At 43.3% G+C, this 60948-nt stretch overlaps 1 protein-coding gene across 1 annotated transcript; it reads right to left on the bottom strand.

The window, feature by feature from the left end:
• Nucleotides 1-13001: 13001 nt before the first annotated feature.
• Nucleotides 13002-55623, bottom strand: LOC142203247 (TRPM8 channel-associated factor homolog). The gene is made up of 8 exons (XM_075273816.1): nucleotides 55564-55623; nucleotides 20950-21573; nucleotides 18366-19291; nucleotides 18085-18179; nucleotides 17749-17962; nucleotides 16170-16409; nucleotides 15706-16043; nucleotides 13002-13445 (listed from the first exon to the last, which is right to left on the bottom strand). The coding sequence occupies exons 2-8, from the start codon at nucleotides 21564-21566 to the stop codon at nucleotides 13194-13196; spliced, it is 2682 nt and encodes an 893-aa protein (XP_075129917.1). The 5' UTR covers nucleotides 21567-21573; nucleotides 55564-55623; the 3' UTR covers nucleotides 13002-13193.
• Nucleotides 55624-60948: the final 5325 nt, after the last annotated feature.

Raw genomic sequence — 60948 nt, forward strand, 5'->3', positions numbered from 1 at the left:
AGGAAGAAGCAGATCCTCATCTGTCTCTTCCTATCATTCTACTGGTGGCGATTCATCTCATGCTTCGAATTCACGAGACAGACAATTTACACGACAATACAAAAGGAAACAGGAAAATATGGAAGGGACCAATCGGAAAAAACATACTTCCATGTCTGCTTCAAATATGGTAAGTAGCACGGTGAATCAATTGCAAATTATAAATTTGTCTAATTGCGTTCTCACTACGTCACAACAGGAAGTGTTAAGTCTAGGATTAAATTTTTCTCCATCCTCTAGATTTGATCCATTTGAGGTAATCAAGGATCTGCATTTATTCGCACGGAAACTGATATTTAAAAAGATTTTCGATAATACATCAGCAGCAGCTATTTTTCAAACCGAAGAAGAGCAAATGGCCTTACAGATTTTAGAGGAATTATCTGAGGAAACACAACCCTCTGATCCAAGTAAGTTTCCCAAAAGGTTGATTCCACCATCAAAAAAATTCCCTCCTGTCTCATTATCCCATTCAGTTGAGACTTTTGTAAACTTAGTCAGTTTAGATCTTAAAAAAATATCTCCTACCATTTGTAGAGATAATTTGAATAAACAACAGAGAAATGCACTTAGGGAATTACAGGATATGACTGATTTAATTATAAAACCTTCTGATAAAGGAGGCAACATTGTATTATGGCCAAGATCAATGTATGAGAAGGAGGCGTTTAAACATTTAAAAAATGCTGCTTTATATAAAAAACTCACTTTTAATCCCCTTTTAAAATTCACCTCTGAACTATCTTCAATTCTACAGGAAGCAGTCTCAGAGGGAATTATTACAAAGGATCAGTTTTCCTACCTGTTACCAAGTTCACCATCTATTGCTACTCTATATTTCCTTCCTAAGATACACAAAAACCCGCTGATTCCTCCAGGTAGGCCTATTGTCTCTGGCAATAACAATTTGTGTGAACCTATCTGTCAATACATTGACCATTATTTAAAACCACTGGTAGAAAATCTGCCTTCTTACTTAAAGGATACTACTCATTTCCTGCAGAAGATTGATGGAATTCATTTGGATCCAGATATGATGATGGTCACTTGTGACGTTGAATCTCTGTACACTTCTATAAAACATGATGATGGATTGGAAGCGGTCCATGAAGCTATACGTATGTCTTCCCTTGATACGTCTCTAGGTGAGTTCATCCTTAAGCTACTACGATTCGCACTCACACACAACTTCTTTACTTTTAAGGATAGTTTCTTTTTGCAATGCCAAGGAACGGCAATGGGGGCGTCTTGTGCGCCCCCCTATGCTAATCTTTTTTTAGGCATGTGGGAGCGTCTCATTTTTCTCGTCGACCCTCCCCCAGGCGTGGAATATGTCCACTACTGGGGGAGGTTTATCGATGACATATTCATCATCTGGCAGGGTACTCCAGAACAATTAAACACCTTTATGGGACACTTGAATAGGAATAATAAGAATATTTTTTTGACATATAGTTTCAGCCATCATGAAATTCAATTTTTGGATGTAAAACTCACTACTGACAGTAATGGAGATATACAAACAAGATTATACCGTAAAGATACGTCTACTAACTCATTACTACACTTTCAGACATCCCATCCAAGACACTTGGTACAGAGTATACCTATTGGTCAATTTGCAAGAACTAGAAGGATCTGTTCTACAGAGGATTCCTTCTTTGAAGCTTCCCTGGATCTCACCAGGAGATTTCGTGAAAGAGGTTATGATGAAGAATACATACAAAAAGGCTTTAAACGAGCTGCTTCAGTTCAGAGAAAAGATGCACTTCGTCCCCGTATGAAACCATCAACCACCAGCGATCAAGTAAGATTTATTACATCCTATAATTCTAGACATCATGAGATGAATCGCACCTTAAATAAACATTGGCACATACTCACCCAAGATCCTGTTTTGAGAAAATATGTTGATACATATCCAAAGATAACATATCGAAGATCAAAAAATTTGAGAGACATGTTGGTAAAGAGCCATTATACTATCAATCCACGGCAATATATTTTTGGAGCTTCAAAACCAACTTGGGGATGCAGGCCTTGTGGTCAATGTATAGCATGCCAAAATGTTGACAGTGTTAAGGATTTTCGGAATTCGGAGGGAACAAGGCTCTACCAAATACGTCATTCCTTGAATTGTTTGTCAAAAGGAGTTATATATTTTGCAACATGCCCTTGTGGCCTTATCTATATTGGCCTCACTAGTCGTGAGTAGAGATGAGCGAACAGTGTTCTATCGAACACATGTTCGATCGGATATCAGGGTGTTCGCCATGTTCGAATCGAATCGAACACCACGTGGTAAAGTGCGCCAAAATTCGATTCCCCTCCCACCTTCCCTGGCGCCTTTTTTGCACCAATAACAGCGCAGGGGAGGTGGGACAGGAACTACGACACTGGGGGCATTGAAAAAAATTGGAAAAAGTCATTGGCTGCCGAAATCAGGTGACCTCCATTTTAGACGAATAGTGGATTTCAAATCCGGGTCATATGAGAATGTGAACTTTGTGACTATGAGACAGGGATAGCTGTACAGGCAGGGATAGCTAGGGATAACCTTTATTTAGGGGGGAATGTTATTAAAAATAACTTTTTGGGGCTCTATCGGGTGTGTAATTGTGATTTTTGTGAGATAAACTTTTTCCCATAGGGATGCATTGGCCAGCGCTGATTGGCCGAATTCCGTACTCTGGCCAATCAGCGCTGGCCAATGCATTCTATTAGCTTGATGAAGCAGAGTGTGCACAAGGGTTCAAGCGCACCCTCGGCTCTGATGTAGCAGAGCCGAGGCTGCACAAGGGTTCAAGCGCACCCTCGGCTCTGATGTAGGAGAGCCGAGGGTGCACTTGAACCCTTGTGCAGCCTCGGCTCTGCTACATCAGAGCCGAGGGTGCGCTTGAACCCTTGTGCACACTCTGCTTCATCAAGCTAATAGAATGCATTGGCCAGCGCTGATTGGCCAATGTATTCTATTAGCCTGATGAAGTAGAGCTGAATGTGTGTGCTAAGCACACACATTCAGCTCTACTTCATCGGGCTAATAGAATGCATTGGCCAGCGCTGATTGGCCGAATTCCGTACTCTGGCCAATCAGCGCTGGCCAATGCATTCTATTAGCTTGATGAAGCAGAGTGTGCACAAGGGTTCAAGCGCACCCTCGGCTCTGATGTAGGAGAGCCGAGGGTGCACTTGAACCCTTGTGCACCCTCAGCTCTGCTACATCAGAGCCGAGGGTGCACTTGAACCCTTGTGCACACTCTGCTTCATCAAGCTAATAGAATGCATTGGCCAGCGCTGATTGGCCAGAGTACGGAACTCGACCAATCAGCGCTGGCTCTGCTGGAGGAGGCGGAGTCTAAGATCGCTCCACACCAGTCTCCATTCAGGTCCGACCTTAGACTCCGCCTCCTCCGGCAGAGCCAGCGCTGATTGGCCGAAGGCTGGCCAATGCATTCCTATGCGAATGCAGAGACTTAGCAGTGCTGAGTCAGTTTTGCTCAACTACACATCTGATGCACACTCGGCACTGCTACATCAGATGTAGCAATCTGATGTAGCAGAGCCGAGGGTGCACTAGAACCCCTGTGCAAACTCAGTTCACGCTAATAGAATGCATTGGCCAGCGCTGATTGGCCAATGCATTCTATTAGCCCGATGAAGTAGAGCTGAATGTGTGTGCTAAGCACACACATTCAGCACTGCTTCATCACGCCAATACAATGCATTAGCCAGTGCTGATTGGCCAGAGTACGGAATTCGGCCAATCAGCGCTGGCTCTGCTGGAGGAGGCGGAGTCTAAGGTCGGACCTGAATGGAGACTGGTGTGGAGCGATCTTAGACTCCGCCTCCTCCAGCAGAGCCAGCGCTGATTGGTCGAGTTCCGTACTCTGGCCAATCAGCGCTGGCCAATGCATTCTATTAGCCCGATGAAGTAGAGCTGAATGTGTGTGCTTAGCACACACATTCAGCTCTACTTCATCAGGCTAATAGAATACATTGGCCAATCAGCGCTGGCCAATGCATTCTATTAGCTTGATGAAGCAGAGTGTGCACAAGGGTTCAAGTGCACCCTCGGCTCTGATGTAGCAGAGCTGAGGGTGCACAAGGGTTCAAGTGCACCCTCGGCTCTCCTACATCAGAGCCGAGGGTGCGCTTGAACCCTTGTGCACACTCTGCTTCATCAAGCTAATAGAATGCATTGGCCAGCGCTGATTGGCCAGAGTACGGAATTCGGCCAATCAGCGCTGGCCAATGCATTCTATTAGCCCGATGAAGTAGAGCTGAATGTGTGTGCTTAGCACACACATTCAGCTCTACTTCATCAGGCTAATAGAATACATTGGCCAATCAGCGCTGGCCAATGCATTCTATTAGCTTGATGAAGCAGAGTGTGCACAAGGGTTCAAGCGCACCCTCGGCTCTGATGTAGCAGAGCCGAGGCTGCACAAGGGTTCAAGTGCACCCTCGGCTCTCCTACATCAGAGCCGAGGGTGCGCTTGAACCCTTGTGCAGCCTCGGCTCTGCTACATCAGAGCCGAGGGTGCGCTTGAACCCTTGTGCACACTCTGCTTCATCAAGCTAATAGAATGCATTGGCCAGCACTGATTGGCCAGAGTACGGAATTCGGCCAATCAGCGCTGGCCAATGCATTCTATTAGCCCGATGAAGTAGAGCTGAATGTGTGTGCTAAGCACACACATTCAGCACTGCTTCATCACGCCAATACAATGCATTAGCCAGTGCTGATTGGCCAGAGTACGGAATTCGGCCAATCAGCGCTGGCTCTGCTGGAGGAGGCGGAGTCTAAGATCGCTCCACACCAGTCTCCATTCAGGTCCGACCTTAGACTCCGCCTCCTCCAGCAGAGCCAGCGCTGATTGGCCGAATTCCGTACTCTGGCCAATCAGCACTGGCTAATGCATTGTATTGGCTTGATGAAGCAGTGCTGAATGTGTGTGCTTAGCACACACATTCAGCTCTACTTCATCGGGCTAATAGAATGCATTGGCCAGCGCTGATTGGCCGAATTCCGTACTCTGGCCAATCAGCACTGGCTAATGCATTGTATTGGCTTGATGAAGCAGTGCTGAATGTGTGTGCTTAGCACACACATTCAGCTCTACTTCATCGGGCTAATAGAATGCATTGGCCAATCAGCGCTGGCCAATGCATTCTATTAGCGTGAACTGAGTTTGCACAGGGGTTCTAGTGCACCCTCGGCTCTGCTACATCAGATTGCTACATCTGATGTAGCAGTGCCGAGTGTGCATCAGATGTGTAGTTGAGCAAAACTGACTCAGCACTGCTAAGTCTGCATTCGCATAGGAATGCATTGGCCAGCCTTCGGCCAATCAGCGCTGGCTCTGCCGGAGGAGGCGGAGTCTAAGGTCGGACCTGAATGGAGACTGGTGTGGAGCGATCTTAGACTCCGCCTCCTCCAGCAGAGCCAGCGCTGATTGGCCGAATTCCGTACTCTGGCCAATCAGCACTGGCTAATGCATTGTATTGGCTTGATGAAGCAGTGCTGAATGTGTGTGCTTAGCACACACATTCAGCTCTACTTCATCGGGCTAATAGAATGCATTGGCCAATCAGCGCTGGCCAATGCATTCTATTAGCGTGAACTGAGTTTGCACAGGGGTTCTAGTGCACCCTCGGCTCTGCTACATCAGATTGCTACATCTGATGTAGCAGTGCCGAGTGTGCATCAGATGTGTAGTTGAGCAAAACTGACTCAGCACTGCTAAGTCTGCATTCGCATAGGAATGCATTGGCCAGCCTTCGGCCAATCAGCGCTGGCTCTGCCGGAGGAGGCGGAGTCTAAGGTCGGACCTGAATGGAGACTGGTGTGGAGCTATCTTAGACTCCGCCTCCTCCAGCAGAGCCAGCGCTGATTGGTCGAGTTCCGTACTCTGGCCAATCAGCACTGGCCAATGCATTTCTATGGGGAAAAGTTAGCTTGCGAAAATCGCAAACTGACAGGGATTTCCATGAAATAAAGTGACTTTTATGCCCCCAGACATGCTTCCCCTGCTGTCCCAGTGTCATTCCAGGGTGTTGGTATCATTTCCTGGGGTGTCATAGTGGACTTGGTGACCCTCCAGACACGAATTTGGGTTTCCCCCTTAACGAGTTTATGTTCCCCATAGACTATAATGGGGTTCGAAACCCATTCGAACACTCGAACAGTGAGCGGCTGTTCGAATCGAATTTCGAACCTCGAACATTTTAGTGTTCGCTCATCTCTAGTCGTGAGTTCAAAAAAAGAATTAGAGAACACTATATAGATATCCGTAACTCAAGGGATGAAAACAACATCTCTCTACTGAAGACATTACCTAAACATTTTAAAATTCATCATGATTCAGATCCTTCTCTGTTGAGAATGAGGGCAATCGACCAAGTGGTTCCAACTTCACGCTCTGGCGATTGGAAACGTACTTTAGCGCAAAAAGAGTCCCGCTGGATCTTTACTCTTGAGACACTTCATCCGAAAGGTTTGAACGATAACATTCAATATGCTCCTTTCTTGTAATTTTGCAATTTTATAATTACTTTTCTATTCTTTTGTTTCTTTTTTCTTCTTTTTTTCTTTTTCTTTTTCTCCTTTTTTCTTTTTTTTCTTCTTTTTTCTTTTTTCTTTCTTTCTTTCTTTCTTTCTTTCTTTCTTTCTTTCTTTCTTCTTTTTTTCTCTCTCTCTCTTCTTTCTAGCCTCCAGTTTTTATCTGCAGTCGTCATGTTTTATATTCTTAGTGCTAATTGGCTGAATGAGCACTTTTGTATATTGGATGTATTATGAGCGTGTGTGTGTGTGTATGTATATGTACGGTTGTATATGTATATGCACGCACACTACCGCCATTTATATATTTTTATTAATATTAATTTTACTTTCTCTTCTCTTTTTTCATTTTTTATTTTTTGTTTTTTTATATAGTGTTCGGGTATTTACAGTACATGAACCATCATAAGAACAATAGAAAATATAAAAAAAGACCCAATAAATTGAAAACTGAAACGCATCTATATTAATATTATATAACATTTATTATTATACTTAAATGATATATACATTATGCACTTTATTATGTACTTGCACTTTATTATGGTATTTATTGCAAAGATTGTTTATAGGATAGATGATTATGATTTTATTAAAGTCTATTATCATGTATATATTATTCACATTGCTTTATTCACTTCGCCACTGCGCACTTTTTCACTATTCACGTCACTTTATTTCATTTTTTTGCATCATGTCTATATATAATTTTTGCACCATGTTTATATAATTATTTTTATATTTTTTTGTTTTAATTTGTATTTATAGTCTTTGACACTATTCACATTGCATGCGTTATTATTGCGGTAATCATACTGCTTTTCATCATTGAAAATGTTTTGCTGCAAGGAATGATGTGTGTCTTTTTTCAAAGTCTAAGTAGCTGTACCTTAGGGCAATCTCCTCTATATATGCAGTATACACCAAATCACTCTTTTTGTAGCCATATATTAATAGTCTAAATTTAGTATATTACGTTGGTTCTTATAGATGTGTGGACTTTTTACTGGATGCGGCGATTAGCGTGTCTCCCCCGCACATGCGCAGTACATATTGGCTCGCTCGTCATAATACAGGCATCTCGCGATGCTTTGAAATACTTGCGCATGCGCAATGGCTATTTTGGAGTACGCGGGTATGTTTACAATGTGCGGCAGCTCCGATTGGAGTTTAGACACGCTGGGCAGCTGAACGGAATCTAAAAATTACCCGGACACTATATATATTTGGCATTAAACATTCAGCCATACAGCTATTTCCCCCTGACGAAGCCACTTGTGTGGTGAAACGCGCGTCGGGGCGCGTATCGGTGCATGAAATACATAGAGGTAATGTCCTAAGTAGTTCATATGCTATCTTCTCATGTCTGCAATGTTGCTCTTACAACACTAAGTGTTAAATCATTGGCCTTGTAACCTAGTATGCTTTTGGTAATTCCAAGTTTTTATATTTATTCTTATATAGCCAGTGACATTCACTTTCTTAAAATGCTATATCATGGAGCATTGCATTGACTATTTATTGAGTATATCGTGAAAACCTACTAGTATGTATGTTCATTGCATCTATTGCTGGTTGCACCATTGCTTCTGAATATATTGTTAATTTTTATGTAATTTTTCAATAAATTTATATACTTTTTGAGAGATTATTCTGTCTTTTTGTGGTAGTTGGCCTATAGGCCGAGGTGGATAGATATTATAAAGGAGTCTAACACCTCTCTGAAGCATACTCCACTGCCACAATCATGTTACAGAACACAGTGATAAACAAAATACCGGTTATGTAGGCGGTAGACTCCCTTTACGGCTGGTACATTTTACCTACCCTGAAACACCAGAGCAAACTAAGAGGACAAGAGATATTTCGTTTTATTGAATTAATTCAAAGAAGATTGAAGATTGCCTATATTAGACACATTTGGAGCTAAAGGTGGCCAGTTTAGAAAAAAAAACCAGGTATGCTGGGGCCAGCAGTCGCCTAGCAAGTGGGGGGCACAATTTTATTTTAGAAATTATATGTCTAGCTAGCTACCGCTGTTCATATTCTGTTCACAGACACCACAGCAGTTCCTCCTTGTAGTTGATGGCAGGCTCTCCTATAAGTAGTAAGCATGACTCCTTTTGAATAGGGTTAAACCAATCTTGAAATTTCAGGATCGTTTTTAAAATCCGATTTCCGATCATTTTCCATTCGAAAATGGATCCCGATCTCAATTCCGATCCTAATGCAAGTCAATGGGATTTTTTTTAATAATCGAAGATCGGATTTTAAAAGCAATCCTATTCACTACACAGCATGGTGTCCAGGCTAGTGTTAGAGATGATGGGAGTAGGCGGGGCTTGTTGTAGATTAGGAGAGTGTGGGCAGGGAGACGTGAGTGCATCACTCACGTCTCCCCCTCCCAGTACCCGCCCACACTCTCCTAAGCTACAAGCCATGCCTTCTCCCAGCATCTCTAACACTAGTCTAGGGAAGCGGGGGCACGCAGGGCGCTCTGAAGGAATGTCAATGAGAGAGAAGAGGAGAGAGAAGAACGGGGAGCGGCAGCGGATCTGTGCAGGTAAGTTGAGCAAAGTTCGCGAGTAGATATATACTATCTACTCTTATGTTTCCTCCCTGCTGTGCCGTATACTGGACTCTGCTACATGTCCATAACAGTACATTGACTTGTCTATCTACTCTTCTGCTTCGTCCCTGCTTTACTGTATACTCAGCTCTGCTACATCTCAATGTAGCAGAGCTGAGTATACTGTAAAGCAGGGACGAAGCAGAAGAGTAGATAGATAAGTCAACGTACAGTAGTATCTATCTACTCGTGAACTTCAGCCATGGCTTATTATATGGCGAGTGCCTCGTCGTCCTCACAGCAGCGCAGCACAGAGTGATTTACCGCAGTCTACCACTCTTCTGCTTCGTCCCTGTTTTACCATATACTCAGCTCTGCTACATCTGAGATGTAGCAGAGCCGAGTATACTTCTGTGGGAATATTTTAAAACCCACAGAAAAGCTAATTCAGGCCAATAAAAGAGAGAATTTTTCTCCTCTGCTCATATAGAAAGTCACTAAATACTATGACTAAGGAGCAATAGACTCTATCAGAAAATTCCCTCAGTCCATTAAAACTACCAGTGTAATTGGTGCAATGCTCTGCCTACTAGAGATTTACCTGCTCAGAACATTATCTAGGGCAGGGGTGGGCAATTAATTTTCCCATGGGGCCGTATAAAAAATTGAAACTATGCTAGAGGGCCGTGCCACGTCAAATTTAGTTCCACCCACTTCTACGTTGACTCCGCCCATTCCCAATCATCTTTCCATGTGCCCCACAAAGTATAATCCTCCTACAGTCACCCGTACATTATATGCCCCCACATTATAATGTTCCCTTCCAACTGCCCCACAGTATTAGGTCCCTCACCTGGTGCCTCAGTATAAACTGGGGGAAACTAGAGGGGACATGAAACTGGAGCAGCTGGAGGGGGACATTAAACAGTGGGGGTAGTTGGAGGGAGGCAATAAATTGACAGCTGGAGCGGGACATGAAACTGGGGGCAACTAGAGGGGGACATTAAAATTGGGAAGCTGGAAGCAGACATTAAACTGTAGGGGTAGCTGGAGGGTGACATTAAACTGGGGGCAACTAGAGGCAGACAGGTCCCCCTACAGCTTCCTCCACGGTTTAATGTCCCCCCAGTCTAAGTGCCCTCTTCATCTACCCCCAGTTTCATGTCCCCCCTCCATTTCTCCTTCAGTTTCATATCCCCTTTTATTTTCCCCATTTCATGTCCCCCCCAGTTTCATGTCCCCCCCAGTTTCATGTCCCCCCCCCCCAGTTTCATGTCCCCCCCTCCATCTGCCATCTCTGCCCTAGTATAACATTCCCCTTCCATCTCTGCCCCTAGGTTGCTAAGACACACACATACAGATAGACAGACACATATAGACACACACACACATATATAGACAGACAGACAGACATAGACAGGCACACATATAGACAGGCACACATATAGACACACATATATAGACACACACACATACTCTGTCTCTCCACCCTGCAGCTCACCTTACATCTCTCAGTAGTTTATGACACGCTCCACATCTCCATCTTCGGCCGGCACTAAGACACGCCCCCTAGACACGCCTCCCTAGTCAAGCTGTGCGGGCCGGACTGAATCAGTCAGAGGGCCGGATATGGCCCAGGGGTCGGGTTTTGCCCAGGTCTGGGTAAGGGTATTGACGGCTCAGATGTTATCTTTCTAAGTCAAACATAGTTCCCCCATGCAGCCCTGCCCTGCCCCCATGGCCATACATACATACATCATACATACATCAGTGCCGGCAGGGCTGCATGGGGGAACTATGTTTGATGTTTGCAAAAAAATGTTGTTTGCAAAAAAAAACAATGTTTGACTTAGAAAGATAACATCTGAGCAGTCAATACCCTTACCAATAGCCTCTGATGAATCTGTCTCACATACTAGTGTAGATCGAGGAAACGCGTCAGGCTAATCTGAGCAGTCAGTTTAGACTAGCAAAGTGTAGATAGGGGCTACAATTGAACCAGTGTACTAGCTAGGCATGGTGTGATAAGGAAGGCAGATAAGCAATACCACAGTCTATAGGAATTAGCACCTAGCCCCTAGATAATATTCTGAGCAGGTAAATCTCTAGTAGGCAGAGCATTGCACCAATTACACTGGTAGTTTTAATGGACTGAGGGAATTTTCTGATAGAGTCTATTGCTCCTTAGTCATAGTATTTAGTGACTTTCTATATGAGCAGAGGAGAAAAATTCTCTCTTTTATTGGACTGAATTAGCTTTTCTGTGGGTTTTAAAATATTCCCACAGAAGTGAAACCATGAATTATTCAGTCCTTTTTCCTTCCCCTTTTTGTTTTGAAAATTGAACACTTGGGTGGTTGTTTTTTTTTTTTTTTTTTTTTAAATTATTTACTTTTAATAGATACTAATAAAGTTTCAAGTTTTAATACGTCCAAATAATAGACTACTCATCTATTTCTACAATCACTGTATTAGTGGCACGTATACCTTGCAATATTTACCGTCAGTATTAGAGCCGAGTATACGGCACAGCAGGGAAGAAACGCAAGAGTAGTATGCTCCCATAGGAATGAATGGACGCAGCCGGCACACAGGGGGTTAAGCGGCCGGACGCCAGCAAAGTCTGCGTGCCAGCCGCTTCCTTTTATTCCTATGGGTGCATGCTATTCGAAATGGGAGTTTCAAATAGTACTCGATCATCTGATACTATAGCTTTTCCCACAATGTTTGGCCAGTAGCCAAGCATTGTGGGAAATAACCTCTGACCTCGATCCGGCCGGAAAAGCTTGGGAACGGAATTTCGATCGCGATCGTGAAATGTACTCGATCGACGATCGGAATCGGAACATTTCCGATCCTGATCGCTCAACCCTACTTTTGAATGAAATTACCCCACTGCTGACCAACGCTACTTCTCTTCCAAGTGGTGCATAGTTGAACCTCCTTCCCCCTAACTCAATAGTGCATACTACCTGAAGCAAGTATTGGGATCCATAACTGCCGCAGTGAAAGAAGTTCCCTCCCTACATTAACAGGAAGAGGATATGGCTGAAGCATGAAGGTGAAAACTTGGCAGTACAAAGGGGGAGTGCAGAATTTGGTGCAGTGGGGCACTGGGTTGTCATATTACAGAGGATACATGTGGCTTATCCTGGAGAGGGCACTGTTTTGATAATCAAGGGCACTGAAATTGTCAATTAAGGGTTACTACAGCTAATACATAAGATAAACCTGGCATTACATCACTGACAATTGTGGCTGACAATTGTGACAGCAAGTGTTTCTAATTACGGTAATATCTAGAACATATTACTATGCATTTCACGCTAATGTAATGGTTTTCTGGCATAGTAGAAATGCGCTCATCAGTTGACATGCATAGGAAGATGTGCGACTGACTATAAATACATAGGAAGATGTGCGACTGAGTTTAAATGCATAGGAAGATGTGCGACTGAGCTGAAATGTATAGGAAGATGTGCGACTCGGCTGAAATGCATAGGAAAATGTGCGACTGAGCTGAAATGCACAGGAAGATGTGCGATTCGGCTGAAATGCATAGGAAGATGTGCGACTGAGCTGAAATGCATAGGAAGATGTGCGACTGAGCTGAAATGCATAGGAAGATGTGCGAGATTCGGCTGAAATGCATAGTAAAATGAGCTACTGCAATTAGAAAAGTATGCAGTTATTGATTAAACAAGCACCTTGTGACCCACTGGATTCCTATGAAATGCAGCATAAATGATCTATACCAGCTGAATGCAATAAGGAGGCACATGTATATTGTACTTTGAAAAGGCTTTATTATAGTTACAAGAAAATGGGGCTTCAATGCAGAATAGCAGAGGTATATTTGGAAGCTATAGAATCACCTCTACAAGGTACTGGGAATAGGTGTAAAACTAATTTACTACTGACAGGCTCTATTTAGCAAATCAATGCATCTTGATCACTGAGTTTTGATCAAGATGAAAACAAAGCATGTAATGTTGTACTTCATAGTGTTTTTATATATTGATTTTAATTTGAATTGATATATCTTTCCATTGGGTTTTCTGTCCATGCAGGCAGGCAGGATAATTTTTCTCTGGTTGCATCATTAATGGGCCAGCCCCATGCCTGGAAAAATGGGGTCAAGTTTTTACTGACTGCTTGAGAGAACTTCTTTGCCCAAAGATTCATCTTATCTGTATTATCGCCGCTGACATTGGACATCGTCTGATACTCAGAGAAAAGTTGTTTGAAGGGATCCCAACCAAAGCCCTCCTGTAGCTGTAAAAATAAGAATACAAAATAACTTTACCTTATTATATACACTCCTCAAAAAAATAAAGGGAATACTCAAATAACACATCCTAGATCTGAATGAATGAAATATTCTAATTGAATACTTTGTTCTGTACAAAGTTGAATGTGATGACAACACAATCACACAAAAATCATCAATGGAAATCAAGTTTATTAACCAATGGAAGTCTGGATTTGGAGTCCCCCTCAAAATTAAAGTAGAAAAACAGACTACAGGCTGATCCAACTTTGATGTAATGTCCTTAAAACATGTCAAAATGAGGTTCAGTCGTGTGTCGCCCACTAGCGGGGTTATGCCCCTTGATCAATATGTATACTAAGAACCTCATGTTCAGTATTGTAGAATTTGCTGAGAAGCACTAGATCAATGTATAAGATTGGGATGTGTGGTCCATGTCTTTTTCTTTTTTTGAATACATATAGTAAGTCTGTCCCCTCATTTATTTTTTTTTTTTGTTTTTCCTTGGTACCAACACTCCCCCCATTTTGCCCAAGTGTTTTTAATTAGCAGGAGACTGCAAAAACAGACCCACCTACTAGCTCTCAGTCCTCTGACCTGGGCAATATGGTAAGGTGAATTGAGATCTGTTCGCATGGTGCGGTGCTGCACGGTGTCTGCTGCTCCTGTTGTGTCATGCCCGTGGGGTGGTGCAACCCAGAGCCTGGGGGCTTGGTCTGGTGGCAGGGGTGTTGCCGGACCACTGGGTCGCTCCCCCTGTGGGCGTTGTGATGCGGTTGTGCGGTCACTGTGCAGCGCTGCGCCCAGTAGAGTAGGGACCAACTATAAAGAGGTCGCCGTGAAGTGGTTAGCGGGCTTATGTATCAATATGTATACTAAGAACCTCATGTTCAGTATTGTAGAATTTGCTGACAAGCACTAGATCAGTGTATATGATTGGGATGTGTGGTCCATGTCTTTTTCCTTTTTTGAATTTTTCTGAAAATATGTACATACAGAAAAAAATATAGCTCAAAACGATCGGATAAACGGTTAAATAAAGCAAACCAGGAGGTGAGGAAACGGGGAGTAGGAAAAAAGAGGGAAATGGGGAAAGGAAGGAGTCAAAAACCACGCAGAATGCAGTACGAGTCCCAAGATGACCACACGGCCCGGAAAGCATCCATAGTGTGATTAAGGGAGGCCGTACTGCGAACATCCTTCACCCTAGGGACTAGGTCCGCACCAGAGGGAGGCAAGGTTCTCTTCCAATGAAGGGCTATAAGCGTTTTGGCTGCTGTGCATATATACAAAAACAGTTTAGAAGTCTGCTTGCCTAAGCATGTAGGGGGGGAGATTAAGCAAATAAGTAAGGGGATCAAGTGGGACCCCTTAATAAAAAGAGCATCAGAAAGGGATGTGGATGGGCGGGGTCGGGAGGAGCGTGAGCGCAGGAGACAGCGGCGTTCTGTGGCCACCCAGGGATCTCCGGTGTCTTCTTGTTCACAGCGCAGGCTGAGAGTTATCTCTGGACACTGACAGGCTGGGGCTGCGGCAGCCCCACCTGCCAGTGTCCGGAGAGGACTCTCAGCCTGCTCTGTGAACAAGCAGCACCCCGGCTCCCTCCATCCCTAAGAGCGGGGAGCGCGTCATCCCCCGAAGCTGCTGCCGCCCGGCCTGCAAGTGTCCGGAGTGCTTTTTCACAGCGCAGGCTGAGAGTCGACTCTCAGCCTGCACTGTGATCAAGCAGACATTGGGGATCCCTGGCTGCATGCCGCGATCGACCCATACGTCCTTTGAGATGGACCAGTAGATCGTGATCGACGTATTGGGCACCCCTGCTATAGATAGTCGATATCAAGCCGCCTGTAGAGGTACCTGCCCAGCACACCTTCTCAAAGGCAGTAAGTGTTGACACCCTGAGAGCCAAACTGGGAGAAGACATAATGAACAATCTGTTAGTAGTGGAACCACTCTGTGGCTGGCAGGTGTAGGATGGAGGTAAAGTAGTCAAAGGGCCTGAGCTACAAGGTCAGCGGGTCCACCAAATCGGCAATGTGGAAGAATGCCATTCTTAATAGATTCACCTAATTGTACCAAAATTTAGATAAAATAGGCTAGACAATCGAAAGATAAATCAGGTTTATCAAACAGCTTCAGCCACTGTGATAAATCTGGTGCATTTTCATACCGATTGGCTACGTTTACACTGCCTATTAATAAATGTGGGTCATTATGTTATTTCAACTAACTCACCATAGGGAGCAGAATGGGGTCTGGTCTTACCTGGAGATAAGTTTCTAGTGCTGTCCACACCTCCCAGTCTTCTAGCTTTGCTCCATTCTGCAAATACTCTCTGATACAGGCATCCCTTTCTGCTGGATTCAGTGAAGGATGAGCTTTATCCCTTGGGATTCCCAATACATTTTCATGTACATATACTGACCACAGGTTACATGTGGCTTCTGTGGTGTGAGGAGGGAATTCCCATACTTCTCTCTGCTGGTTGTGGCCAAGCTCATGTATAGGCCCCCATAGTACCTCCTTCTTCATTATCTGAAGATCTGTTATTTCATTGGCTGATTGTTGATGACACATGATTGGATATCCAGCGTGCATCCATCCTACAATTTACAGTAACCGTATTTAAGTGACAACAGCAATAAGCTGGTGAGCATGTTTTATATGCACCCTGGCAAACAAAAAAAATTATATGCTATAATATCTGCTATTAGCTGAATGTTTCTTACCTACTGAGATTTGCACATCTGCAACAATTCTTTCAGGGCGCAGAAATTTTTGGGGAATTTTGGCCAATTCAGCTATTGCACTCATTATGAGATCCCACTGAGTTAACAAAGCTTCTGGGTCTTTTAAGGATTGAATCACATCAGAGGGAACCGTCAAAATAATATTTTCTGTTATTAGCTCAGCCCAAGGTGCTTGGGATGTACGAATTGTATCCAACCAGGATGAAAGCTTTGTCTGGCCTGGGAAAAGGAACATGATTAGGGTTCTCACAAAAACTGGAGTTGCCATTTCAAGAGTCTTGGTCTTCATAAAATAATAATAATAATAAAAAACTTTATTTATATAGCGCTAACATATTCCGCAGCGCTGTACAATTTGTAGGGATCAAATACAGACAGATCCATAACAAAGAACGTCATTTCACACTATGGGACTGAGGGCCCTGCTCGCAAGAGCTTACAATCTATGAGGTAGAGGGGGTGACACAAGAGGTAGGAGGGGCGGCATTGCTTGTACAGTATTCAGACAATTTTGTAATAGAGGTTATGTCATTACACAAACAAAACTTTATGAACCGTCACTAGTGGTGTCCTGTAACATGTGGATGGAGCTTGGGCAAATAAAGTTAGCCTGAAAAGACATAAAAGGACACCTCTATACAGTGGGGTAACTAGGAATGGCGGGGCCCCGTGGCGAACTTTTGACATGGGGCCCCCCTCCCTCCCGACACTGAAGACCTCGACCGACCCCCTCCTACGCATTCCTGCGTGTTCTATTATCCCCCATAGCGGCCCCTGCACACAGTATTATCCCCCATAGTGGGCTCTGCACACAGTATTATCCCCAATAGTGGCCCCTGCACACAGTATTATCCCCCATAGTGGCCCCTGCACACAGTATTATCCCCCATAGTGGCCCCTGCACACAGTATTATCCCCCATAGTGGCTCCTGCACACAGTATTATGTCCCACTGCGGACACCCATAAACAATTATTATATTCTGGGTCAGACCCCAGAGTATAATAATCGGAGACCCGGAGGAATAAAAACATAAAAAAACAGCTGTTTCTTACCTGTCCCCCGACTCCTCCGCTGTCGGCCTCCGCTGCCGTCCTTCTGCAATGACGTCTGACGTCACATGACCCGGGACACAGGCTGGGTTCATGTGACGTCAGAGACGTCAGACAACAAGGAAGGAGGCCTGGCCAGGATCGTGGAGAGGTAAGTAACAGTGTTTTTTATGTTTCTTACCTCTCCCGGTCCGCCAATCATTATACTCGGGGATTCGAAAAGACCCCTGAGTATAATGATAGCAGCGGTAGCGGCTGTCACTGGGCTCCCAATGTCCTGGGCCCTGTGGCAGCTGCCTCTGCTGCTATGGCAGTAGTTACGCCACCGCCACTATATATACACTTAGATCCAATATATTATTGGACCCCAGACCAGTGAAATAAAATAAATAATTGAATCATTCTTAGTTATGTCTTTTAGTGATCTGAAGAAAGTACCTGCTTTGTCTGGACAGAGTTGCCATAAATAAGGCACTTCAACAGCATACTTGAAAATACTTGATTTACCTTTAATAAATGTTGGAGCTGGTTTTGATCCATAGACTGTAACTGGAATAGTCCCTAGTTGACTTTTCCCCTTAACAACAACATATAGAAGTCCTCCCCAGACGCAGGATATAACAACGTTCTCACTAACAACATCCTTTTTATGCACAACTACTGGGGCACGACACAACTCTTCTGCTGAACTCAGGTCATCTGACTGACAGCCGACCTGTACCTGAAATACAAAAATGTATGATATATACATATCCACATTTACAATAAACCTGTCTATCTCATATTTGTCTAATACCATCAGACTTTATAATAACATTGTTCTTCTGCAATTATAAAAATTACCTGGAGACCTTTCCTTACAGCTGAGGCTGGAAATACAAGTGTTGCTGTTTTCCTAGGTGGAAGGTAAAGTCCAGTACTTCTCCATGCATCATCACCTGGAAGGAAAATAATTTAGTAACTATTAGATAAAAATCACTCCAAAGACTGAACCCGAAAATCAGCACAAAAATGCATGCTAAGATGTATGGCAGAACAATGATGACAGTACTTTGTGTTCTGTATGCATGAATATGGTCTGACATTTTTATATGTTTACATTTAATTTGACATAGATACATTACCTAAGTTTGTTGCGTCAATCTGAACTGTAACCAAGGGATAATGTAGTTTATCCAGACAGCTGATTTCATGTGCCAGGTTCATGATAAAAGCCTCTATGGAGTTGCTTTTCACAGGGTGCTCTTTACTAACACTGGGTAAACTAAAACCTTGTACCAGACATGAAAGTGTTTGCCACATTGAGAAAATAAGAGGACTTGATGGTAACTTGAAAAAACTTGCCACATCCTTTCTGAGCTGTGACAGCCAGGAGCACAGAGGTGGTTTTAGGTAAGCCCCACTCTTTAGAGCTCTCAAAAGTTGACATAATGCTCCATGGAAGCAATATGTGTTAGCAGCTGACTGAGGATCCAATGCTTTATATACTTTTTGATCAATTGTCCTAGGCAGAATGGTGATTCCAAGCTTGTTAAGGATTTTATTGCCAGGATACTGAGAAATAACATCTGGATTGGAATAGGACCAGTACCAGGCATGGCCAGCAATTAGAAGACCTCCACCCTCTGCCACAAACTGCTGGATTTTTTCTTTTTCTTCATCATTATAAGATGTACAGCAGTAGATGCTGAGCCCTGGAACCAAATCAGACACTACACATGGTAAGCCTTCGTTCTGCAAGATCCAAGCAAGGTCCTCCAATTCTTTATTGACACCAATCTTTCCTGTTTTACCCATACTTAGCCAAGAAACTGCATTTATAGTGAAAGCCTTAAGTTCAGGTTTAGTTACAAATGCTTCATGGCCCTCAACAACGACACGTCCCCTGCCATAAAAGGCAGCGCCAACAAAGCATTTATAGTCATCAGTCATTCCAACTGGAAAAGTCAGTGGTCCATGAAGCAGAAGTTCTGATGGAAGACTTTCCCCACTGATGTCCAGACTGGTTATACCTCGCAGAAGAATCTTTAGGTCTGTTGAAAAGTCCACACTGTAGAGGGAGAATAATCAGATACATTAGCATTATACCCAGGAATTCTTAGCACCCATTTACCAAACAGGTGGCAAACATGGTTCTAATAAAAAAAAAAAAGAAGAAACTTTTTCCAGGGGGAAAAAAAGTGATTATTTTGTTGCTAGGGTAGTTAGAGCAGGCTGTTGTATTTTATATTTTAAGTGGGTAGGCATTTTAATATTCTATCCTCACCTAGACCTCAAGTAGACCGTGCATGACTGCACTAGACTTGTAACTACATATGAAATATAAAAGTCCTGTACTTCATTCATAATGGTTACAAAATATAAATAAGTAAAAAATGAATAAAATGAAAAAGATACTTAAGAGGAGTATGCTTCCATATATGCTGAAATGGGAAGTGGACTTGAGTAAGACTTTTGAAGCAGCTGAGTGGTTCTGTCAAAGCTAAAGGTTGGGGCAGGTTCTGCTATGCTGGTTCTTGGTGCCCTCTAGATTGTCTCATGTGTACTCTGAAGCTTCTGTACCATATCTGGTAGGAATGCACGATGGTCTGGTGATTTGGGATCCAGATATATCGGATGATCCATCACCAGTGTCAACTTAGTTAAACCACAGCAAGACCTCATAAATATCCTGATCTTAAGTGTACATAAGGGCAGTAAAAAAAACTGAACTAGAATCCTCCTGGTTGCTAAATTCGCAATACAAAGAAGCAAGAAGATTTCTTCTGTGGTGCTGAACTTGTTACAAATATATTACACCAATGCCCTCTTATATCTCACCTTACATACATAGGCCCCCCCCAACCTTTCTCTATATTTTATATCCTCTTTTACTAAAGCACCCTACTACCTCTTATATTAGTTATGGCCTCTTATCTTGATAAATTCCCATTGGCTCCAATTGACCTCTTCAGCCCCCCAACAAAAATGCCCAAGGTAAAAAAAAAAAGTTGATGATACTAACCTACCTCCAATCCCTTGAGGAGGAGACTCCGCTGCCAGCAGTGCCATTGCTTACTGGAAGCGGCAGAACTTCTGCGTACTGGTGCAGATGGCTCGGGTCAGTGATATCATCACAGAGATGTCTGTGCCAGGACGCAGATGTCTTAGAGCAGTTTGTAGGCCACAGATCTGAAGTAACTTGTGGCTTACCTCTCTACTATGTATTTCAATTGTATCAGTGTCATGGAGACGCCAATGCAGTTAATGTGCGAGGATAAGATGTGTTGCGGTGTCCCCGAGGTGGGTCCCCCAGAGTAGGTGGGCCCTGGGGTGCCACCTCGCCTGCCCCTAGCTAGCTATGCCTCTGATTCAATGCATATTTTTTTTGCCAGACACAAAACTGTCTGAGAAGAAAAAGGGACAGCAAACCATAGAGTTTTTAACTATTAAAATCTAAAATTAATACCAAGGAATGTCCTTCTTATAGCTTTTAGCATACCTAGTACACACAGATGTAGTCAGCAGATGATATAAACATGATGTACATAGCCTATAAGTGTCACTTTATCACTGTAAACAGAAACTATTGAACAATAGGCAGAAAATCAACAGGGAACTGAAGGGTGACTATGTACGTATTTTTTTACTACATAAATTTTCATATCATAATACATTACAAACTATATTTCCACATTATTAGATATTTTATGAACTATGTGTACTCACTCATTGCACCACTGTGTATTTGGCATGCAGTCGCTCACATCAAAAATTCCTTTTTCACCATAGCTGGCAGTGAAATACACTCCAGCAACAGAAGTAATTTTATTTCCAGGAAAATAAATCAGAACATTATCTTGTGTGTGGCTGTAGGACCAGTGCCAGGCTTGAGCCCCGATAAGAAGACCACCTCCATCTTTCAAAAAGGATGCAATCTCTCCTGCCTGACTGTCATCATATCCAGGTATACAGAGCACTCCCAAACCATTCTTCAGGCCTGTGATTGTTTCAACCTTATGTCCAGACCAAGACAGTGTCTTCTCCAAATTGTTGAAGCTCTTCTCAACACCAATGACTGCTTCTGAGGATGGTTTCAACCAGGATATTGCATTCTTCAGAAAATCCATGAATGGAGGATGATCCAAATATGATTCATGACTCATGACCACTACTCGTCCTTTTCCATACTTAGAAGCAGCAATAAGGACATGTTTTTCAGGACTCAGGAGCACTGGGAATGCAGTATCACCAGTTAGAAGAAGTTGGCAGGGCACACTGCTCCCAGAGAAATCGAAGCTTCTGATACCCTTGACAAGGGAGTAGTAATCTTCATCAGATGTCATATTTCTTCTAAACCAAGATAAATATATAATTGTGGTTACATTATCAAAAGTATTTTTCTCTAAAACTTTAAGAATTGTGTTCATTTTTCTTTTTTTTGCACACAGTTTTCTAATATAATGGAGCGTGAAGTTAAAGGGGTTGTTTAGGATAAATTGACAAGTCCTGGATAAGTCTGTCCCTATGCCCCCTCCTCCAACTTTCTAATATATCTTTTTTACCCATATTGTATAGTTTCTCAGTAATATATGTAGGTCATTGCAATAATGCCTGGGAAGCTGGCACACAATACTTACCTATCTTCTTTTGCTTCTGGTCCAGAGCTGTGTCATGATGTCACTTCCGGAAGTGACATCGGGCCCAGCTCCAGGCAGCATTAGGCCTGAAGCACTCCAGGACACGTTGAGAAGAAGAAGAGACAGGAAGACAGGTAAGTACAGTGTTGGCCAAAAGTATTGGCACCCCTGCAATTCTGTCAGATAATACTCATTTTCTTCCAGAAAATGATTGCAATCACAAATTCTTTGGTATTATTATCTTCATTTAATTTGTCTTCAATGGAAAACCACAAAAAGAATTGTCAAAAAGCCAAATTGGATATAATTCAACACCAAACATAAAAAGGGTGGACAAAAGTATTGGCACTATTTGAAAAATCATGTAATGCTTCTCTAATTTGTGTAATTAACAGCACCTGTTACTTACCTGAGGCACCTAACAGGTGGTGGCAATAACTAAATCACACTTGCAGCCAGTTGAAATGGATTAAAGTTGACTCAACCTCTGTCCTGTGTCCTTGTGTGTACCACATTGAGCATGGAGAAAAGAAAGAAGACCAAAGAACTGTCTGAGGACTTGAAAAGCAAAATTGTGAGGAAGCATGAGCAATCTCAAGGCTACAAGTCCATCTCCAAAATCCTGAATGTTCCTGTGTCTACCGTGCACAGTGTCATCAAGAAGTTTAAAGCCCATGGCACTGTGGCTAACCTTCCTAGATGTGGACGGAAAAGAGAGATTTCAACGCAAGATTGTGCGGATGGTGGATAAAGAACCTTGACTAACATCCAAACAAGTTCAAGCTGCCCTGCAGTCCAAGGGTACAACAGTGTCAACCTGTACTATCTGTCGGCGTCTGAATGAAAAGGGACTGTATGGTAGTGTTAGAGTCAAATCCTCCATCTTTGTATTTTGTCAGTCATCTTGTAACCTTTCACACATAAACTGTATAAGTAAGTCGCAGCTGGCTATTTGTATATCTTATCTTCATGGTATATGGAGGTCACTGAGACTCATTTAGCACCAACATGACATCTTATCTCTGTTTCCATAATATATGCATATAGACATAGTGTAAGCTGTTGGTTCACACATAAGTGTTTTTGAAACTTTCTTTGTTTAAGGACAAAGTACAAAGTCCATTAAGCTGTAATGATATGCAAATTACATGAGGCCTCAGCCAATAGTCATGTGCCAGGTTTATCTTATAACCAATCATTTTATGCCAACCATGTTAGAATAGTCCAACCTGCTCTTGTCTGTATTGTATTTAAACCACCTTTGTGCACCATTAAATTAGAATCCACCTTGATACACCAAACACCATGTGTCTTCGTGATTCTCCAGGTCAAAGATCGGCTGTAGCCAATCTTGGCCTGTTAATTAATTTTCCTTTACAGACAGCATATCTCTGGGGTATTATGATTCCCCCGACAGAACCTGGCGCCCAACGTGGGGCATCGATAATCGTTTAATGTGCAGCCGATAGTGTACTGATCCACTCACCAACCGATTTGGAGACGGGCCCGGAGGACCTCAGATGAATAAAACGGCGCTGTAACGGTAAGTCCTTTTCTTGCCAAATAACTAATCTGAGTTCCTACATGTTCCGGATCCTGTGTGTCGGTGAGTGAGGATTAGTGCTGCATATGTTATAACAATCGATGCCATATTATATAGTGTGCAAGAACCTGAATAGTATGTTGTCTGTAGTGGGGTGGGAAATGTTATACCTCATTCTTTGTCTACTGTCCATGCTGTCATTTGGTTGCTACATCTGTTATAGAGTGTAAAAAGCGGTGCAGAAGAGAGAGTTATTCTTCATCCTTAATCCCTAGAGTGGAAGTACTGAGTGATTGAAAAGTCCTTGTTTTGGACACTAAGGACTGAGTAGAATCTGAGTAAGTACATGCAATGATTCAGGGGTGTTCGATAGAGGGACACAGACAAAGTGGAGTCTGTGGAAACCAAATGAGGTTTTTGCCCTGAGCACTACGCCAGAACATGCACATTAGAGATTAGTTCAATGAAAACAGAGTGACTGTTTGGGAGGTCCCACTAGGTGAGTCAAAAGTGACCCTCTATTGTCTTAATTGCCCTAGAGGAGTGGGATGCTCACGGCTGACTGGCCATCAGCTATTATGGGGGAGGGACCCTCTGAGGTAGGGTATACCCCATATGAACTAATAGGAATGGGAGAGAGAGAAGAAGATGCCGCTCAAGAAAAAAAAAAAAAGAGCAGGAGTTACCAATGGAGAATAGGCAGGACAGATACAGGGATAGAGGGTAACCAGGAAGTGTTTTAATTGTGGAAACCAGGGACACTTGGCTAGAGATTGCTGGTGTCCTAAGCGAAGGACAAAGGCTTTGAGTGTAAGGAAATGTATAGTGAGCATCCATTGACAGTCCAGCTAAAGGGTTAATGTGCTTGGCACTTAGCATTGTGTTGTTAGTTTGTTGGTTAGTGGAAAGTGGAAACATGATATGTTTTGTAGTGAGGATACTGCAGGTTAAGTGTAGGTATGTGTATACACATATGTGTGTATATAGGCTTGGGGTGGACATTAAGTTATTTCTAGAATGTCTATAGTGTCCTTTTATTCAGGAAAGGTTTCCCATTTTGAGAATGCTCCTCTCATGGTAATGTTTTTAAAATTGGATAAATGGCATAAATATGAGATCAACATTATTATGTTTATTTTATAGTAATATGCAAATTGGTAAGAAGATGAAGGCAACTATTTACATGTTTTGGTTTGTTTTCTCCTCAATATTTAGCTGTGCGGGAATTATAACTAACTCTGTGCCTATTTGTAGGAATAAGATTTGGCCGTCCCAAGAGAATAAGTGATATCACGGTACAAAATATATGAAAATTTTTATTTTAGTTCAGACAAGTTCTTTTTGATTTAATTGACATTTGTTTTGTTCTGTCTGGAGCTCCAGTGTGACGTTGCATGTTTGTATGGAAGGTTCAGAAAAGTGAATGGGCCCATATATGTGTGTCAGTTATATGTACATGTTACATGTGTCTGCCATGTGTACATGTTCTGTTTGTCCATGTCTGTATTGTTACATTTTCAGTCTCCACAGCAAGCAGATATTGAATGCTGATAACCACAGAGGGTGGTGACAAGTAGATATGAAAGGGAGGCATAAAAGTTCTTTCCATTGTCGAATATATATGTGTGTTCTGGTGTAAATGAGATGTACTTGATATACCATGTACATGTATTATGTACTCAGTGTGTATTGGTGCGTATGTGTATCAAATATATCACATGGGCTTTACACTTGTAACATAAATATTTGTTATGGGTTTATACTATAAATCCATGAATGTTAACAATCGGGATTTATTGTGTGAAAAAGTTATTCAGATGTTCCTTCTGATATGGGATTAGGCCCCATAGGGGTAGGCAATACATGTGAACTATCTTGCCACAAGGGGCATAGAACGCCCCTAATATGTACACGCAGGTAAAGATAAATTGCAGTTCTACAAAGTTAAAGTGGTGTTTCTGGGTCATTGTTTGCTACAAGGTGTTAGATAGCTGTGTAAGTAGATCAGAAGTCACTCACATATCTGCTCTGTAATTTAAGGCTTCCGCCTTCTCTGCTGATATATGTTGAGTATTTACTTACCTTAATGAATTTTTGGAGTGTTTAGAAGTTTTAGAGAACTGAATTTACTTGGGATTGTATAAATAAGTCTGCTGGGATATGTAGTACTACAGCTATGACAAGTGTGGGGAGAGTCCGCGCAGCTGCTTCTCATGATAAGACACGGTTTACAAGGGGTGATAAATCTTGCATTGGAAACAAAGATGACAATGGCTGGATATCTCAGGCTGCAGTGTGTCTTATCTATGTCTTCTAATGTAAGCTTTGCATTCTGTGCTGCACTACAAGTCCCTTCTAACCTGTTAACAATAGTTTCAGGGGAGGAGTAAGGAGAGTCAGATAACTTAAAATTAATTTTACTTTTGCTGATTTGGTTAATAAATGATGAATCTATTGTTAACACTGATGAGAGTTCTTTTATTTTAGATGATTCTCGATTTGGGAATGATGGTGGATTCTGCACCAGATATGTCATGGTCACTGAATATGAGGTAAACCAAGGGTAAAACCAAGCACAAGTAGAACCATTATAGAACTGTATGGGTCTCAGCTCATGAAGTTGAACTAGAAGCCATCACTGAGACAGGGTACAATGTCTGAGGGTAGGTGTTTAATATAGTGGGACTATGGTCCAATCTGGAGAGCGAGAGCTTTCTGTAGGGTCAATGTTAAGCTTAAAAGGATTTCCATGCTGTTCAGGTAGTGATAGACCCTGCTGCCCCCACACAGGTGGGTATAGTCAAAAGTCAGGACACACACCAAGGCTGATATGAAAGAAGGTAGAGGTAACATGTGGGCAGAGACACTGCCGCTAACCCAGTTGCAGAGGCCTAGGGGATATGCCTTACTGAGAAGTGGTCACTATACTCGACCCAAACCCCCTTTTAGCTCTCTTTTCAGGTTTTACAACACTGAGGCACCAAAAATGGTCCAGGACTACAGTAAAAGAGGATGTACAAGTCCTGATCTCCGGTGGTAAGAGAATATATTTACTGAGTGCATTGTCCCCACTGATGGCATAAAGCAGTGTTTAGAAGTAGCCATGTGTGACCTGGTGAGCAGAGGATGGGCGGCTGCAGGATTTAACATCACTACAGACACTGCTTGGCATGTGTTAAATGCAAAGTAGGCCAAAAAGTGAAAAGTTTCTCAGAGCCAGGCCCAGAGCCCTTGTACCCGTTCCAGAGATTGCAGGTTAACTATATGCAGTTACTAAAGGTGAGACGGTATAAGTACGTGCTTGTGTGTATAGTTATCTATCTTCAGAAAAGTCTGAGGCATATCTGGTGAAGAAAGCCATCACAAACGGGGCTGCAGATAGACGGCTACTGAAGATGTAGTGTGTCACTTGTATTGGTATTTTCTGTAAGGTACCCTCCTAAGAGAAGAATTGGCTTTAGCCCATGTCAAACTTTCTTTGGGGGTTGTATTCTTGGCAACTCCTACAGATGTGGTATGGTGTACTGACTGACTATGTGATGTCTTTGCAAAAACATTTGATTAATGTATGGCTTTGAGTTTTCTCTCCTTCTCAGATTTTAAGTTAGTGGGCGGGACCTATTCATTTGAACCAAGAGATTGATGGTGATAAAGAGACACGTGAGAAAAACCTTGGAACCAAGATTTGATGGTCCATTCCAAATGCTGATGATAACCAGTACTTCTGTGAAATTTGAAGGAGAGCCTAATTGTATCCATGCTTCATATTGCAAGAAAGTCTCTACACACAAAGCGATGAAGATTCTCCTGATAATGCTGTTACAGATGGTCCTGACGATAAGCCTGCATAGAACATTTAACAATGAAGTGGGACAATAAGTTTCTTAAACACCATATGATTTTGATCGAAGATCTGAATGTGTCAGATTGTAGGATATGTACTCATAACCCCATATTAGCCTGTCATGTCATATATAGCTGTTTCTTTGACGCAACAGGAAATGTTTGAAGTATATAGTTAAGAAGATACCACCTCATATTTTAGGAACAATACATAGTATAAACAAGTAAATATCAGCAAGTTGTAGTAAAAATCTTATCTTCATTTTGTTTGTTTAATACAAAACATATACAAAAGGATGAGCAGACCAAGATATAAAAGGCCAGAACTATGATTGAGATTAGGTTAGAATACAGGAACATATGAGGGGAATCTGGTAAAGTCCGGCAGTAGACATTAGGTCACTGAAGTATCTAAATATGAATTCCTGTATTCAACCATCTCAAAATGGGGGAATGTTAGAGTCAAATCCTCCATCTTTGTATTTTGTCAGTCATCTTGTAACCTTTCACACATAAACTGTATAAGTAAGTCGCAGCTGGCTATTTGTATATCTTATCTTCATGGTATATGGAGGTCACTGAGACTCATTTAGCACCAACATGACATCTTATCTCTGTTTCCATGATATATGCATATAGACATAGTGTAAGCTGTTGGTTCACACATAAGTGTTTTTGAAACTTTCTTTGTTTAAGGACAAAGTACAAAGTCCATTAAGCTGTAATGATATGCAAATTACATGAGGCCTCAGCCAATAGTCATGTGCCAGGTTTATCTTATAACCAATCATTTTATGCCAACCATGTTAGAATAGTCCAACCTGCTCTTGTCTGTATTGTATTTAAACCATCTTTGTGCACCATTAAATTAGAATCCACCTTGATACACCAAACACCATGTGTCTTCGTGATTCTCCAGGTCAAAGATCGGCTGTAGCCAATCTTGGCCTGTTAATTAATTTTCCTTTACAGACAGCATATCTCTGGGGTATTATGATTCCCCCGACAGTAGGATACCCAGGAAGACCCCACTTCTTACCCAGAGACATAAAAAAGCCAGGCTGGAGTTTGCCAAAACTTACCTGAGAAAGCCAAATACGTTTTGGAAGAATGTTCTCTGGTCAGATGAGACAAAGGTAGAGCTTTTTGGGAAAAGGCATCAACATAGAGTTTATAGGAAAAAAAGAGGCCTTCAAAAAAAAAGAACACGGTCCCTACAGTCAAACATGGCGGAGATTCCCTGATGTTTTGGGATTGCTTTGCTGCCTCTGGCACTGGACTGCTTGACCGTGTGCATGGCATCATGAAGTCTGAAGACTACCAACAAATTTTGCAGCATAATGTAGGGCCCAGTGTGAGAAAGCTGGGTCTCCCTCAGAGGCAGTGGCGGATCCAGGGTTTGCGGGGCCCTGGGCAATTGACTTTGGCGGGGTCCTACTTACTGGGGATCTCACACTTCTAACCTGTACTTCCCAACTGTTGAAGACTAGAAAGAGGGAATAAAACGTGCGTCGCGCGCAGCGCGCCGCAGCAAATTAGGCCACGCCCACTTTTATGTTGACTCCACCCATTCTCATTCAATTTTCATGTGATTCCACACAGTATAATCCTCCTACAGTCACCCGTAAATTATATCTCCCCCCCATTTTCATATACACCCTTCATCTACCCCTAGTTTCATGTCCCCCCCTCTATCTCTGTCCCCAGTTTCATGCCATTCTCCCCCTTTATCTGCCCACAGTTTCATTTCCCCCCGTCTCTGCCCCAGTGTCATGCCGTTCTCCCCCCTTCATCTGCCCCAGTGTCATGCCATTCCCCCCCTTCATCTGCCCTAGTGTCATGCCGTTCTCCCCTTCCATCTGCCCCAGTGTCATGCTGTTCTCCCCCCCTCCATCTGCCCCAGTGTCATGCTGTTCTCCCCCCCTCCATCTGCCCCAGTGTCATGCCGTTCTCCCCCCTCCATCTGCCCCAGTGTCATGCCGTTCTCCCCCCTCCATCTGCCCCAGTGTCATGCTGTTCTCTCCCCCTCTATCTGCCCCAGTGTCATGCCATTCTCCCCCCTCCATCTGCCCCAGTGTCATACCATTCTCCCCCCTCCATCTGCCCCAGTGTCATGCTGTTCTTCCCCCCTTCATCTGCCCCAGTGCCATGCCATTCTCCCCCCTCCATCTGCCCCAGTGTCATGCTGTTCTCCCCCCCTCCATCTGCCCCAGTGTCATGCCGTTCTCCCCCCCTCCATCTGCCCTAGTGTCATGCCGTTCTCCCCCCTCCATCTGCCCCACTGTCATGCCGTTCTCCCCCCTCCATCTGCCCCAGTGTCATGCTGTTCTCTCCCCCTCTATCTGCATCAGTGTCATGCCATTCTCCCCCCTCCATCTGCCCCAGTGTCATGCCATTCTCCCCCCTCCATCTGCCCCAGTGTCATGCTGTTCTTCCCCCCTTCATCTGCCCCAGTGTCATGCCATTCTCCCCCCTCCATCTGCCCCAGTGTCATGCTGTTCTCTCCCCTTCATTTGCCCCAGTGTCATGCCGTTCTCCCCCTTCATCTGCCCCAGTGTCATGCCGTTCTCCCCCCTCCATCTGCCCCAGTGTCATGCTGTTCTCACGTTCTCACACACACACACACTCACCATTCCTCGTTCCCTCGCAGCTCTCTCCCTCATACACATATTGTAGCCGCGATGTGATGACGTCATCACATCGCGGCTACAAATGCCGGAGACCGGAGCTCAGCATTAAAGCAGGAGCTGAGCTGTAACAGCTCCGGCTTTAAACGCCTATGCATTCGGCTCATCGGCGTCCTACCGCCGATGAGCCGAATACATAGGCGTTTAAAGCAGGAGCTGTGAGCTCAGCTCCTGCTTTAACGCTGAGCTCAGTTGGAGTCGGGACATGCCGACCGGGACCATTTTGTTAGGTTTCCCGGCTCGCCAGGCCCTGGATCCGCCCCTGCTCAGAGGTCATGGGTCTTCCAGCAGGACAATGACCCAAAACACACTTCAAAAAGCACTAGAAAATGGTTTGAGAGAAAGCACTGGAGACTTCTAAAGTGGCCAGCAATGAGTCCAGACCTGAATCCCATAGAACACCTGTGGAGAGATCTCCAAATGGCAGTTTGGAGAAGGCCCCCTTCACATCTCAGGGACCTGGAGCAGTTTGCCAAAGAAGAATTGTCTAAAATTCCAGCAGAGCATTGTAAGAAACTCATTGATGGTTACCGGAAGCGGTTGTTCGCAGTTATTTTGTCTAAAGGTTGTGCTACCAAGTATTGGGCTGAGGGTGCCAATACTTTTGTCCGGCCCATTTTTGGAGTTTTGTGTAAAATGATCAATGATTTGACTTTTTTTTCATTCTTTTGTGTTTTTTCAATGCAAGCAAAATAAATGAAGATATTAATACCAAAGAGTTTGTGCTTGCAATCATTTTCTGGAAGAAAATGAGTATTATCTGACAGAATTGCAGGGGTGCCAATACTTTTGGCCAACACTGTAAGATGTGTGGTGAGGTGGGGTGGTGGGCTGATTTAGTTGGAAAGGGATAGTAGTGGACAGACTAGCTAGGGGGACAGGGAGGGGTTGTAAGTGCATGAGAGATGGGAGGAAGTAAAGCATTATGGTGGTTGGATAAAAGCACAGGAAGCCACACCATGTAAACAAATGCAGAAGATGCCAAGAGCTTCCAGAAATCGCTCAAAACACTGCTAAAGGTATTTGGGTGTACAGCATGTACATCCTGTCATTCTTGCTGACACTGGGAAAAGCAACAGGACCTAGCAACAAGGCTGGACTTAAAGGGAGTCTATCCTTGCCTAGATCGTTTTTTAACCCCTTCCCGACATGCGCCGTAATAGTACGGCGCATGTCGGGTCTGTAACTATGGCGACCGCCCGGGAGCCGCGCGGCCGCCATAGCCGCCGGATGTCTACTGCTTTAAGCAGTAGACAACTGGCTCTCATGCCTCCGATCGGTCCCTGAACCGATCGGAGGCATTAACCCCTCCGGCGCCACGGTCAATTTTCCCGGCGGCGCATGGGTGCCGCCATTTTGCCCGGGATCGCCGGCTCCTGGAGCATGCTCCAGGGCTGACATCCTGTTGCCATGACAGCCGGGAGCCTGTACAAGGCTCCCAGGCTCGTCTGCAAATCCTCTCTTTTGCAGGCTGGTCTATGCAGCCTGCAAAAGAAAGGATGATTTTTTGCAATGCATTAGCATTGTAATGCATTGCATTAGTGATCAGACCCCCTGGGGTTCAACACCCCTAGGGGGTCTAATAAATGCAAAAAAATTTTTTAAAAAAAGTAAAAAAAATAAAAAAAAATATAAAAAGTATTAAAAGTTCAAATCACCCCCTTTCCCTAGAACACATATAAAAGAAGTTAAAAACTGTGAAACATATACATGTTAGGTATCCCCGCGTCTGAAATCGCCCGCTCTACAAATCTATAAAAATATTTTTCCTGTTCGGTAAACGCCGTAGCGGGAAAAATATTCGAAAGTGCCAAACCGCCGTTTTTTCACTGTTTTGATTCTGATAAAAATTTGAATAAAAAGTGATCAAAGCAATAACATTTCCCGAAAATGGTAGAACTAAAAAGTACACCCGGCCCCGCAAAAAAAGACGCCCTATGCATCCCCGTACACTTACGTATAAAAAAGTTATGGCCGTTGGAATATGGCGACTTTTAGAAAAAAAAATTTTTAACACAGTTTTGGAATTTTTTTAGGGGTCAAAATGTAAATAAAACTATATAAATTTGGTATCCCTGGAACCTTACCGAAACACAGAATATAGGGGACATGTCATTTTGGCTGCACAGTGAACGCCGTAAAACCAAAACCCGTAAAAAAGTCGCAGAAATGCATTTTTTCTTCAAATCCACCCCATTCTGAGTTTTTTCTTGCTTCCCAGTACATTGTATAGAATAATTAATGGTAGCATCATGAAGAAAAATTTGTCCCGCAAAAATTAAGACCTCATATGGCTCTGGGAGCGGAGAAATAAAAAAGTTATGGGGTTTAGAAGGAGGGGAGTCAAAAACGAAAAACGAAAATCAAAAAATGCCATTGGCGGGAAGGGGTTAAATAAGCATATCTTTACATATCCTTTAGACGGGCTATTCTAGGCATACCTGTCATTCCTTGATCCTCGCAGCTGTTTTGGAATTAAACCGTTTTTCTTCATATGCAAATTCATCTTGCTAAACCCTGCATCATCAGCCGCCTCCATTTCTCACTGCCCCCTTCCCATTTCTAACCGCCCCCTTCTTGAAATACAATCCCTCCTTCTACACCTCTTCACTGCTTCCAGAGCAGCTAGTCACGTAAGCGCATGTGCGAGTTTTTAATCATAATCATGTACAGCTTGATTAAAATCTCGCACATGCCCTGTACGTGACTATCTGCTCTGGAAGCAGTGAAGAATTGTAGAAGGAGGTATGCCTAGAATAGCCTTTCTAAAGACTATGTAAAGAAATGCTTAGTTAGAACACAATCTAGGAAATGACAAATTCCCTTTAATATGTAGGGAGGCTGACAGCTGCAATAAGTAGGTGACTGTTAGAACAGCGGGACCCATATTTAGCCATTTCAAGGGTGTTTTCCCTGATGACATCATTTCTAAAACTATTGCTCTGCTCAACTACTACTGTAGCTACTCACCAACTATCTTCACTCCCCACAAAATAGAGTATGTCCATCCAACACATGCTGACATCCAGTGCAACTATAACTCCAGTCACAAATGCAGGACTGAGAAACACTTAAAAGGGTTGTCCAAGATTAAATAAAAATTAACCCCTAAACTAAACTCCCTCCTCTGGAATAACTCCTAACTTCTGAAAGCTGGGAGGTATGATAATAGTATTATCTGCAACAAGCAGTGGTGTAATGATCATGGTCGCAGGAGGTGCCACTGCGACTGGGCCCCTTTCCATTAATTGCCATCCCACGGGAGGTGTATAAAAATAAGATAAACACTTATACTCACCTGTCCTGGGCTGAGCATCCGTTCCAGTGCTCTTCCTGCCGGTAACTAAGGCCACGCAAGTGGTCACATGGGGTGCGCTGGCGTAATGATGTTATCGCACCCCATGTGGCCGCTAGAGCTCACATGACCTCAGTTGGAAGACAGAAGAGGATGCCGCAGACCATAGGATGGAGCGAGGATGCCCTGGAGAGGTGAGGTAAGGTGAGTATGAGTGTGTAATTTTTAATCACTTCTCCTGGGCCTCTACTTATTATACTCTGAGCCTCCTGGGCCTATACTTATTATACCCTTTATAATAATAGCACCAACTTGGGAGGAAGGAGGGGGCACTGTGAGCATATAATACTATGTTGGAGCCACTGTGAGCACATAATACTGTTTGGTGGCCACTGCTGATCACATAATACTGTATGGGGTAATGTGCTCCCTGTATTTTTATTGGATTATTAGCCACAAATTATGAGTGATATTTGAATTTTATATATATATATATATATATATATATATATATATATATATATATATATTTTAGATATCTTATCCAAGTTTATGGATATCTAATTCATTATATTGCTAGTGAGCTGTGTTTTTTTTTACTTTTGACTTTACTATAACTGTGTGGGGTCTGCTGTGGTGTACCCAATTCTGTGTGGGGTGCACTGTGGAGCATGTAATACTGTGTGGGATCCACTGTGGAGCACGTAATACTATGTGGGGTCCACTGCGGAGCACGTAATACTGTGTTGGGTCCACTGCGGAGCACGTAATACTGTGCCCGTATTGTTTACATGATGGATGTGCTACTCACTCACCGTAGTCTTGATAACTGTAGTTGTGGTTACTAAAGCTGTACCCCTTTCAGATATTTGGGATATTATTTCAGATGTAACCACCACTATAAAGCAATGGCGCTAGGAAGGAGGTAGGGGACCCCAGACAAAAGTTTGCACCTAAGCCCACTAGACTTTAGTTACACCACTGGCAACAAAAGCTTTTAAGAAAAGATGTTCCCTATAACACTCCTGTCTAAGGGGGGAGACACACTAAGGGTGCATTCACACTACGTAATCGCCAGCTTATTCTGAACATAAAACACGTTCAGAATAAGCGGCGTATAAAGCAGTTCCCATTCATTTCTATGGGAGCCGGCATACGAGCACTTCCCATAGAAATGAATGGGCTGCTTTTTTCACTACGAGCACTCCCATTGAAGTGAATGGGATGTGCTGGCGTGTATGGCTAGCTCTGCTCATGCTGAGCCGTACACGCGGGTACATCCCATTCACTTCAATGGGAGTGCTCGTAGTGAAAAAAGCAGCCCATTCATTTCTATGGGGAGTGCTTGTATGCCGGCTGCCATAGAAATGAATGGAACTGCTTTATACGCCGCTGATTCTGAACGTGTTTTACGTTCAGAATAAGCTGGCGATTACGTAGTGTGAATGCACCCTAAGTACTGAAAGCAGTTATAACTAAATCCAGAGGCTACAGATGCTTTCCCATAAAGTTAGTAAGACACAGATTAATCCCTTCCCCCTGGAGGGATTTTTCAATTTTCGTTTTTGACTCCCTGCCTTCCAAACCCCATAACTTTTTTATTTTTCAATTCACAGAGCCATATGGGAGCTTAATGTTTGCGGGACAAACTTTTCTTCATAATCATACTATTTATTATTCTGTACAATGCACAGGGATGCTGGAAAAAAATTCTGAATGAGGTGGAATTGGAGAAAAAGTGCATTTGTGTGACTTTGTTACGACCTTCATTTTATGGTGTTCACTCTGCAGCCAAAATGATATGTCATCTGTATTCTATGTTTTGGTACAATTCCAGAGATACCATATTTATATAGTTTTATTGACATTTTAAGCCTTTTACAAAAATCTAAAACTTTGGACATTTTCCCACAGAGACCATTGCAAGCTGGAGCATGCACAGTAGCGCGCTGGAGGGAGGGCTACTGCGCACAAGCATGCTTTCAATAGCTTTTAAGAGAAACCGATGTGAACAAGCGGGGGGGGGCTTGGGGCAGCGGTGGGCGTGCAGAAGCTATGGCGCTAAGGAGTGCACGATCCAGCTAATTTACATATCGATTACTAAGGTAATTAACAAAAACGGGGGGGGGGTCTTTTTACACAGTAATAGCAGCACATGACTAGCCTTTTTAAAGGCTATTCAGGAATATCTTTAGCTCATAACCGATAAATCTGCTGATAGAGCCCCTTTAAAGGGGTTGCCACTGTAAGATGATGGTGCTGTTTGTAAATCAGCATTTGGAGACCCGAGGGGACCCAAAGAATGAAAAACTGAACGCTAGTGTGAACCTAGCATAAAGGACTGAAAGTTCTCCAAATTTTTATATCCATTGATGCTTTTAGTTTTAAAATGCATAAAAACTGACTGTGTGATCTATCTCGTAGCAGTAAAGTGTAGCTGACATGAAGGAGACATATGTCTACATATTTAGGAATAGTTCAAATTAGATTTGCAAAACAAAGCAACAGCAATATATTGAGGCTAATAAAATACATTCTGAACAATATATTATAAAATTGATATGATAGAGGAAGAAAGATGTCATACATACTGTTCTTGACAAAGCAGTAAAGGAGCTGGAATCTTGTCCACAGCAGTCCCAACACACACCCTTTATAAAAGATTATGAGGGAGGAGGGGTGTGAGCATGTGGGGTGTGGGGATAAGTTAACCATTGACTATGTAGAGATAAGAAACAGCTTATCATATAAATCACATGTTGCATTTTTTTACACATAGTTACTGCTACTTGACAAATACGGTTTCATTACTCAATGCTACCTCTATATGGAAACTACAGTCATGGCCAAAAGTTTTGAGAATGACACAAATCTTATATTTTCACATGATCCGCTGCCCTCTGGTTTTATGTGTGTTTGTCAGATGTTTTTATCACATACAGAAATATAATTGCAATCATATTATGAGTAACAAAAGCTTATATTGACAGTTAGAATGAGTTAATGCAGCAAGTCAATATTTGCAGTGTTGACCCTTCTTCTTCAGGACCTCTGCAATTCTCCCTGGCATGCTCTCAATCAACTTCTGGACCAAATCCTGACTGATGGCAGTCCATTCTTGCACAATCAATGCTTGCATTTTGTCAGAATTTGTAGGTTTTTGTTTGTCTACCCGTCTCTTGATGATTGACCACAAGTTCTCAATGGGATTAAGATCTGGGGAGTTTCCAGGCCATGGAGCCAAAATCTCTATGTTTTGTTCCCTGAGCCATTTAGTTATCACCTTTGCTTTATGGCAAGGTGCTCCATCATGCTGGAAAGGCATTGTTGATCGCCAAACTGCTCTTGGACGGTTGGGAGAAGTTGATCTTGGAGGACATTCTGGTACCATTCTTTATTCATGGCTGTGTTTTTAGGCAAGACTGTGAGAGAGCAGATTCCCTTGGCTGAGAAGCAACCCCACACATGAATGTAAATCACTGACGGGCAATTTACTCTCTGTATTTGCTCATATCACCGAAAGAGTAAAATAAAACATAACCTTTAATAGTAGATAATTAAAATAAAATAATAAACCCAGTGTATATGAAATTTTTGCAAAGTGGTGTAATTTTGATGCATTCAAGACACCACTATGATACATTCAAATACAATGTTTTCCTATATATAGAGGATCTCGGTTGGTTGAGATCTAACCATAACTATCACCCATAGGCCTGGTGAAATAGTTAGGTATCAGTGGGGAACAAAAGTCATAGATGCATAGTTCTTATTATCCACATCTACAGTATGTTTATGTTAAAGTATCAAGTTAACACATTCCACATAGGAGCTGGGTCAGCATAGATGAACAGCCGCCTCGGTTTAGAATGGAGCATGTATAACAAAGGATCTAATCTGGTCTAAATCATCAGCATGCTATTAGATATTGTTATGCATACTGATTGCCAGCCAGACTGTGAGATTCTAGTGGAGCTACGATCAACCCTGACTGCAATGGGGACAGGGCTATAGCAATCCCCAATTGAATAGGATGTCAGCCAGGGCTATAACAATCCCCATCAGCATTCCATTCGTATGATAATTAGCTGTATCTTAATCCCCCACTGACATGTAAGTATGTATTGTATCCCTCAACGCGTTTTTCTTTGCATTCATAGTTCATCAGGAGGTATTGATAAGGAAAACCCGATAGATTGCAGTAAAAACTGCACTTCCCACGTCCTTGGTGGTAGGACGCAGTACTGTAGATTCTGCCTACTTTTGTACTTTTGTTCCCCACTGATACCTAACTATTTCACCAGACCTATGGGTGATAGTTATGGTTAGATCTCAACCAACCGAGATCCTCTATGTATAGGAAAACATTGTATTTGAATGTATCATAGTGGTGTCTTGAATGCATCAAAATTACACCACTTTGCAAAAATTTCATATATACTGGGTTTATTATTTTATTATCTACTATTAAACCCACACATGAATGGTTTCAGGATGCTTTACAGTTGGCATGAGACAAGACTGGTGGTAGCGCTCACCGTCTTCTCCGAATAAGCTGTTTTCCAGATGTCCCAAACAATTGAAAAGGGGATTCATCAGAGAAAATGATTTTACCCCAGTCCTCAGCGGTCCACTCCCTGTACCTTTTGCAGAATATCAGTCTGTCCCTGATGTTTTTTTTCTGGAGAGAAGTGGCTTCTTTGCTGCCCTCCTTGAGACCAGGCTTTGCTCCAAGAGTCTCCGCCTCACAGTGCGTGCAGATGCACACACACCTGCCTGCTGCCATTCCTGAGCAAGCTCTGCACTGCTGGTAGCCTGATCCCACAGCTGAAACACTTTTAAGAGACGATCCTGGCGCTTGCTGGTCTTTCTTGGAGCCCTGGAGCCTTTTTGCCAACAATGGAACCTCTCTCCTTGAAGTTCTTGATGATGCGATAGATTGTTGACTGAGGTGCAATCTTTCTAGCTGCGATACTCTTCCCTGTTAGGCCATTTTTGTGCAGTGCAATGATGACTGCACGCGTTTCTTTAGAGATAACCATGGTTAACAGAAGAGAAACAATGATGCCAAGCACCAGCCTCCTTTTAAAGTGTCCAGTGGTGTCATTCTTACTTAATCATGACAGATTGATCTCTAGCCCTGTCCTCATCAACACCCACACCTGTGTTAATGGAGCAATCACTGAAACGATGTTAGCTGGTCCTTTTAAGGCAGGGCTGCAATGATGTTGAAATGTGTTTTGGGGGATAAAGTTCATTTTCTAGGCAAATATTGACTTTGCAAGTAATTGCTGTTAAGCTGATCACTCTTTATAACATACTGGAGTATTTGCAAATTGCCATTAGAACAACTGAAGCAGTAGACTTTGTAAAAATTAATATTTGTATCATTCTCAAAACTATTGGCCATGACTGTACAGTAAAGTTGTGTAGGAGATGATTATGAAAGAGACTCTCATGCAAGGTTCACACTAGCAATGGTCTCTCCATCATTCGGATAATCGCGGACACTCGTTGACCCTATAGACTATAAAGCAGTCTGACAGGTGTCCATCAAGTTTCCAACAGTTTTATACTGAAACTGTCAGAGAGAAAAGTCCTCTGTGCAGGATTTTTTCTCTCTGCTGACTTTAGACAGAACCTGCAGTGGGAGACTCCAACGCAAACGTGAAACTAGCATTAGAGGGAGATTTACCAAGCAAAATGCACCAAAAAAGTGGCCTACAAAGTGTGCAATTTTTTTTTGTTGCATTATTCTTGACAGTTTTAAAAAGTCTATAAAATGGGGTGTAAAAAACAAAAATTCCAACAGCACTCTGCTAGCACCAAGTGCATTACTGCAAACACCAACTGTATTAGTGTTTACATTTTGATCAAACAGTAATTGTAAGCCCACCTACCCCATCAAGGCGACCTTTGTTCGATGTCCCTACATGAATTGACTCATCTCTCTTAAGATCTTGGCATAGCTCCCAATCATCCAGGATTCAGCAGGACAATCATGGTTTTTCATTGCTGTCCCACCATCTCGGATAGCTTACAGTTTGTCCTGCTATACCCCCAAAAAGTCCTGCTATGCCCCTGAACTGTTTTGCTGTTAAACAAACTTTGTTAGGGTAGGCTAAAGGCTAAATGATAGATGCTAAATCATAGTGGGCCAAAGGACCTTTGATGATGTCATGACCATGTGATCAGACTCTTGTTTGGGCACAGCTACTCTGGATACTACAGGACAGTGTTGTGTTACACAGAAAGAAGAAGAGGAAACAGAGACTGATGGGAGGTAAGTAGGAGAGAAGAGACAGCAAGTGTGAGGAAGGAGGCGGGAACTGGGGGCAGATGTAGGGCCCAATTAAACAGAAGGCAGATGAAGGGGACAATTAAACTGGGGGCAGATAAAGGAGGACATTAAACTGGTAGTAGATGAAGGGGGACAATTAAACTAGGGGGAGGATGAGGGTGGCATTAAGCTGGTGACAGATGAAGGGAGACTTTGAATTGGTGGCAGATGAAGGAGGATATTAAACTGGTGGCAGATGAAAGGGGGACATTATACTGGGGACAGATGGAGGGGGGCATTAAACTGGTGCCAGATGAAGGTGGGCAATTAAACTGGGGCAAATGAAGGGGGACATTAAATTGGTGGCAGATGAAGGGGGACATTAAACTGAGGCAGATGGAAGGGGACATTAAAAATGGGAACAGATGAAGGGGGATATTAAACTGGGCACAGATCGAGGAGTGGATATTAAACTGGTGGTGCAGATGGAGGATGACATTAAACTGGGGGCAACTGGAGGAGGACATTAAACCTTGGTTGGTAGCTTGAGAGGGACATGTCTGCCTCTAGTTGCCCCCAGTTTAATGTCCCCCTCCAGCTGCCCCATGATCTGACCACTGCATCCCAAATATACTACACCACCGAGGGCAAACTAGCAAAATACTGGGCCCCATAGTAATCTTTTGACATGGGCCCCCGCCACCCCTAAACAGCATAGTGCACCCTTTCCTGGCACCCACATGGCAAAACGCCACCTTTATTGGCCCAGGCACTGTATAATACCACATTTACACATAGTATCATGTCCCACAGTGGTGCCTTCACACCGTACAATTTCCCTAGTGGCCTATGATGTTTATTATGAATTTTGAAAAAATTTCACATTTGGCCACACCTGAAATTTTTGGGGTTCACATCCATGAACTGTTATTATACTCTGGGGTCTCTTCAGACAGCAGATAGATCAATCTGCTTCTGGCCCTGTATCATGTACAGAACTTTTACCGCTTTATTAACCTGTATCGTGGCATAAAAAAGGTGGTCCTCATGGCCAGAAAAATCTCTGCACATTTCAGAAGGCATTGAACGATTATTGCATGCAGCAGACCATAGGGACATTAGAGGCTCATGAGGGAAGTGGCAAGCCCTTTGAAGAAACCACCATATTTGTTAGTAGGAATGACTACAACATCAACAATGTGACCTTTCTATTGTATATCTTAAAGTACAGTGTTGGCCAAAAGTATTGGCACCCCTGCAATTCTGTCAGATAATACTCGTTTTCTTCCAGAAAATGATTGCAAGCACAAACTCTTTGGTATTAATGAAAAAAGAGAATGAAAAAAAGTCAAATCATTGATCATTTTACACAAAACTCCAAAAATGGGCCGGACAAAAGTATTGGCACCCTCAGCCTAATACTTGGTAGCACAACCTTTAGACAAAATAGAGAAGCATCATATGATTTTCAAACAGTGCCAGTACTTTTGTCCACCCCCTTTTTTATGTTTGCTGTGGAATTATATCCAATTTGGCTTTTTGAGAAATCTTTTTGTGGTTTTCCATTGAAGACAAATTAAATGAAAATAATAATACCAAAGAATTTGTGATTGCAATCATTTTCTGGAAGAAAATTAGTATTATCTGACAGAATTGCAGGGGTGCCAATACTTTTGGCCAATACTGTAAACCAGGGGTGGGCAATTAATTTTCCCATGGGGCCGCATAAGAAATTGAAACTATGCTAGAGGGCCGTGCCACGGCAAATTTAGCTCCACCCACTTCTATGTTGACTCCGCCCATTCCCAATCATCTTTCCATGTGCCCCCACAAAGTATTATCCTCCTACAGTCACCTGTACACTATATACCCCCACATTATAATGTTCCCTTCCAACTGCCCCACAGTATTAGCTCCCTCTCCTGGTGCCCCAGTATAAACTGGGGGAAACTAGAGGGGACACAAAACTGGAGCAGCTGGAGGGGGACATTAAACAGTGGGGGTAGTTGGAGGGGGGCAATAAATTGACAGCTGGAGCGGGACATGAAACTGGGGGCAACTAGAGGGGGACATTAAAATCGGGAAGCAGACATTAAACCGTAGGCTTAGCTGGAGGGTGACATTAAACTGGGGGCAACTAGAGGCAGACAGGTCCCCCTACAGCTTCTTCCATGGTTTAATGTCCCCCCAGTCTAAGTGCCCTCTTCATCTACCCCCAGTTTCATGTCCCCCCCTCCATTTCTCCCTCAGTTTCATATCCCCCTTTATTTTCCCCATTTCATGCCCCCCCCCTCCATCTCTCCCCCAGTTTCATGTCCCCCCCCCTCCATCTGCCATCTCTGCCCTAGTATAACATTCCCCTACCATTTTTTCCCCCTAGGTTACTGAGACACACACACAGATAGACAGACACATATAGACAGACAGACAGACAGACATACATATAGACAGGCACACATATAGACACACACATATAGACACACACATATAGACACACACACATATAGACACACACACACACACATATAGACTCACACACATATAGATACACACACATATAGACACACACTCACTCTCTCTCCACCCTGCATCTCACCTTACATCTCTCAGTACTTTATGACACGCTCTACATCTCCATCTTCGGCCGGCACTAAGACACGCCCCATAGACACGCCCCCCCCCCCCCCCGACACGCCTCCCTAGACACGCCTCCCTAGTCAAAGCTGTGCGGGCCGGACTGAATCAGTCAGAGGGCCGGATGTGGCCCAGGGGCCGGACTTTGCCCAGGTCTGCTGTAAACCCTTACACTCATGCAATGAGGGATGGAAGCAGATGATCATCACCATAGTGGCCCCTGCACACAGTATCATCCCCCATAGTGGCCCCTGCACACAGTATTATCCCCCAGAGTGGCTCCTGCACACAGTATTATCCCCCATAGTGGCCCCTGCAAACAGTATTATCCCCCTTAGTGGCCCCTGCATACACTATTATCCCCCATAGTGGCCCCTGCACACAGTATTATGTCCCTTAGTGGCCCCTGCACACACTATTATCCCCCATAGTGACCCCTGCACACAGTATTATGTCCCACTGTGGACACCCATAAACAATTATTATACTCTGGGGTCTTTTCTAGCAGAAAAAAGAAGACATGACCTTTCTTGAGGTGGATTCTGCCTCAGAAGGGCAATAGAAGTCCATGGGAGGGGAAAATGCGACTCAGTTTTTTGGCAAAAAATGCGTCGTCATTTTTGGCGCGTTTTTTTTGCAAGAACCACGACAAAAAACCGTGACACGTTTTTTACGGTCCATTCACTGCCCGGCAGGGAAAAACCACCTGGCATTTTCTGAAGCGGTTTTTATCAAAAACAGCTCCAGAAAACGCTCCAAAAACGCCTGAAGGTCAAAAAACCGCTTCCTTATTAGGAAGCGTTTTTTTTCTGGACAAAAATTTGCCACGCGGTTTTCATGTGTGAACTAGCCCTAATCCTCTTCGAGCAATAGGATCATGCACCTATAATTGAATGATGTCATGATAGGAGTTAGGTGCAAATAACACGTTACACACAAACCAACTCAAAACCCAACTCAGTTTATCTAATCACGCTGAAGAAGTCATAAAACATAAGATGTCCACTTGGCATCATCTTTTTGTTTGTTTGTGGTCAGTCACTTCTTGGAGTCAGCAAGGCGTCTTCATCTAGGCGTAGTCCTTCTTCTTGGACATGCCACAGAATTTCACGAGTTATGATGATTCAGCCATAGTAGTCATCTTAGATATACAGAAATTCAAAACCACATAAACAACATAAAGTGGTGGCCATAAGTCCATAATTCAAGCAAATGGAGGCTCTTCTATTTAACATGCCAAGCTACTGGCATATTGGATCCCATTGCTGATATTGCATTTAATATACAGTAGTTTATTGAAGTGGACCATTGTTTTCTCCCATAGCGTACCTGAAAACTAAGGGCTAGTTCACACGTGAACAAAGGGGCGGATTTTGACAGCGGATTTCGCTTCAAAATCCGGCCCTTTACAATGGTGGTCTATGTAGACCACCAGGCTTTTTTTTTCCGCTAGCGGCGAGTTGCCGCTAGCGGAGAAAAGAAAGGACATGCCCTTTCTTCAGGTGGAAGCCGCGCGGGCGCGGGAGAAGACTTCTCGGAGGATCCAGCCCGACCCTCACTCGTGGACTTGGTAAGTGTAATTTGATCGAACGTTGCCTACCCCTGAAATGAGCATTTTCCCCCCCTTAGACTATAATAGGATTTGATTCGAGTAGTCGAATATTGGGGGGCTACTCGAAACGAATATCGAACATTTTACTGTTCGCTCATCTCTAGTTATGATGCCTCCTCTCCTGGGAACAATGCTGCATCTGATTTCAGTCCTATCAACTATCATTTATTCATAATGATGAATTATCCAACATCTCCTGTCTGAGCCACTGGTAGAGTTATAATTATTATTATTATTATTATTGTTTATTTATATAGCACCATTAATTCCATGGTGCTTTACATTTGGGGGTTACATACAATTCACAAAATATACAGGTACATATCATACTAACAGTGATCGGCTGGCACAGTGGGGTAGAGGGCCCTGCCCGCGAGGGCTTACAATCTATGAGGGAAGGGGGTAGAGACAAAAGGAGAGGGGGAGACTGTACAGATGGCAGTGCGGTGATGGTGTTATTGGAGGTTGTAGGCCTTCCTGAATAGGTGAGTCTTCAGGGCCTTCTTGAATCCTGTGATTGTGGGGGTCAGTCTTATGTGTCGTGGTAAGGAGTTCCAGAGTATGGGGGATGCACGGGAGAAGTCTTGGAGACGGTTGTGTGAGGAGCGGATAAGGGCAGAGCGGAGTAGGAGGTCGTTGGAGGATCTGAGGTTACGTGTGGGCAGGTAGCGGGAGATGAGGTCAGAGATATATGGAGGGGACAGGTTGTGGATGGCTTTGTATGTTAGTGTTAGTAGCTTGAACTCAATTCGCTGGGCTATGGGTAACCAGTGGAAGGACTGGCAGAGGGAAGCAGCCCATGAAGATCGGGGGGTGAGGTGGATTAAGTGAGCAGCACAGTTTAAGGTGGACTGGAGGGGGGCGAGGGTGTTTGCCAGGAGTCCATGCAGAAGGGTGTTGCAGTAGTCTAAGCGGGAGATTATGAGGGCCTGGACGAGCATCTTGGTAGTTTCTGGGGTGAGGAAGGAGCGGATTCGGTGGATGTTCTTGAGCTGGAGGCGACAAGAGGTGTTGAGGGTTTGAATATGTGGTTTGAAGGATAAGTCGGAGTCCAGGGTTACCCCAAGGCATCGGGCCTGTGGGACAGGGGTAAGTGGGGTTCCATTAACTTTGATAGATGGGTCAGGTGGAGGGGCCATACAGGATGGGCTGAAGATGATAAACTCTGTTTTATCCATGTTGAGTTTGAGAAAGCGGGAGGAGAGGAAGGAGGCTACGGCCGCTAAACAATCTGGAACTCTGGCCAACAGGGAGGTAATGTCTGGTCCAGAGATATATATTTGGGTGTTGTCGGCATAGCAATGGTACTGAAAGCCATGAGATTCTATGAGTTGGCCCAGGCCAAGGGTGCAGATGGAGAACAGGAGGGGTCCTAGGACGGAGCCTTGTGGGACACCTACAGAGAGAGGGCGTGGTGAGGAGGTGGTGTGCAAGTGGGAGACGCTGAATGTGCCGTCGGTGAGGTATGAAGAGATCCAGGAATGGGCCAGGTCTGAGATACCAAGGGATGAGAGAATTTCTAACAGGAGGGAGTGGTCAACTGTGTCAAAGGCAGAGGAGAGGTCGAGGAGGAGGAGGACAGAGTAATGGCGCTTGGCTTTGGCGGTTAGCAGGTCGTTAGTGACTTTTGTTAGGGCAGTTTCAGTGGAGTGCCGGGGTCTGAAGCCTGACTGAAGTCTGTCAAAGAGCAGGTTGGACGAGAGATAGGAGGAGAGTTCTGAGTGGACGTGTTGCTCAAGAAGTTTTGAGGCGTACGGGAGCAGTGAGATGGGACGATAGTTGGCAGGAGAGGACGGGTTGAGGGACGGTTTCTTAAGTATAGGAGTGACAGTGGCGTGTTTGAAGGCTGAGGGGAAGGATCCATTGGTTAGGGATAGACTGAAGAGATGGATGGAGATGGTAGAGTCAAAGATTCATGTATAAAAAGGCACTTATTGTACTACTTAAGCTGGGTTCACACCTGCGTTCTCCTTTCCGTTCTATGGTTTCCGTCTTCTGCATGCCAGAAGACGGAAACCATAGACCGGGTCCGGCCGTGAGCGGCGGTGAGCGTTTTAGGCTCTCCGCCGCGAAACCGGATTTTTTTATCCGGACACAGAGTACTGCATGTCCGACTCTGTGTCCGGATTATAAAACCCGGTTTCGCGGCGGAGAGCGCAAAACGCTCACCGCCGCTCACGGCCGGACAGCTTTCTCACCCATTCAAATGAATGGGTGAGAGAGACTCCTGCAGGTTTCCGTCTCCTGCATCTGTTTTATGCAGGAAACGGAAACCTGCAGTACGGAGAGGGCGACGCAGATGTGAACGAGCCCTTAGTTGTCACTTGCCTTATACCTTGCATGTAACCTTTGAAGGGAGTCTATCACCTCCCCCAAGAGTATATAACTGCCATCACTGTGTTACAGAGCACATTGCATATCTCTGTTATGTATGTCACTTTTGTAGTTTTGGATAAAAACAACTTTGAACTTTTATGTTACAGGCAGTTGGTGCCTTCATGCTTTGGGGCACTGCTTTTGCTGCTCAGATAGGATGGGTGATTTCATAAAAGTGGGATAATCCCCTCTCTCTGCATGAGGTGGTGCAGGCAGGATATGGCAGGGGTCTCGGTTGCAGGAGTAGCGCTCCCAGCGCTCCCATCAACTGTCCATTTGCATAACACTTCATAGTTGTTTTTCTCCAAATCTACAAAAGTCACACACATAACAGAGAAATGTTGTTTATCACTGCCGAGTGCTATGTCACATGGTGGTGACAATTGAATATGCTTGGGGTAGACTCCTTTTCATGCATTGTTGCTTAGTACATTATACAAACGGTATATAGCATAAGAGTCAGTGTTTCTTGTTCCTGTTTTTTTTTTTTTTTTAAAGTTTTATTAAGTTTTCCAAAATGTATTTTTTACAGAAATAAGCACAATAGTGCGGGAAGCAACAAGCGGGGGAAGAAATTTGTACCTGTTTTTTTTCCAAATACCTCTTTCTCGGAAGAGTAGGCAGTAAGATTCATTTTCTCAGTCTTGTGAACATATTAGGATATGCAGTAAGTTTACATCTATTACTGAATTTATTTTTTAACCTTATCAGTAACAGCATTACAAAGAGCGGTCAGCCAAGCTAAATTTTTACTAACTCCTTCAACCACACCGCACTGAGTAATTTCCTCATTTTTAAAAAAATATATGTTTCAAAATTATCATGTTTTTCTAAAGAAAACAATGCTATTAACACAAAACCATGGGTGATCCCTTGCACAACCATCTCACCACAACAACTTGACAGACCTGACTTGATCCACATAGATGCTGGGTGCACTGCAGACATATAAATGGAGAAAAAATCCAGCACCCCTGGAGTCCTCATAAAATGGATCCTTTATTCAGGGTCGGACTGGGGTGTCTAGGGCCCACCAGTGGAATTATTTCTAGGGGCCCACCACCAGGACCCTGCAGATCAGCGGTACCAAGACATGATGGCTAAAGGTAATAACATGTCGGGAGCCATGCTTCTCACCCATTATACCATGTGCACTACCTAAATGTACTGCTACACCCTGTATGGCAAGTGAACAGCATGGCTCCTATAAATGCTATTATTACCTGTAGATGCTCAGTCCTGGATCGGCTGATCTGCAGAGGTCCTGGCTGTTGTATCATCGCAGATGTAAAATTGATGGCTTATCCTAAGGACAGACCATCAATATTAGAAAGATAAATAAATCCTTTAGGGCTAGTTCACATGGAGATACATGAACACCGTGTGTGGACATTCTGTCACAGATGCCAGGCATCCCGTCGTGGCATTCTGCTCCGGATTAGGCCCAAATGAATGGGCCGGAGCCTCGCGCCACAGATGCTGAGACTGACTTAGCCGCGGAATCCACGACAAGATAGGGCAGCTCGCTTCTTTTTTCCGCTACTAGCTAGCGGAAAAAAGAAGCGAGCAGCTCCCATTGAAGTCATTGGGAGCAATTTTTGGCAGCGGATTTTGAGGCGGATTCTGCCTCAAAATCCGCTGCCAACTTCCCCGTGTGAATGATCCCTTAAAGTGGTTGTCCAGGAATTGGAGCAACTCATGTCCTGGGCGGGAAGTTTAAAATAAAAAACAAATAAATAAAAAAGCATACTCATCTGTCCCCATCGCTCCATTGTGCGCTGCCAGTGTCCATTCGGTCTCGTGCTGGCGCCTCCTTGCTGGGAGTCCTGCACCTCATATGATTGCTGAGACTAGTTAGGTAAAGAATTTCCAGAAATGGGACCATGAGACCAAACAGACACAGGCGGGGGACAACGGGGTGCTGCGGACAGGTGTATATAGTTTTTGTTGTTGTTGGTTTTTTTTTATTTATACACCTCCCTGGCGGCCACCACTGTGATCACTCTAGTTTATAGGCAACCTCTTTTAAGGGAATGTCTGGGCCAAATTTTTTATGGCCACTTCACTGGTCTCCCCCAATACAGTGGTCTCTTCACTGGTTCCCCATAATGTATGGGGTACAGTGATGGGGCCATTATATTGTGTGGGAGCAGTGGGAGGGGTCCGGAATCGGAGGAGAAGAGTTTCCAAGAATGCAGGCCTTCAGCCCCAGCCCAAAACGGAACAGGCAGTAAAAAACATCTTTAATCTGTCAGAATACCACCTGACCAAAGCAGAAGAGAGCCTATTAAGCAAAGGCCTATCTTTTTGCCCTGATGAGAAGATTATTATTCATAGACCTTAATGATTTTGTAAGGAGGCTCACTCTAACTTGCCATTTTAATATTAAGAATGGAGGTATCCATCTAAAAAGTGAGAATGGAAAAGGAAAGGACTGCCGAAACTTAGACCCAGGCCCTGTACAAAATACTAATACTAATGTTCACAACACAGTCCCTGCGACATCAGTGGGTGCAACTGCTGTTGTCCATTCTGGGCTCAAACCCAAATCTAATTTTTACCCTGTACACCATAAGGGCTGCCATCTGGAAACCTTTTTTGCCCTGGTGTCAGCTGAATTTAGAAGTTTGGGCTCCCATCACATGTTTACTTCAGGCCCTTGCAACAACCTTAGTAAGGAAGAAAGGGCAGCCCTGCGCTCTCTCTGTTCAAATCCAGATATCATCATAAGAAGGGCTGATAAGGGTGGGGGTATAGTTATCCAATCCAGGTCTGATTATTTAAAAGAAGCCTGGCGCCTCCTATCGGATGAGGAATACCATACAGTACTACCCTCGGACCCTACATCCGCTCATTTAGAAGCTTATTTACAACTTATAAAAAAGGGATTTGAAGAGGGTATTATAAATAAAAAAGAAAGAGAATTTTTAACTATCATAAATCCCAGTTTATCTTTATTTTATCATTTACCTAAGATCCATAAAAATCTTAAGGATCCACCAGGGAGGCCCATCATTTCCGGACTGCACTCCCTGACACGGAATCTTTCACAATACGTGGATACCCACTTACAACCCTTAGTAACTCGCCTCCCCTCTCATCTTCGTGACACTTTCCATCTGTTGTCCGATATTTTGGAGGAACTTTGGAAACCCACTTACCTCTGGGCCACTCTTGATGTGGCATCTTTATATACTAACATTCCTCATTCCTTGGGTTTGACGGCCATCAGTAAGACATTGGCTGAGGATTCTACTCTACCGCCACTTCAGCAATCCTTTATCATTGACGCTATACAATTTATCTTGGAACATAATACCTTTGAGTTTGAAGATCATATTTATATACAACGCCGTGGAACTGCCATGGGCGCAAAATTCGCGCCCAGTTATGCAAACCTTTATGTTGGGCAATTTGAAAACGAATGTATTTATAGATCTGCGTTTTGGCCCAAAATAGTTTATTATAAAAGGTATATAGACGACCTTTTATTCATTTGGAATGGGACAGAAGAAGAATTCCATGAATTTGTGAATGAGCTTAATGCAAACAGTTGGGGACTCAGGTTTTCTGGGAAGACCAGCACCAAAGAAATAGAGTATTTGGACCTTGTCCTGATGGGTACTGAGTCCGGGATCAGCACTAGAACCTATTTTAAAGAAGTGGATACGAATGGTTTTTTGCATTTTTACAGCTGCCATTTACGAGAATGGAAAAGGAATGTATCGTTCGGACAATTTAAGCGTATTAGGAGAAATTGTACAACCAAGTCTGCCTATGAAGCCCAAAGTGCGACGCTTATACAAAGGTTTCGAGAGAAACATTACCCTAAGGCTGTAGTAGAAGCGGACCAAGAAAAAGCAGGATCCCTGTCTCAACGGGAATGCCTGGAATCCAGCCGCAGTACCAGGGAAGTAAATTATAAATGCAATTTCCTAACCACATACAACGGGGCCCATACCAGTATTCGTTCTATCATCCAGAAATATTAGCCCATTCTATTGAACGACCCTCATTTGCAGAATATTTTGCCTAGAAGGCCAGGCTTTACTTTCAGGAGGGCCAGAACTCTAAAAAGTTTGGTGGCACCCAGTAGATTAAGAAAGGTTCTGGCCCCACCTAGCAGTTCCAAAGTAGTGGGATCCAGGGGCAGTTTCCGTTGTGGGAAAAAACGATGCAAATGCTGTGTCAATATAAGTCACAAGGTAAATACGGTTAAGAGTAATGTTACTGGGGAAATTTTTCAGCTTAAGAACCATCTAGATTGTTCTTCGTCGTATTTAGTGTACCTGTTAGAATGCCCGTGCGGTCGGCAGTATGTGGGCCGCACCACCATGACCTTGAGACTTAGGCTGAATAAACACCGTTCGAACGTGGTTAACAGCTTTCTAAAACATGGGGTTTCTAGACATGTGGCTAGGCACCATAATAGCTCTTTTGAAGGTTTTAAAATTACCCCCATTGACCATGTTCCATCCCACTGTCCGAATAGATTTGAGACACTGAGACGCAAAGAAATCCTTTGGATCTACAAGTTTGATAGTCTGGCACCCAAGGGTCTCAATGAAGCCCTTGAGGACGTCACACGATGAGGCTCTTGTTGTTTTTTTCCTGAGTCGTGTCAGACTACCTTTCGGTTTTGGGTTCCCATCATTTTAAAGTCGTTTATCCTACAGGGAATTTTTACTAAGGTTTTTTTATAGCCTTATTATTAATTGTAATATTATTAATATTAGCTGTAATTGTAGTATTAGCTATAACTGTAATATTGGTCTTAACAATTAATTTAACTGTAATATTAGGTTTAACAATTCATAATTATTCACTCATTTATTTAAAACTTTTTGGTTTATTTTAATAATCGACTATCTGCTTTTCTGAAAAATCAAGCCACTTTTAGAATCATCCCGTTTTAACTGTTGGGTTTAATGATCTACTGCCACTTATCTATACAATTTTATGTTTATGTATGTATATTCATATACTTTTATGTGTGGCTCAGGTGGTGTTCTGGACCGTATTGTGTTGGGCACCTTGGGTGACTGTGTCGGGACTCGAACTCGGTCTGCCTGGTTGTTTGGTCAGGACAGTCTCGGGAGCCCAGCTGATGTCTCCATTTAGCTTGGGACATTAGTTCACCTGGTGCTCAGGAGAGTCTACTGCATGCTACGCTGTCTCCACATGTCCGGGAGTGTTTACCTACACATCATCTCTGTAGCATGTATGAAGCCCAGTATCTCTATCAGCTGTTCTCTATCAGCTGATTCCTGCAGCTACTTCCCATAAATAGGAGCTGACAGCTTCCTTATTTTTACACCCAGTATCCACTGTGGGAAGGTAAGCTGACCTCTTATTCCTCTGCTCATATTTAGTTGTCTACTCCTTATTGCTTTGAATAGGATGGGTTTATAAGTTCAGATTGGAGTTTTGGAGTGAGGTGAGCATCCTCCTGTTTCTAGTCAAGCCAGTCCCTATGTAATACACCTATTTACAAGTTTTTGGATTGACTAGCCACTGTGTAACCTGTCTGGCATGAAAATGAGTATATAGATGGGCATGTGTGTATATATATGTATATATATATATGTGTACATGATTATGTGTGATCTGTCTGTGACTCATCTGTGTATGAGTCATTGGTTTCTATAAGCTTCAATGTTTGGTATTGAAAATATTTTACATACATATGGGTTCAACCATCTGACATTTTAGTGTAATATTTATCCTTTTGTCTATATTTTTTTCTACTTATTGTTGTATTTGTGTAATTTTAAGGTTATCTATATGCACTTGAGAAAGAGCAAGATTGGCTCGAAACGCGTTGTGCTGTTACCAAATAAAGTCTTTTGGGGTGAGCGCTGCCTCTGTACTTCTCTTTGGAGAGTCTGGTCCTAACTTGCTGAATTTCTTACGTCATCCTGACGGCCTTTTCAGCTGCTGCCCTCCTGAATGTTCCATTTGATTGTGCCTATAGGTTGTTGTGTTTCACACAACCTGCCAAGGTGAGAGGCCATCCTGTTTTCATCTTATATTTCCATTTCATTTATTGAAATTACTGCACTAGGGTCGGCTCGGCGCCCTGTTTTTCTTTTTTCATGAGACCAAACAGACACAGGCGGGGGACAACGGGGTGCTGCGGACAGGTGTATATAGTTTTTTTGTTGTTGTTTTTTTTTTATTTTTACACCTCCCTGGCGGCCACCACTGTGATCACTCTAGTTTATAGGCAACCTCTTTTAAGGGAATGTCTGGGCCAAATTTTTTATGGCCACTTCACTGGTCTCCCCCAATACAGTGGTCTCTTCACTGGTTCCCCATAATGTATGGGGTACAGTGATGGGGCCATTATATTGTGTGGGAGCAGTGATGGGACTGACCTCCTGTGCGGAAGGGGGATGTTAAAATGTGTGGGGCATATTAAAGGGGTTGTGCAGGGTTAATCTTTTTTATGGCCTATGCTCAGAATAAGCCATAAATACCTGAAACCTCATATTGCAGAAACACAACGTCTTTGGCTACTCTAGAAAAAAAAATTAGGTGTTTTACAAAACCAGCAAAGTGAATGAAATGTAATCAAATTTACCTCATCCGCACACTGCAGGAAAAAAAGATGTGAAACAGCCACAAACTCTAAAATGCGTGCGCTTCTAAAAACATGGCCGGTTACTTTCAGCTGCGCAATCGGGAGAAAGTATCGGGAAAATGCATCAAAAATGCAATAAAAAACGCTGTGGAAAAAATACATTGAGATTCGTCGCTATTTATTCCACAGGGTTTTTGAGCTGCGTCTTGCTGTTGGGCCTCATCCTGATCATCTCAATATACAGTGTACTAGTGGCAACACTGTGGCTCAGTGGGTAGCACTGCAGCCTTGCAGCGCTGGAGTCCTGGGTTCAGATCCTGCCAGGAACAACATCTGCAAGGAGTTTGTATGTTTTCCCCGTGTCTGTGTAGTTTTCCTCCCATATTCCAAAAAGAAATACTGATAGGGGAAAAAAAAAAGTTTCCTCTGAGGACTTTCTGCTTCCAGTATACCTATAGGGAAACCACCGGTGTTTCTGTAGGTATAAGTGACATGCTGTGATTTCCTAAACCACAACAGTTTTGGAAATTGCAGTGTGTCCACTGTGTGTATTTTTCTGCAATGTGTGGATGGGATTGCACACAATATATACCTACACACTCAGGTCTGGTTCACATCTGCGTTCAGATGTGAACTCCATTTGGGGAGTCCCATTGGTGACCCCCCGAACAGACTACTGAACGCATTAGCAAGCGGTGTGCATTGAAAGCACATGGACCCCATAGATTATAATGGAGTCCGTGTGCTTTCCGTGCGGTGTCCACACGGAACATGCGGACAGAAAATCACTTCATGATCTACTTTACTGTCCGCATGTTCCGTACAGAGACCGCGCGGAAAGCACACAGACTCCATTATAGTCTATGGGGTCCATGTGCTTTCACTGCACACCGCTTGCTAATTCTTTCGTAGTTCATTCAGGGGGGCCCCCATGCGGACTCCCCGAACGGATTACCAAACACAGATGTGAACCAGGCCCTATACATATACCATATATACATTATTATAGCATATATACACATATACATTTATATACATTCATATACCATATATGTCATATACAGTCCTATGAAAAAGTTTGGGCACCCCTATTAATCTTAATCATTTTTAGTTCTAAATATTTTGGTGTTTGCAACAGCCATTTCAGTTTGATATATCTAATAACTGATGGACACAGTAATATTTCAGGATTGAAATGAGGTTTATTGTACTAACAGAAAATGCGCAATATGCATTAAACCAAAATTTGACCGGTGCAAAAGTATGGGCACCTCAACAGAAAAGTGACATTAATATTTAGTAGATCCTCCTTTTGCAAAGATAACAGCCTCTAGTCGCTTCCTGTAGCTTTTAATCAGTTCCTGGATCCTGGATAAAGGTATTTTGGACAAACAATTCAAGTTCAGTTAAGTTAGATGGTCGCCGAGCATGGACAGCCCGCTTCAAATCATCCCACAGATGTTCAATGATATTCAGGTCTGGGGACTGGGATGGCCATTCCAGAACATTGTAATTGTTCCTCTGCATGAATGCCTGAGGATTTGGAGCGGTGTTTTGGATCATTGTCTTGCTGAAATATCCATCCCCGACGTAACTTCAACTTCGTCACTGATTCTTGAACATTATTCTCAAGAATCTGCTGATACTGAGTGGAATCCATGCGACCCTCAACTTTAACAAGATTCCCGGTGCCGGCATTGGCCACACAGCCCCAAAGCATGATGGAACCTCCACCAAATTTTACAGTGGGTAGCATGTGTTTTTCTTGGAATGCTGTTTCTTTTTGGACGCCATGCATAACGCCTTTTTTTTTTTATAACCAAACAACTCAATCTTTGTTTCCAAAATGAAGTTGGCTTCTCCAAATGTGCTTTTGCATACCTCAGGCAACTCTATTTGTGGCGTACGTGCAGAAACGGCTTCTTTCTCATCACTCTCCCATACAGCTTCTCCTTGTGCAAAGTGCGCTGTATTGTTACCGATGCACAGTGACACCATCTGCAGCAAGATGATGCTGCAGCTCTTTGGAGGTGGTCTGTGGATTGTCCTTGACTGTTCTCACCATTCTTCTTCTCTGCCTTTATGATATTTTTCTTGGCCTGCCACTTCTGGGCTTAACAAGAACTGTCCCTGTGGTCTTCCATTTCCTTACTATGTTCCTCACAGTGGAAACTGACAGGTTAAATCTCTGAGACAACTTTTTGTATCCTTCCCCTGAACAACTATGTTGAACAATCTTTGTTTTCAGATCATTTGAGAGCGGGCTGTCCATGTTCGGCGACCATCTAACTTAACTGAACTTGAATTGTTTTGTAGAAAGAAATGGTCCAAAATACCTTCATCCAGGATCCAGGAACTGATTAAAAGCTACAGGAAGCAACTAGAGGCTGTTATCTCTGCAAAAGGAGGATCTACTAAATATTAATGTCACTTTTCTGTTGAGGTGCCCATACTTTTGCACTGGTCAAATTTTGGTTTAATGCATATTGCGCATTTTCTGTTAGTACAATAAACCTCATTTCAATCCTGAAATATTACTGTGTCCATCAGTTATTAGATATATCAAACTGAAATGGCTGTTGCAAACACCAAAATATTTAGAACTAAAAATGATTAAGATTAATAGGGGTGCCCAAACTTTTTCATAGGACTGTATATACTTATATGAATGTATGAATACTATATATACTCACATATACATACACTCACTCCTACACATTATTATAGTATACTGTATATACATACCTGTATACATACAGTACTCACACAATATACAAGACACAAACTTTAAACAAATGTACACATATATACATATTAAATAGATAAATTTTACCAAAATAATATACTCACATTTTCCAGAAGAGTGAACCATCAAAGCAGACTGCTTCCAGTCTTCCTCACACACTCTGATGTGAGAGATGACTCATGTGAGGAGGAGGGGGAGGAAGAAAGTACAGGCAGCACAGCAGGTCACAGGAAAGCAGCTATACAGTAGCTGCAGCAGGTCAGTGAGAGGATTACGAGCAGCTGCACACGTGTCCACCGATATATACTTACCCTATATATCGGGAGGACACTATGTGCAGCTTCAGCATCAGCTAATGGGGGGCCCCTGTGTGCTGAGGCAAATGCAGATGCATTGGCTCAGGTGCTCGATTGGGGGACCCTGACCAATGTATCTGCATTAGTACAATGAGGACTTAACAGTCGGGGCTCGGGGCCCACTGGGGCGCTAGTCTGACCCTGCCTTTATTAGAATCTTTTAAATCTGTTTGAGTATAGCCATTGTGATGCATTTTAGGCAGACACTGCCTTTAGACTTGGTACTATGACTAAGGGCAATGTCTTCCCACAATATTGCAGAACAGCACATGTGTACACACATTTCTAAAAGGCTCTAATAAAGGCTCCATTTTATGAGTGTCCAAAGAGTGCTTGATTTTCTTTTTATTTACATACTTTGCCAAAAGTTATGTGCAATGGACAGTGAGTGTGGACCTACTGTATCACTTTAACTGGTCTCATTTTGGGTCTCTTCTAAGAACGTTGTGTAAGTGATGTGCTTTATTTTCACATTTAAGTCCTGTACAGGGATCTTTGCTGCAAGAACATCACCAGGTCTCCTGATTTCATTACATTTGCTACCTGATGTGACCACTAGCTTGTTTACTGACCATGCAAGTACACTGCCCACCGGGATCTCAGACACTGTCTGACACTTTTTAACCTGAGCTCTGGCATTGCATCTGTGTTTTTTGGCCCTGGGTTAGTTGTCGCTTATACCAGGTCTTCTACAAGAGGTAGCATGGGTCTCCATTTTAAGTTCTGGGTAAGCTTAGCCACGGGTCCACATCTTCAAAAATTTAGAGTGAGACCTCCTTGTCCAGCTCAACAGTTCTTCAAATATTGAAGTTTGATGAACCTTGGCTTTCCATTCTTGGGTAGAAGGAGGTGAGCTTTGCAACCAGTAGAGGAGAATCAACGGTTTCACTGCCTCTTTGGGTGATAAGAGGGTTTTTTCTAGAATTGTAATGCGGGGATGATTGTGCTAAGAAGACAATAGGCGGGGAAAGAGCAAAGTCCGGGGATGAGAAAAACTTGATGTGATTTTGTACATGGGTCTAAAAAGGGGACATCAGGGAGCATTCCTACCATAAATGTAAGTAAGTGCCCGGTCCATTATGACATCTCCAAAAGACATTCATGGGTGTGAGATTCTTATGATACAGCCAATCTGGAGTATGGTACCATCGCGATAACAGTTTGAAATTATTCTCTTGTATGCAAATGCAAGTCGAAAATCCATGGGCGTGTCAAAGGAGTGATTAGTTCTTCTGAGAGAGAGACATTCAGGTCTCGTTCCCATGTGGTGAAGAAGGATGGCTTGGTAATAGCCATCCGATCAACAAAATAATGCAAGAGGAGGGAAGTTCTATGCAATACACGTGGGTTGGCAGTAGATTGATGCTTTTCAAAGTCTGTTAGAGTGGATCTCTCAACAGTGTTTCTCCAAAAGGTGGTGATAGTGTTTCAGATGCTGATGATGCAGAAGATTAGGTTTAAAGTTTGGCAAAAATTTCAGAATCTCCTCAATGGACATGGGACTAACATTACTACACAAGTCTCGTAGCTGTAGCCTGTCTAGGGGCACCCATAGTGAATCATTAGGAGGCTGAAAGAGATTAATGAGATGGGGTATGAGGCTGGCAGGCATAAGGGGAGAAGGGAATAGAGCTAAATCTTTGGAGAGACCTTTCCAAACCTCAGCACAACCCTTGAAAACAGGATCTTGCAACAGTGGCTTACAGGAGGGTAAATGGGGCGTCCAGAGTGCAGAGCAGGAGGAAGAGGGTAGGAGATCTCCCGGCCAGGAGGAATGTTTAGTTAACTTCGCCCACCAGCCAATCTGGACAGCATTATAATATTTTTGAATATGATAGTATAATATGCTATACATGATTTCTTTTATTCAAAACAAATGAAGAGATAATGTTACGATCGTTCTTGAAAAAAGCAGCTGGCAGGTGGATAGGTAGCATGGTCAGGCAGTAGAGCAGCTTGGGCAAAACATAAGTTTGGACTAGGTTTTTCCTACAAAACCATGATATCAGCAATTCAGTATACGAAGTGAGGAGAGACTTCAGGTCCGCCAACTAAGGTATAAAATTCAGTTGGTATAAATCAGCAACATCTTGAGAAAGAACAATGTCTAGGTACTTGATGCAGGAAGTAGTCCATGCGAAAGTAGTGGACTGAATCAGGGAGGCACGTTTTCTAGCAAGAAGGTTAATAGGGAGTATTACGGATTTGTCTAAGTTAATTTTGTAGTTGAATAGTTCACCATAATGTTCCATCAACTCAACCAAGGCTTGCAAGCTTTCCGTAGCATTAGTCAAAACAAATGGGATATCATCTGCGAAAGCAGTAGCATGAATTGTGTTGACCGTCATTCCATGTATAGCAGGGTGTTGGTGAATCACTTGCATGAACATCTTTATGACCAATATGAAAAGTGCTGGAGAGAGAGGACAGCACTGGTGTGTGCCGTTATGAATTGTAAAGGAGGAGAAGGAAGTGCCGTTAACTTTAAGATGAGCATGAGGGTAAGTGTATAGCATAAAGATAGATTTGACAAAGGTAGGAGGAAGACCAAATTTCTCTAGGGCAGTCCTCAGGAAGTTTCAATCCACTCTGTCAAACACCTTTTCAATGTCAGCGCTTAAGAGAATTAGTTTCTGCTTGGTTCTGGCAGCATGAGACAAAAGAGGAAGCTTGGCAGTGTTATCTCGGCCTTCTCTGCCTGGGATGAAGCCAGACTGTTCAGCATGGATCAAGGAGGAGCTACATGCACCACTTTGGCATGTTTGAGATTACGGGCTCCTTCAAGAAGAGCATTGCAAACGAAAGTGAGCTGAGGGGCCAAAATTTGCTGAAACTTTCTGAAATGTAGCAATGGGAGACCATCCAGCCCTGGACTCTTACCAGGATGGAAGCTATGTAGGGTGCTTTCAACTTCTTTCAGAGTAATAGGAGCTATTAAAGCTGATACAGAGTCAGGTGATAGGGTGGGTAGAGACAAACTACTTAAAAAGGACTTAATGGAAGATGACTTAGGTGGAGGGGAAGTGGAGGTTGTAGCAGCTAAATCATATCACTTTGAGTAAAACTGAAAGAACTTCGCAGCAACATCATGAGTGTCAGTGGCTATAGCGCCTGTAGTGGATTTTATGGATGAGATGAAGGACTTTACTTTAGCGTATTTAATTAAGCTAAATATTAGGTGGCCCCCTTTATCACCATGGGCATAAAGAAGATGTTGGTAGCAGAGATAATGTTTAGCCACTTTGGCACAGAGTAAAGAAGTCAGTTGCTCTTGTACGGAGGTCAACTCCTTCTGAGCCTGCTGGTCCAGCGATTATTTGTGAAGGTGCTCTATGGCCACAATTCGGCTAAGTAGGTCATCAGTGGATTTCTGTCTCTCCTTCTTGACTTTAGAAGCTACCAAAATCAGAATGCCACAAATAAAAGACTTGTGGGACTCCCAAACAATTGTTGGGCACATGTCAGGGGTATTGTTGATCTCAAAGTAGTCAGAGAGTTGAGACTGTAGTGAATGAACAGTAGACTCAGAGTCCAGCAAAGATTCATTTTGTCTCCAGTTCCAGACCTTTGGGGACATACACTATGTGATCAAAAGTATCCGGACACCTGGCTGAAAATGACTCACAAGTTCGTGGCACCCTCCATGGGCGTTGGCCCACCCTTAGCCTTGATGACAGCTTCCACTCTTGCAGGCATACGTTCAATCAGGTGCTGGAAGGTTTTTTGGGGAATGGCAGCCCATTCTTCACGGAGTGCTGCACTGAGGAGAGGTATTGATGTAGGTCGGTGAGGCCTGGCATGAAGTCGGCATTCCAAAACATCCCAAAGGTGTTCTATAGGATTCAAGTCAGCACTCTGTGCAGGCCAGTCCAGTACAGAGATGTTATTGTCCTGTAACCACTCCGCCACAGGCCGTGCAGTATGAAGAGGTGCTCGATCATGTTGAAAGATGCAATCGCCATCCCCGAATTGCTCTTCAAAAGTGGGAAGCAAGAAGGAGTTTTAAAACATCAATGTAGGCCTGTGCTGTGATAGTGCCACGCAAAACAACAAGGGGTGCAAGTCCCCTCCATGAAAAACACGACCACACCATAACACCACAGCCTCCGAATTTTACTGTTGGCACTACACAGGCTGGCAGATGACATTCACCGGGCATTCGCCATACCCACACCCTGCCATCGGATCGCCATATTGTGTACTGTGATTCGTCACTCCACACAACGTTTTTTCACTGTTCAATCGTCCATTGTTTACGCTCCTTACACCAAGCGAGGCGTCGTTTGGCATTGACCTGCGTGATGTGTGGCACCCAATCACCTGACCACGTTCGAAGTCCGTGAGTTCCGAGGCGCACCCCATTCTGGTCTTTCATGATGTCTACTGAGCTCGCTGATATGGAGTACCTGGCAGTAGGTGGCAACACAATGCACCTAATATGAAAAACGTATGTTTTTGGGGGTGTCTGGATACTTTTGATCACATAGTGTTTGTTGGAGTTGGATTGTAGTGGAGACCGGTGCATGGTCAGAGATCAAAATGACTCCTATTTCAGATGACAAGACGGAGTCTAATATGCTAGAAGAACTGAAAATATCCAAACGATGATTGGATCTTCCAGTAGGAGAGAAAAAAGTAAAATCTTTGGTAGTAGAGTGGAGGATGCGTCAGGTGTCCAACAAGGAGACATCTTTCAAATTCGCCATGAGTCTGCCAAGGAGTTTTTGAGAGCGTGGAGTGGCAGAAGAAGTGGAATCAGCAAGTGGGTTCAGAGCCACGTTGAAGTCCCCACAAAGGATAATCTGATCTTCTGCAAATTGACCTTCAAGAGTTGTAGAATCTTGATAAGCCAGTCAATTTGACCTCTGTTAGTACATTAACATTGGCAGACATGTATTTGACCGTGGCTGTGGAGCCTTTCAGAAAACTAGCTCTGCCATCTGGATTGACGTACTGTCTTTAGCATACAAAGGGGATTGAGTTGTGAAAGATAATGGAAACATCTCTGGAGGTTGACTCCGGGTTAGTGCTGTGGGACCATTGGGAGAATGGCTTGGTTGGAAAAGTCGGGCTCTTGGAACTTTTAAAATGAGACAAGGGTATGACGTTTGCGAAGTAGGTGTAAGACATTGT

Source organism: Leptodactylus fuscus, chromosome 5 (genome assembly GCF_031893055.1).
Source record: "Leptodactylus fuscus isolate aLepFus1 chromosome 5, aLepFus1.hap2, whole genome shotgun sequence".
Taxonomy (NCBI): domain Eukaryota; kingdom Metazoa; phylum Chordata; class Amphibia; order Anura; family Leptodactylidae; genus Leptodactylus; species Leptodactylus fuscus.

What these genes read in the sequence shown, in the direction of transcription:
- LOC142203247 (XM_075273816.1), bottom strand. Translation starts at nt 21,566, where the DNA reads ATGACATCTGATGAAGATTACTACTCCCTTGTCAAGGGTATCAGAAGC. An exon ending in CTGTAAGGAAAGGTCTCCAG is followed by an intron (nt 17,963 to 18,084) that starts GTAATTTTTATA and finishes TTTGTATTTCAG; the next exon opens with GTACAGGTCGGCTGTCAGTC. An exon ending in CACTAGAAACTTATCTCCAG is followed by an intron (nt 13,446 to 15,705) that starts GTAAGACCAGAC and finishes TTATTTTTACAG; the next exon opens with CTACAGGAGGGCTTTGGTTG.